The following is a 72,089-nucleotide window of genomic DNA, read 5'->3' as shown; positions in this document are numbered from 1 at the left end:
GGTCCATCTGACCACGTGGTCTGCAAAGCACGGTCAGGCCTGCCCGAAGACTAAGTCAGTCCCCACACACAGCATCTCTGCCTGCAGGCCCTTAAAACGCTGCTGTGCGTCAAATCCAGATTTTTTTCCCCAGGACTTTTGGCGTGTATCTCACTCATCCATGCAAAACTACAGGTGTTAGACCCTTGAAACATCTTTTCCATCACTTTTGTGGCCAGCATAAATGTTTGTAGTTTTCAAGGTTCGCCTGCCCATTGAAGTCTATTGCGGTTATCGTGAACCCGACCTTTTGCGAAAGTTCGCGTTCGAGGTTTGTGTACCTAAAATCAGAGGATCGAGCCATCTCTAATTAAGAAGCCTCCCCATGGCACTCCTGGATAATGTAGCATGAACTAATACCGCAGGGCAACCGCTTTGCTGTATTAGGTTTTAGACCCTGCACATTTTGGCATGCAAAAGCAAATGCATATTTGTATGAGCAATGTCTCATGATAAGCCAATTAGGCCAAATTTGCAAAGCCAGATTTGTCAGGTTTTAACTTGGTGTTTGATGCACACATAAGATTCTCTGCTGTAATGTTTTCACATCTTTCCCTTTTGGAGGCGGGTGGTGGATGGCTTGTTCTAGGTGGTGAGAGCCCTGGAGAGAGCTGTCTGCGCCTGTCCCCCATCCCCCCCCTGGAGTGTTTTCGTGAAAGCCAGCCCTGAGCTTCAAACTTGGGGTGGCCCATGCTTCACTCCTTTCTTATGTGTTGCTCCCAAGTCATGCTCATGTAGCAGAATGCAATGGACATAAAGGTTTCAAATTCTGGGAGGTGGGTGCGATAGGCTCTTCCTGGCACTGGCCATGCTTGAAGGGGTCGCCTGCACCTCCCAGCCTCCCCCTCCGAGGTGCCGCTGTGTAGTTTCCGAGCAGTGAAAGGCCTTGAAACCCGAGGCTCACCAGTTGCATGGGGGCATTGGGGAGCCTCCCTGTGGCGCTCCTGGATAGTGCTAATGTAGCATGAACTTATCCCCGCAGGGCAACAGCTTAGCGGTGTTAGTTTTAGACCCTGCATATTTTGGTATGCGAAAGCAAATGCATATTTGCATGAGCAATGTCTCGTGATTAGCCAATTAGGCCAAATTTGCAAAGCCAGATTTGTCAGGTTTTAACTTGGTGTTTGGTGCACACATAAAATTCTCTGCTGTAGTGAAATTGTTTAATGTTGTAATATCTCCCTTACAATGTGTACAACACTGCATGATATGTTGGCACTTTACAAATATAGTTTAATAATAATTATACATACAGCAGTGCTAAGATGGTATTATGTTAAACTATGCTTATGCAAGCCTAGTACATTAAAGGAAAACCCAGGTGAAGCAAGTAAATATATATTATTATTTAGTATTTATGTAGGGCCAACATCTTCCACAGCACTGTACAGAGTATATAGTCTACGTACTAACTGGGTCCTCTCCAGCAGACAAAAAGTAAACAGGTAAAATCAGACAGAACTGACAGGTTTTTGACTAGTTCGTCCCCTCATGGCGAATTATCAGGGATTTCTTTGTATTCAGAAGCATTTCCTGAACGGCTGTTTAACCACTTCGCCGCCTGGGTACACTATATCTACGCTCCTTTGAGCTTCAGTTCCCTGCCCGGAGCATAGATATATGCACCCCCCAACGCTGCCGACGCTGTCCGCGCTCCTTCTTGCACATGCGCGTGCTCCAGCACTCATGCACGCCGCTGGCTGCTCGCCCGGCGATCAATGAACGAGAAAAAACATTCTCGTTTGTTGATCTCTACCCCCCCAGCAATGATCAGCTGCTTCTATGAGAAGCAGTGCGATCATTGTGGAAAAAAAAAGTTTCCCAGCCTCCTTGAACTTCCTGCAAGTGTACTTCCTACGCTTGCAGGGCACATTCACAAAAATGTACTGTGGCCATCTTGTGGCCAAAAAGTAAAACTACACGCAAAAACATTTTTCCTATACAAATACATTATATTACAATATAAATTAACTCATTAACTGCCACACTTCCCAATTGTTACCAAATTTGTTTTTTTTTGTAATAAAAAAATAAATAAAAAAAATTACAATACAAATAAATAGTTACCTTCGGGACTAAAATCTTTAAATATTTTTATCAAGAGGGTATAACACTGATACTTTATAAATTATGGGCTGGTAATTAGGGATGGACGCAAAACTGAAAAATATGCACCTTCATTTGAAAATAAAATATTGGAGCCAAACATTGTGATAGGGACATAATTTAAATGGTGTAATAACCAGGACAAATGGACAAATAAGTTACATGGATTTTAATTACAGTAGCATGCATTATTTAAAAACTATAATGGCCGAAAACTGAAAAATAATGATTTTTTTTCCCAAATTTTTTTTATTTTCCCAGTAAAACACATTTAGAATAAAATAATTCTTGGCATAATGTCCCACCTAAAGAAAGCCTAATTGGTGGCAAAAAAGACAAGATATAGTTCATTTCATTGTGATAAGTAATGATAAAGTTATAGGCACATTAATGTAAGGAGAGCTGAAAGGAGAAAATTGCTCAGATGCTAAAGGGGTAAAACCCCTCAGTTGTAAAGCGGTTAAATGTCAATACTAATATACCAGCCAGGCTCCATACTTACTTGCACACTATTTTGGTAGTTATAGTTTGTAACAGCCATTCATTAAATGCTTTTGAAATCCTCAGAAAACCCTGAGAATCACCATGCTAGATTTTACCTGTTTACTTTTTTTTTTTTTGCTGGAGTAATAAAGGTGTCCTGAGTAGAGTAACACTTGACTTTCTACCTTAGACATTTCTCACATAGCAATGTCTCCTTTACATCATTCCCTCCCTTATACTATTGCAATCCATATTTTAATATAGCTTCCATCCTCACAACTGTAACATTTCAAAATAGCAGGGCAATATTTCTGGACACAAAGCAGCACTGTCCAATAACATGTGTCCTTATGGAAATAAAAATCACCATCTATCCTTCACTTGCTGCAGGTCATTGTTTTGTTTTAGTGAGTTAGTAAATTTATCCAACTATCTCACAAGCAACATTTCTTTTGCATTGACATGACTATTCTAAATTTTCCAGTGCTCCCGCCATCACATTGTATGCTTCACCTTTTTCTCCCTTTTACTTGTCTTTCTGAGATTTTTTTTTCGACCGGTGATTTATTTTTTTTGCACGGTGAGCAATCATTTACATGATTTTGCGTCCTTAAAGTGGACCCAAACCAAAAATATTTTGTTGCACCACTCTGACACATACAAAGATAAATAAACACTCCTTCAAGCCTATGATCATTTCAGTGCATGCTTTTCACCCTTCTCTTTTCATAACTAGGGTTATACTGGGGGCAGCCATTAGCAATTCCTCCATTGCCGGACACCTTCTACTCCACCAGTTTGCCGGATTTTGTCCCGGCAATTTGAAAGGAAGGGAGGGGTTCCTCCAATAAATGTAAAATATTTTATATTTGTCATCATGCAGCTGAAAAAAGGCTGCTATTTATTATTATACTTTAGAAAATAGATTTTATTTCCGAAATCTTGTATTTTTAATTCGGGTCCACTTATTGACTGATCAGAGCATTAACCACCCTGGCGTTCTATTAAGATCGCCAGGGCAGCTGCATGAGGGTTTTTTTTAAATAAAAAAAAAAATATTTCATGCAGCCAACTGAAAGTTGGCTGCATGAAAGCCCACTAGATGGCGCTCCGGAGGCGTTCTTCTGATCGCCTCCGGCGCCCGGAATAAACAAGGAAGGCCGCAATGAGCGGCCTTCCTTGTTTTGCTTAGATCGTCGCCATAGCGACGAGCGGAGTGACGTCATGGACGTCAGCCGACGTCCTGACGTCTGCCGCCTCCGATCCAGCCCTTAGCGCTGGCCGGAACTATTTGTTCCGGCTGCGCAGGGCTCAGGCGGCTGGGGGGACCCTCTTTCGCCGCTGCTCGCGGCGGATCGCCGCAGAGCGGCGGCGATCGGGCAGCACACGCGGCTGGCAAAGTGCCGGCTGCGTGTGCTGCTCTTTATTTCATGTAAATCGGCCCAGCAGGGCCTGAGCGGCACCCTCTGGCGGTAATGGACGAGCTGAGCTCGTCCATACCGCTAAGGTGGTTAAGATCCATGACAACTCCCACACAAAGTGCAATAATCATTTGAACTCTTGTCTGTGCCTATCGGGCTTGATTCACTAAATCGTAATAGCTAATATTACGGGCGCTAGCAATTTTGCGTTTTTGGGAGCATTTTCACGCACAATTGTACATTTTTGCACGCAGTTGCGAGCGCAAATTTGCGATTGCGTGCGCAAATTTGCAATTGCGAACAAAAACGCACACAACGTGAAATGGCGGGTGAAAATGCTAGCGCAGTCGTGATATGAATTATCACGGTTTAGTGAATCAAGCCCATCGTGTGCCGCCTTGTGATGTTGCATGTTCCTGTGGGTAGGTAGATGGATCGTGGAACACTCATTTGTTGGGTCACGTTGCTAAGGGTTCCCCAATCCATCTTCCAGTGAGTAGTAAGTTATGTTTGAACACTAGTTTTACAAAGTGTTCTTATCATCTGGAGTCTGTGGTATGTGATGTTTAAAAGACCACTATCACAAAAATCTTAAAATGTAAGATACATGTAAACAAATGCAAATATAAAGTATGTTTCCCCCAGAATAAAATGAGCTATACATTACTTTTCTCCTATGTTCCTGTCACTTACAGTATTTAGTAGAAATGACAAGTTTTAGGCTAGCCTATCTCCTCATGAGCGGTTCTCAGGATTTTCTTTATTTTCAAAAGCACTTAGTGAATGGCAGTTTCTATGTCCAAAAAAAAAGTGTCTAGCGAAAAGGTAGGCTGGCCAGCATCTTTGTATAAATACTTTTTAGACATTGTCTTTCTAAAGAAGAAAGGCCATGCTGAGAATCGCCTTGAGGATATGAGTCCAAAACCTGTCAGTTCTGTCTGATTTCTACTACTTTCTGTAAGTGACAGCAACATAGAAGAAAAGTAATTTATGGCTCATTTTACTCTGAGAGAAATGTGCTTCTTTTTTTATATATGTGTTTACATATATTTTAAATTTTACAAATTTTTTTCGATAGTGGTCCTATAAACAAACATGTGGTGTTATCTTTTTGTCATAAATTAGCTAGCATTAACTGTGTGACCCTCCTGATGTTGTTATTAATGCTGGATACACACGATGCGTTCCCGCACTCGATGCGCCACTCGATTCCCGTCGATTTGCGTCGACTCAATTATTTCCGACATGTCTGATTCACGTTTCGATGGATTGTTAGGTCGATTTGGCATACTTTACATGTGAATCGACCTAACATTCATCGAAATGCGCTCGGAAATGCTCGAAATGCGGATGGAAATCGAGTGGCGCATCGAGTGCGGGAACACCCCGTGTGCATCCAGCATTAGGCATCTAATGACATTATTTATGTTTGCAAAAGAATGTTTCTCTTTTGAATGTCTGTATATAAGCTGTGTGTTTCTACATCTTGTCAGTATATAGGAACAAAGTCTGAAGAAAGCTTATTAGCTGAAAGCTTACTTTTTTTTTACCACTAATTAAGCCAATAAATGGTATAATCCTCATTCCAAAGTCCTAAACAACAAATTCTAATCTGTTGTCATAGTTTTATAGAGACATAATATAAGCAATAATGTTATGTTATGACAGATAGAACTTATGGCTTGTCTAAGTCGTAAATCTGAGAGGGCACAAAATGTCTTCACATCTGAATGATATGATTTGTCTGCACATTTTCACCTGATATTTTCATGAATATCAGTTAGGTTCACAAAATGGCTTCTTTCATTATATGGTTGACTGATAGACTTTTACACTTTGAAAAACAGTGAAAAAGAAGTTCTTCTTGCAGCCAGGAAAATGTAATCAGATGTTACAGAAATGCATTAGTAGATATATGCAACTCTTTCTACTCTAGAGAGAAAGGTGACAGAGATTTATGGCTTGGGATGTGTAAAACATGGATTGAATGATAGAAGAAATTACGATCATCTTGTTAAACGCCTGAGGTGTGTGACTTAAAGGTGGCTACATGTTCGGGAGTGAAAAATGGACTTGGTATTTGTTGAGTGGCTTAAACGATAGCTGTACTTTCCAGAAAAAAATTAGAAAATAGTTATTGTTTTCTACGGCTGTCACTAAATGTAATATTCAGTTCAAGATAATACACAAAGTAACAGGGCAGACACATTAGAAGTATACAAACATTACAGCCATTATATCCCACAATTTCTTTTTTTTTTTTTTTTTTTTTTTTTTTTTTTAGAAAGCATAATGAGATTTAGGCATTTCCAACATAAAACTAAACTCTAGAAAATCTCAGTAATGGTATAAAAGCTATCTGTGTCCCCAACTGGGGGATTTCGTGACAACCACTTTTTAAAGACAGGACACTTTAATGAGAAGCTAAAGTCATTGTACAACTACTGTACATTGTCATAGTCTTACTGTTAGAATAGTGTGCCAACTTTTAGACAGGCTGTCTGGCATCTTTTTATAGGCTCTTATCAGAGATAGTTTAAAAAAATAATAATAAAGTAAACGTTGATAACTCCTATAAAGATATGGACTAATCTAAAACCTGTCGGTAAGAGGTTTAGGGTTGTCCAAAAATAATACTGTAATTGGTAACTATATAGGGAATTTGTTTATAATGCATTTTACTCTGGAACTAATGTACATCTTATATGTATGTATGTATGTATGTATGTATGTATGTATGTATGTACAGTATGTATACACATGATTTTTAAATCTCACAATTTTTTGCTAGAAAAGTCTTTTAAATCTTTTAAATGACAGGCTATGATGACAATAATGACACACATCACAGTAAGCTTAAAGATTAACTGTAGTGAGAGGGATAGGGAGGCTACCCTATTTATTTCCTTTTAAGCCATGCCAGTTACCTGGATATCCTGTGGATCCTCTGCCTGTAATATTTTTATCCGTAGACCATAAACAAGCATTATTGTCAGATTTGACAAGATTAGCTGCATGCTTGTTTCTGGTGTTATTCAGACACTACTGCATCCAAATAATGTTACCAGCAAGATAGCACATCCCATGCAAGCAAACAGGTACCAAAAATAATCTATGGACAAATGTAACAATGGAAATATACTGCATGAAGCATGCCAATTGTTTCAAGATATACACACTGTCCTGGGCCGGGGCTCCCATTGAGTTAAATGGGGCAATTGCTTCAGGGCTACCCAGCACTGACAATCCTCCTTCCCCCCGGTCTCCCCCCTGCTTCAAGCATGTCCTCCCCAGGGCCCCTGCAAAGTTTTGTCAGTAATTTCAACTCACCTGTCCCCGGCGTGTGGTTTGTGCTGGGCACACTCGGGCAGCCAGCGAAGATGGATGGATGAAGACAGGGAGCATGGATGGAACAGCACACTGGGACAGGTGAGTTGATATTATTGACAAAACATTGAAGTTGCCCCAAGGAGGACATACTTGAAGCAGGCTGAGAGCACCCCCCCCTACATTACATTTTTCCCTGGGGCCCCGGTGTGGCTTTAACTGGCCCTGATCATGTCACATGTATTTGAAGAATGCCTAGCATAATGGTTTGGTTTAATCTGTGCATTCCCCCACACAGTTGTTGGATCCCACTTATAGCCTAACAATTTTAAAGTTTAATCATGTCCCACTGTATGATTTTGTTCTGTTGTTTTCATTGTTTCTTTGTCTTGTTTTTTTATGTTTTTGTTTTTTTCCCTTCACAATAGTATGATAACAGCTTAATCCACTTCATAACACCTGGATGTCATTATCGTTCTTCAAGAACGTATGCACATCAAATCAAATCAAAGATAGCTTTTTTGGCATGACCAAGCTGCTTCAATACAGGCATTGCCAAAGTAGGGGGAATGGGGGACATGGGATGGGATGGGGTGGGGGTGCAGTGCATTAGCAGTTCATTGACATTTGGGGGGTGGGGAAGTTTACAGTTCATTTATGCTCCTCTCAGTCTGTGGCATGCTGTGACATAGTGTGCAACGATTGTCACTGTGGATTTCTCTTCTCCTGGTAGAATGCAGTGTTTTCTCTCATCCTCTAATGTGTGAAAGTCTGGAAATACTTCCATCAGTTTCTTAAAGAAGGTTTCCCTGGTAGCGGTATATTTGGGGCAGTGCAGCAGGAAGTGATTTTCGTCCTCAAGAGTCTTCTTCTCACAGTGTTGGCACAGTCTCTCCTCCCTGGGTTTGTATGTCTGTCTGTGTCTCCCAGACTCTATTTCGAACTTGTGAGCACTCAGTCTATAGATGCTCAGGGTTTTCCTCTCTTGAGGGTTTTGGAGCTTTTCCAGGTATTTTATATTCTCTCTGTAGAGACTGGTATATGGTTAGCTTATGTGACTGTTTTATTTCATTCCTCCATTTATCTACATAGTCCTCCACATCACCCTGCTATCTGGAACGTAGCATAGTAAGTAGTGCGTCTATTCCCAGCATGCCAAACTGTACATAGATGTGTCTGCTAACAGATAATTCTGCCAGCTGTTTGCTGTCATTTTGATGATTTCTGCCAGAAAGTCTGGATTGCTGTCAAAGGCCATGTCCTGTGTAAGCCTTCCTTCCTTCTCGCACCACTACACCTCTGAGAGAACCTTGTTACATTAATAGACAATAGCAGGGTCAAGCATAGTTTGAAATCAGCTGGCTTTATTAAAAAGACTGAGTACAAACAGCAGCAATTATTTTGTTGTTTATCAATAGTTAAGTTATGAAAATAATAGCATAAAGAACACTATGAAGCAATTTAAAAGCTTGTTAGTGAGACCAATAGGGAGAAAATAATTGTCAGTCTCAGGGAGTCTTGGAGACTGCTGGGCAGGAAGAATAAATAGATCATTTTACAGACTGCTCAAACAAATTTATGCTGTAACTGGAGAAGTTATCACAATATAATAAAATTGTAGTGTTTTCTTTTTTTTCTTTCTTTTGTTTGTTTATGCTGAAAGAGGATGTTGAATAAGAACAGAGAGTTTATTTAAGTTACACAAGTAAATATATATTTGGCCTCAATTCACTAAGCATAACTCCTGTCTTTAATAACGCTTCTGAGCTGTTTTACAGTTATCACCATGGTGATGTAATTGTGATAACTGTAAAACAGCTCAGAAGAGTTATTAACCACTTGCCGACCGCACACTCATACCGTGTGGCGGCAAAGTGGTAGCTGGAGGACCAGCGACGCACATCTGCGTCGCCAGGTGCCTCCCTAATTAATCAGGAAAGGCCGCTCGTGTGAGCGGCCGTTTCCTGTTAGATCACGGAGCGGGTCTCCGTGAATAGCCTGCGAGCCGCTGATCGTGGCTCGCAGACTAAATGTAAACGCAGGAGACATTTGTCTCCCTTGTTTACATTGAAAGGCGCTGCTGCTACAGCAGCGCCGTAAGGCAGATCCGCGATCCCCTGCTAATCAGCGGACGGGGATCGCCGCCATGTGAGAGGACAGCCTGTCACAGGCTGCACAGGACGGATAGCATCCTGTGCAGCCCCGATCACCAGGGGGGGGAGAGGGAGGAGAGGGAGGGGGGAATTTTGCTGCGGAGGGGGGCTTTGAGGTGCCCCCCCCCCCCCCCCCCCCCGCAACACCCAGGCAGGCAGGAGCGATCAGACTCCCCCGGCACATCATCCCCATAGGGGGGAAAAAGGGGGGGGGGTGATTGTAAACTCCAATTTATCAGTAAGGCGCAATTATTTTCAAGAGGAGGTTAGTGAACACAGAATATCACAGCCTCCAATGCAAAATGTAGAAATATATTATCTCTGGCAGACTAAATTACCTGCAGCCCAATGATGGCTTAACCTGCTCAGTAATCCGAAACGCAGCACAGTTCTAGAAGATATATGGGGACCACACTGACTCTACCATGTGACATCAGCGCTAAACCTGTTCAATGCAAAGCTAGCAATGTACAGTAGCTTGCATTATTGTCACATTGCACTTTATTTGTACAGTTTTTTTTTTTTGTTTTTTTTTACAGAACTTTAATTTTTATGGGACCTTTATCAGTTTGCAGCTTCTACCAAGTGTCCGCTCTGAAATAATTGCCTCAAGTCGCGTCATGGTAGATCCGGCAGTACATGCACTCCTCTCACACATTCATGGACCTCAGTGTTGTTGCAGCTGGGACTAAATAGTACCACAACTGTTCAATGTTTTGTTTCAATCAGGGATGGGATTTAATGAGATCGCCATGAAATATTTTTATCCTCCCCTTCCTCTTTCCAATGTCCAAATAGCAGCATGATAATATTGATATAGAAAAAAAAATCCCTATAATCAGCATTGCTATTCCTCACCTGGTGGGCTCTTCCTACTTCACCGTGTCCATATGGAGGCGACGTGCTGCATCTTTAGGTAAATCATCCATTCCCTGGCAGTGATTTTTTAGATGGAAGCTGAACCCAGATTACTAGACTTGCTAAGAGTGCAGGAAGGGCCTAGTTATCTGGACAATGACTAATAGAATATGATATTAGAAAAAAATATTATATTTATTGGGACCTTTTAATATCATGAGTGTTCTGATGCTCGAGTGAAGGTTTTTGAGGTTTTTTTTTTATTTATTTTTTATTTCACTCTACATAATTTACAATTTACAATGATAAGGCTTATGGATTGGCGTTCTACTATAAAGTGAACCCATCAAACTGAACATATCGAGCTCAATCCAATTAACTTTTTCTTCAAGTTTTCTCCTCTGTGATATTTTCCCACCTCATTAATAAACTTATTTTCAAGCCACCAGCAAGCAAGAAATAAACAAAAATAAACAAAAATAAGAATAATTTTGACAGTATTTTCTAACTTCCTTTTCAGCACTTTTTCAATTGCAAGGTGGTGAAAAGTTAATTTAACCACTTCAGCCCACAGTGTTGAAAATCGTATGCATCCGAGCGTTCACCACCCATTCATTCGCCAATAACTTTATCGCTACTTATCACAATTAATTGATCTATATCTTATATTATTTTTTTCTAAATCTATTTTAACAGGAAGATTAAGAAAGAAATGGAAAAAAATAATTATTTCTCAGATTTGGCCATTATAGTTTAAAATTGATACATGCTACCATAATTAAAACTCATGTATTTTATTTGCCCATTTGTCCCGGTTATTACACCGTTTAAATTATGTCCTTATCACAATTTGTAGCGCCGATATTTTATTTAGAAATAAAGGTGCATTTTTTCAATTTGCGTCCATCACTATTTACAAGTTTATAATTTAAAAAAATATGATAAGATACTCTCTTGACATGTATATTTAAAAAGTTCAGACCCTTAGGTAACTATTTATGTTGGTTTTTTTTTTGTATTTTTTTTTTTATTAAAAAATGTATTTGGGTAATTATTGGTGTGTGGGGGGGGGGGGGGGACAGATAATTTTAAATGTAAAATAATGTAAAGTCATGTACAAAATGTATGTGGGTGTAGTTTACTATTTGGCCACAAGATGGCCACAGTCAAAAAAGTCCTGGAGCGTTCGATCACGCTACCAGGAACTATAAGGAGGCTGTGAACCTTTTTTTTTGCAGAAATTCCACGCTCTCTAATTAGAGAGTGTTGTTTTTTCTGCAGGGAACTTATATAGGTGAATGGGAGGGGGGGGGAGGGGGGGCAACAGCAGGCAGTTTAAGTGGTTAAACAGAAGATGAAAGATTATCTACAAGGAGAAACATAGGACACAACCCAAATTAGATTGGGACCTTTATGACATACAAATTAGAGCAGGAATGTCGAACTCTGATCCTTGAGGGCTGAGGTCCTCACAAATTTTTGGCATAGCTCATATTAATTGATCGGTATAGATCAGAAAAGGTGTGGTTCACCAAGTAGAACACATTTATCCATTTGTCAGTCCATCCTAAACACTGGCTTGGATATGGCCCTCGAGGACTGGAGTTCATCACCTGTGAATTGGAGTTTAGCTTTAGTGAAAACTACATGGCAAAACTATCTGTAGCTGCATCAAAGTCAAAATGCAAATATTAACACCTGAGATTCTGAGCTTTTCTATTGGTCTGTGAAGCCAACAATCACACAAAGGCAAAAAGGAAAGCCTAGCAGTTGTTGCTTGGAAGTTGTTAAGGGGTGGAGCCAAGATCAAATTTAACAAAGATGCACTCATCTGCTTGCCTTTTACCATGCAGCTCTCACTTCTTTTTTTTTGTTTGTTTACTATCCCCTTACATTATTTTGCAGAGGTTTGTGACAGGTATTCTGTAATGTTCTTTTGATTAGAGTGTATTGTGTTATTGCAAAGTAATTTATTATCTATAGTGTACATAGTAAAAAAAAAACTGTTGCCAACAGCAAACTTGAAATTAGTTGCTTCCTCTGCATTACACTGAAACTTTTAGTGTTATTATGAAAATAAATTGAGGCTCATGGCTTCTATGTACTTAAGTTACTCTTAAAGTTAAAATTATTGTCAATTTGCAGGAGACTACTATTTTACATATTATATATTTATTTATTACATACGCTGGACATTAGTTAGGGTTACAGGCAATATTTAGGAGTGGCATACAGCAATTAGACAATATAATACATGCAAACCAGATCTACTATGGTATTATATGGTTGTAAGAGAGAATGTAAAGTGTGTTTACATGACATATATGTAAACGTGTCACTCTTTCCTTACAGTGAACAACATAATGCCAATATCAAAGCAAATAGATGGTTGACTACACATACTGAAATGCATGCTTTTAGAATTTAATCTTAAAGTGGATCCGAGATGAACTTTTACTCATTGCATAACTGTGTTCCTTTCTTATTGTTTATAGGGCATTCCTCAAGCCAAATCCTTTTTTTGTTTTTGTTTTAATACTCGACTTCCCTATAAACTAAATAAACCATGCCCACAGGTTTTCAGAGAGCCTTGGCAGTAGCAAGGGCTCATGGGAGCTCAGTCTGGGCAGGAGGAGGAGGAGGTGTTACTAGCCATTGATTTCAGAGGCAGAGGGGAGGAGGGAGGAGGCGGGATTAGGTTTTTTTCACAGGCTTAGTGATCAAGATACAGATAAGCCTGCCTCTGTGTAATGTTTACAAACAACATGGCTGCTGTCATTGTATCACAGGAAGAAATAATAATTTTCTATTAAAGCTGTTTGCAGCTATATTTGCTGTGTAAACTATCTAAACTTTAGATAAGATATATAGACAAGTTACTTGTTATAGTTAGTTTTTCATCTCGGATCCACTTTAAAAAGGTAAGCTTAGTGTGATGAATATGGAAAGCGCTTGAAGATTATTACCAGTGCTGGGCCGAAATTACGCATGAGCGTAATTACGCATCATAATTCAATGTAAATTTACGCGTAAGCGCTACGCGTAACTTACGGTCTTACCCGTAAATATTTACGCGTAAGGAGTTAAGTGGTATCGTAATTACACTGTCTACCGTAATTGCTAGGTATGCGTAATTTTACGAAGACTTACGTGTAATTTTACGCGTAATTACTAACGTAAAAACTCCCCTTTTCTAAGAGTAGCCAATCAGTCAACATCCTAAGCAACCAATAGTATCTTCTCCCACCCTTCAGTATATAAGCGTGCGGTTTGACGCATACGAATGATGTGTACGCAATAGCTGTCACATTGACGGCTATTGCGTACACATCGTCCGTATGCGTCAAAAAATACGCATTAATGGGTATCACGGCACTACGCGTAACATCGTAGTACAAGCGCCTACATTACGGTATCCTTACGCATAACTGCGTAAGTTAACGCGTAATTACAGTGATGAACCGTAGATAATTTCCTACGCCGTAACCGTAATTGCGTAATGCGTAATAGCGTAAAATTACGCGTAATGATCCGTAAGCGTCGATTTTTCCATTACGACCAGCACTGCTTATTACACCTCTAGAATGAGTTCAGAAATAAAGCCCATAATATATGTTTGAAGAACCATGCAAAATACATTTAAAAAACCTCTTTGCCCCCGAAAGCCTCATATGCTTGCAAAGCCCCTTGTTTTTAGAATACCTAAATCTTTCATTATACAATTGTTCATACCACTATTCCCATTTCAGAGTGTTTGACATCCATCAATGCAAGGTATGGGTTTGCATGACTTGTATTGGAATTTGGATTCAGGTTTAAGTTAAATATTGCCTAAGTAATTAAGGTATATTAATATAATAATAATAATTATTATAATAATAATATTGCCTAAGGAACATTGCCGTGGTTGAGGGTAGGAATACACTAGACAGAAACACTGGCATTGCATAAAACTCTAGCATTAACGCGTATAATGAAAGTCAATGGGTCGCATGAAAAAACACATTTGTTTGTATTCTGCAATGTAAGTTTTAGAAAATGCTGAAATTGCTGCATGTTTTTCCAAAATGTATCTAAAACGCATAGAATGTATGTCAATGGTGACGCAGAGATATAGCTTTTATTGGGTTTTTATGCATTTTTTTTTAATTATGCATTTCCGCTTCCTGTTGACTTCCTAGTGATAAGCCAGAGAGGAGTACATCTTATTTTGGCCCCGAGCAGTTCAGCGCAAGGAAAGCCTAATGATGGCTCTCCCTGATGCCATAAACTCCTTGGCGGTGTTAAATAGAGATGGCCCGAATGGTTCGACTGCAAACGTATTCACGTGAACTTTGGTGGTTCGCGTTCGTGAACAAACGCAAACTTTATGGCGGTTCAGCCTCCTATACTACATCATTAGGGTCAACTTTGACCCTGTACATCACAGTCAGCAGGCACATTGTAGCCAATCAGGCTACACTCCCCCCTGGAGGCCCTCCCCCCTTATAAAAGGCAGGCAGCGTCAGGCATTTTACTCACTCGTGTGCCTGCAGTAATTAGAGAAGGGAGAGCCACTGCAGACTCTCATAGGGAAAGCTTAGTTAGGCTCTTGTAGGCTTGTTAGCTTGCTCCTCGCTGATTCTTATTGCTAAAAAAGCACCCCTCAACAGCTCTTTTGAGAGCTAATCTTGTTCTTGTGATCTAATTTTTTTTTTTTGTGTGGCCCACTTGCATTATATACAGCCCTGTCAGTCATTCGCAGCTGGCCTTTGGCCCCTTGGTAGTAATTCCTACTGTGCCACTGCCAGGCCCAGCACATTCAGTGACTACCTGTGTATGTGACAGACAGCTGCACATTTGTAATCCCATCCCAATCACTGAACCTGTTCACTGTTCAGTGCACCTACCTACCTACCTACTTGAGTGGATGCATTGTTAATACCACCAGTCACTGTACCTGTTCTCGGTACGTGTGTGTGACAGGTGCACATTTGTAATACCCATCACTGCATATACCTACCTGTTGTTCAGTGCACCCACCTACATACGTGTGCGCGGACGCAGTGTGCTGTTTAATACCACCAGTCACTGTACCTGCACCTTCACAATCACAGCCACCCTCCACTCTCACTTTGAGCGGTTCCTGCTCCTCTGCCCACAGCAGCAGTCAGGTGTCCGTGAGGGAAATCCTTGAGAGGAAGAAGACAATTTCTGCCAGTCACCCCCTTGCCCGGCGTCTGACAGCTGGCTTGGTGGAACTGTTAGCTCGCCAGCTGTTACCATACCAGCTGGTGGACTCTGAGGCCTTCCGTAAATTTGTGGCCATTGGGACACTGCAGTGGAAGATGCCAGGCCACAATTATTTCTTTAAAAAGGCGATACCCAAATTGTACCGGGAAGTTAAGAGGCAAGTGGTGTCATATCTTTGCACACAGTGTTGGGTCAAGGGTCCATCTGACCAGTGACCACGGATGTCTGGTCTTTCAAGCATGGTCAGGGCAAGTACATTACTTAAAGTTAAACAGCCCATTGGGTCAATCTTATGACTGATAGTAAGCAGGGAGTACGTGGCTGTGCAGCGGACCAACTTGTGACACCTCCATGGCTTGCAGACAAGCCTGCTGCCACCTCCTCTCCTCCTACTCCTCCTGCTACATCCTCTTCGCTGTCATCCTCCTCCTCCTCCTAGTCCTTGGCTGAGTGGCAGTGCAACTCTACTGGTGCTGTGATCTCCTCTCCAGCTACACAGCCCCAGCTCCCCAGGGCCTATGCTGCATGCCAGGTACGATGGTGTCACGCCATCTTAGACATGTTTTGGCTCAAAGCGGAGAGTCACACTGGAGCGGCTCTCCTGGCTGCTCTTAACAAACAGGTGGATCAGTGGCTAACCTCGCACCAATTGGAGATTGGAAACGCTGTGTGTGACAATGGTAGCAATCTCATTTCCACTTTGAATTTGGGAAAGCTGACACATGTACCCTTCATGGCACATGTGCTGAATCTCATAATTCAGAGATTTGTGTCGAAGTACCCAGGCTTACAGGACATTCTGAAGCAGGCCAGGAAGTTGTGTGGGCATTTCAGGCGGTCTTACACTGCCATGGCACATTTTGCCGATATTCAGTGGAGAAACAACTTGCCGGTGAGACGCCTGATTGCACAGCCCGGCAATTATATGGGCTTGAAAACCGCCACGGCCTGCACTCTTGCCATGGTGTGCACCAGTCAAGCACGGTCGTCACTACACAAACAGCTGTTTGCGGTGCATTACACAGTGAGTTTGGTGCGTCAGTGTGAAGCAGTACTCTAACCACTTGAGGACAACAGTGGTAAACACCCCTAAAGACCAGGCACATTTTAGCTAAAATGGCCACTGCAGCTTTAAAGCACAGCTGCAGGGCCGTAAAACACAGTACACGAGTGATTCCCCCCCCCCCCCCCCCCCCACACAAACACCTTTTCCCCCCGCCAACAGAGAGCTCTGATCGCTCCCCAGTTGTTTATTTTTTTTAATAGATATTTATGTTCACATTTTATATTAAATAAAACCCTTTCCTCTTCCTCCCCCAGCCAGCCCTCCCTCCCCCCCCAAGCCAGCCTATCACAGTGATCAGCTGTGATAGGCTTCAGCCTATCACTGCTGTTCGCTCTCTTGTCCCCCAGGGGGCGGCTGTCCCCAGTGCAGCGCCACTGCTGATTGCAGCACTGCACGGTGTAAATAGACGGCGATCATGCTCGGAGACTGAAGAGGGGGTGGAGCTCCGCCCCCGAGCTATCTCATGCAAATTAGAACCCCAGGACTTGACGCCAGTTGGCGTTAGGCGGTCCTGGGGCTGCCGCCGCGTTCACGCCCATTGGTGTGATGTGGTCGTTAGGTAGTTAATTACGCTCCCTGATTGATGTATACACATGCAAGATGTTTTAAGGCACTTTAGGCCTCCAATTTAGCATGCAATGTGATTTCTGCCCTTAAAACGCTGCTTTGCGTCAAATCCAGATTTTTCCCTGGGACTTTTGGAGTCTATCCCACTCATCCATGCCCCTGTCCAGGTGTTAGACCCCTTGAAACATCTTTTCAATCACTTTTGTGCCCAGCATAAATGTTTCTAGTTTTCAAAGTTTGCATCCCCATTGAAGTCTATTGCGGTTCACAGAAGTTCGCGCGAACCAAACTGTTGTCACAACTCAGAGGGAGATGTAATTTTGGGTCTGGCAACAGCCGGAGCCCCAAACTACCATTACGCAGGGCAAGCAGCATAGCATTGGTGCTATGACGGTGCCCAGCTTCGACGCTCAGCGAAGAATGCCTGATGGATGTTTCATGCGGGTGCACACTTCTACGCAGGAAGCATATATAAACAGGAAACAAATCAATGTGCTAATATTTGCTGATACGTAGTGTATCTACTTCTACAAGCAATATCATTCCTTTATTAGGCCTGGAACCCACTTCAAGTCACAAATCGCTATTGCAATCGCTAGCGTTTTTAATTAGCATTTTGTAAGGGATTTCATGAGCATTTTTCGGCGATTTTAGTAGCGTTTTTTAAAAAGTGCAAGCTTTTTGCCAGCAATTGGGATAGCGATTTGCGATCAGTGATTTTAATTCTGATTGGTCCTTACAAATTATTATAATTTTTTTTTTACAGTTCAAAATCACACACAAATCGCTATGTGTAGCGAGTTATGAGCAATTTGCCAGCACTTATATACTTTATATTGAGGTGCAAACACTCCCAAAATGCTACCTGTCCTGCCATTGCGAATCACAATCGCTGCTGTGGAATTTGCTACATTAATTTACATTGGCAGAGTGTTTAGGAAAATCGCTAGCGATTTAAAGCGATCCTTAAACACTCAAAAAAGCGCTCTAGTGGGTTCCAGCCCTTGGATAAATTATCAATCACTTTGTGTTAGTGTCATCTGTGTTACAAATAAATAGGCTTTTATAGTCTACATAGTGGGGTTTTATTGGGACTGTATTTTTGCATTTATCATTCTTGCGCTCCATGGGTCATATGCAATTCTCTTTTTCACCTGAGTTTTCTCCTAGGAGATAATTTTTAATCTTTGATTTTAAATAACTTTCCAGTATTTTTCAACTAAAAAAACACCAAAAAGTTGGTGAAAAAGTACTATCAAAATTATTTTGAGCATTTTCTTGCCTTCTGGGGGCTTTAAGGGCATTTCATTGACAATTTTAAAAATATCACCTAGGAGAAAACGTGAAGGTGAAAAAGTGAATTGCATATGGGCCCATATCTCTTTTTACAGGTGAAACGCAAATAATTTGAATATCCTGCAACTTAAAAGGTAATACTAAAATATGAAATAGGAACCCTTTGCAGCTGTTTTGGATGAATTAGTGGATTAGAGTCTGAGACTTTGAGCCTAGAATATATTAGTTTCACCTTTTACGTTCAATTACTAAAAAAACGGTAAATGTATATATGCACAATATTCTATTTTTTTCCAGTTGAACCTACATATGTACCCACAGATCCCCAAAAATCCTGGCCTAGTGATAATTAATTGTAGGAGCCTGAAGTAAATGGAATGTAGAAGGTGTAATGGTTTACTTGTTTTAATATCTCTAGCCTAGTTATTGTACTTATCTTCTATTTCTATAAGTGAACTGCACTTACAGTGTAAGTATTGTCATGCAATTGACCTGTATCTTTACAAGAAAGAGAGAGAGAGAGAGAGAGAGAGAGAATAGTTTAATTCACATCACCTGTACAGGGCTGGTTCTAGCTCCAATGGGGCCCTGGGGCAAAAGTAACTTGGAGCAAGTCTTCTCCACTTTGCAAAGTCCCAGCGGGCCATATGCAATTCACTTTTTCACCTGGGTTTTCTCTAGGTGATATTTTCAAAGCTTGTCCTAAAATGACTTTCAAACTATCAGCAAGCAAACAAATACTCAAAATAATGTTGACAGTAGTTTTTCACCTACTTTTTGGTACTTTTCCCATTGTAAAATGCTAAAAAAGTTATTTTAAATTGAAGATGAAAATATAAAAGTCAGGTGAAAAAGTGAATTGCATATGGCCCTGTGTGTCCTTTCTGACTCCTCCAGTGGTGCAGTTATGAGAGGTGTCCCTAGAGGGCAGCAGATAGGAGATGCTAAACTGCATGAAGTGGAGAAGACTTGCTAAACTTCCAGGTGATACTGACAGGTGACTTGTACCTTCGCTTCCGTTGTGCACCTCTGCATATGGGTGGATGAAGAGCAATCAGGGAGTGCCAGTCTCCTTCCCTTACCTGCTGCTGCCGTTTCACCTGCACCAGCTGCACCACACATGCCACGGTTCCCAGCAGCCTGCCCGGACAAATCAAAATTTTAGTGGGGAGATGCAGGGGGCCCCTGTGAACTCTGGGGCCCTGGATGTAATTGTCCCCTCTTGTCTTAATTGTAGTGTTGGCCCTGCATCTAAAGAATCACTGAGATCTACCTGCCCAGGTTTGGTGTCAGTATTTTCTAATGTCTGTCTGCCATATACCTTTGCTTTTGTGCTCGAGTGCAACATAAGTTGTTCTCTCCATCTCAGTTGTAATTGTATGTAGACACATTTTCTGCAGCTGTAATTGGAAAGTATTATATATGTTAAAATAATGATAATGACAGCTAGGCAACTGGTACTTGTAAAATGGAATTGCAGTGACAACTTTCATATTCCTCTTTGGTTTCCTTGGAATTATACAAGCATATCTCTATTACTGGATCAATGTATCAACTTCCTACACCTAGCAATTATAGCTTGTGGATGCTCTTCAAAATGAGGAAAGCATCAAAGCCTTTTTTACATGCAAATATTGAATTTGCTGTAACTACTTCCAGTGGTAAAGATATTCCACTTCTTAATTACTCTTTCTGTAAAGAATGTATTCGCACGTGTTAATTAGTTTGCCTCTAACTCATCTCTTTTCCAAGTGAAATAATCTTGGTTATTCTAACATTTTCCAGGTTACTTATGCCTTCCATCCAATTTAGTTACCTCTTTTTTTGCCTGTTTTAAAACTTAAACACCCTCCCGGTAATGTGGTATTGATTATAATGGGTAATTTGCTTTTGTGTATTGCTGCATATTTTTTTTCAATATGATTCTGATTATACTTATGATTTTGTTCATATTTTTTGTTCATACTTCATGTGGTGAAATATTGGTAATATTTACTGATCTGTTTTATGAGGTTAACCTCAGGTATGGATCCAGAGGCTTCCCTCTCTTTAGGTAAGTATTTTCTTTTGGACATTTATTACATCATGGGCTTGATTCACTAACCGGAACTAAGCCGGTTAGTGTGCCTTATCACTTAGTGGGCACAAACTACAGCGCTAACCTTATCTGAGGTTAGTGTGCCTTATCTGAGGTTAGTGTTCCTTATCTGAGTTAGCGTGCCTTATCTGAGGTTAGTGTGCCTTATCTGAACTTAGTGCCCCTTAACCTCCCTGGCGGTTTATTTATTTTGCCAGGGAGGCTGCAATGTGGTTTTTTTTAAATTAAAAAAAAAATATTTCATGCAGCCAACTGAAAGTTGGCTGCATGAAAGCCCACTAGAGGGCGCTCCGGAAGCGTACTTTCGATCGCCTCCGGCAATCGAAAGTAACAAGATAGGCCGCAATGAGCGGCCTATCTTGTTTCGCTTTCCTCGTCGCCATGGCGACGAGCGGAGTGACGTCATGGACGTCAGTCGACGTCCTGACGTCAGAGCCGCCCGATCCAGCCCCTAGCGCCGGCCGGAACTGTTTGTTCCGGCTGCGCTGGGCTCGGGCGGCTGGGGGGACCCTCTTTCGCCGCTGCACGCGGCGGATCGCCGCGGAGCGGCGGCGATCGGGCAGCACACGCGGCTGGCAAAGTGCCGGCTGCGTGTGCTGCTTTTTTCAGAATGGAAATCGGCCCAGCAGGGCCTGAGCGGCGACCTCCGGCGGCATACCCCGAGCTCAGCTCGGGATTACCGCCAAGGAGGTTAAGTAGCTTTGTGCACACTTAAAGATGCACAAAGCTACATCGCCCACTGCACCGCGCACAGCATAATGCGCGGATCTTTGCACGCGGTGCAACGATAACATCGCACCCGCTATACTGTACATGATATGCGTTATCGTCGCATCCTATGTGACTTTATAGTGGCATCATATACAGTATAGCGGGTGCAACGTTATCGTCGCACTGCGCACAAAGATCGGCGCACTACGATGTGTGAGATGTAGCTTTGTGCATCTTTTAGTGTGCACAAAGCTACTTAAGGGGCACAAAGCTACTTAAGGGGCACTAAGTTCAGATAAGGCACACTAACCTCAGATAAGGCACACTAACCTCAGATAAGGCACACTAACCTCAGATAAGGCACACTAACCGGCTTAGCGCTGGTTAGTGAATCAAGGCCCTTGAGTACTCTTCAAGGACCTTGTGCCTTTCTAGGCATGGGCAAATTTTAGGTAGTCCACTTCAAGAATCTTCTGCCTCTGCCCTGCTTAACTACTTCATCCTTCAGTGTATTTTTACCTTATGCATCCAAGCGATTTTTACATTTCAGCAGTGCTGCTCATCCAGATTCCGGATATCCGGGTAACCCGGATATCCGACCTTTTTTCAGCTATCTGATTCGGATTCAGATTCCGGCAATGTGGATATCCGCGGATATCGGCGGATATCTGCAGAAATCCAACTATTGAGATACTGTTACTAAGTAGATGACGTCCAGGATGTCATTGAGCCAATCAGAGGGCTCCCAGCAGAAGCCCTAGCAACCAATCACAGAGCGGAACCCTGGCCAGCCCCACCTGACCTCATTGAGCCAATCAGAGGGTTCCCAGCCTAAGCCCTGGCACCCAATCAAAGAATGGAACCCTGGCCTGCCCCACCTGACCTCATTGAGCCAATCAGAGGGCTCCCAGCCTAAGCCCTGGCACCCAATCACAGAAAGGAACCCTGGCTAGGCCCCCATGTATAATAAGGATGGTTGCCATGATGAGAAATATTGTCCTTGCTTGTGAATGCTAGACTAGCAAGTGCTGTACACAGTGATAAACCTAAAGCTGTTCAGTGATCAACCCCTTCACTATTACTACACTATTTTTATATTGTTAATTAGCTTGATTTCATTGTGTGACAGTCAGAGTGTGTGCTGCAGGGCTGCTGCAGCTGCTATGTGTATGTGTGTGTGCTGTGCACAGGCCAGGCCAGCTGCTGCCTGCTGGCCAGCTGTTAGCCTTAGCTAGCTACAGTATAGGTTAGGTTAGGGATTAGGGGATAGGATTACTGTGTTATTGTGTAGTTAGTGTGAGAGATCGCGGAAAAGCCGCCGCATGTACTGGCAGTAAGGCGGCTGTTTCCGCGTCCAACGCGGCAGTTTGCATGCAGCAGCGTGCGTCTGGTGTGGCTGGGTCTGTTAGTTCACACAGATGGATGGAGAGCTACGCGCGCGCGCCAGAAGTCAGGTCCTATATACTAGCAGCAGAGGTATCAGCTGATCCGGATGATCAGCTGATTCCTGCTGGACTCCTGATTGGCTGAGTGGCTTGGGCAGGGCGGCAGAGTCCAGCAACTATATGTACAGCTTGCTTGTCAGTTGCTGGTTGTCTGCCATTGCGAACACTTACATGGAAGCATTCAGACCATAGTCAGATCCTACAGTGTGTTTGAACCAGGAGGACCTGGGAATTCACACTGAGCCAGATTACTTGTATTATCTTTGTGTTATACTCCAGACTAGTTCCAGGGTGCTGAGACCACGGACCTCGCACCCAAGACTAGGGAACTGTGTTATCATTTGTGTTAAACTCCAGACTAGTTCCAGGGTGCTGAGACCACAGACCTCACACCCAAGACTAGGGAACTGTGTTATCATTTGTGTTATACTGCAGACTAGTTCCAGGGTGCTGAGACCACGGACCTCGCACCCAAGACTAGGGAACTGTATTATCATTTGTGTTATATTCCAGACTAGTTCCAGGGTGCTGAGACCACGGACCTCACACCCAAGACTAGGGAACTGTATTATCATTTGTGTTATTCTCCAGACCTGCTGGTGACGCCCATCTTCCAGGGGTTACTTGTCACCGGGTCTTCTTGCTATTCAGCCTGGGACTCCGCCCTCTTGGATGTCTCAGGCTGCTGCAAGATCTCTGCACTTCCAAAGGGAGGTACTTCTCATACTGCCAAGGACCACCTGCTCCTCGGGTGGTCCTCACTCAAAGTTATTCTGTTGCACCAAACACTCACACTATATAGGTGTCCAGAGGTTAGCAATATATCTGTATTATCGGTGATTCTGCAGATCATCAATAATCAGGTATATATCTGCATTCTTGGTGATACTGCAGATCACCAATAATCAGATTCTCTCTGCGTGCTGACACCAATCATTACAGTTAGTACTGTAGTACTGCAGTCAGTGCTAGTAGTTGTTAGAGTAGTAGTACTACTGTGTTAGCTTACTATAGAACTGCTGTGCTAGTGATCAGTGCCAGTGTGAAAGTTAGTGTCTTCTCCTCTGCTGTCTGACTGTCACACGGCACATGGCCCTTGACACTTGTCACTCTGCACGTGGCCCTTGGCACTTGGCACATGGCCCTTTGCACATGGCACTTTGCACGTGGCACTTGGCACTTTGCATGTGGCACTTGGAACTTTGCACGTGGCACTTGGCATTTGGCACATGGCCCTTGGCACTTGGCATGTGGCACTTGGCACCTTGGTCCTGATGTTACCTGACAGCCATTTTTTTTTGGGGGGGGGGGGGGATTTTGAGTCCCCATATCATCAATTAGTGTTTCACTTTAGAAGATAATGATGCTCCATGCCTCATTTACCCTAAAAAACATTTTTAAAGCAATTTAAAGGCCACTGCCGTGTTTTCTATCCAGATATCCGAATTTGCCCGGATACCCCGGATACTGAGGTCGGATATCCGATTCGGATTGGAAAATTTTAAACTCGGATATCCGACCCAGATCGGATATCTGGGTATCCGGATCCGGATCCAATCCAGATTTTGAAAAGGGGTATCCGAGCAGCACTGCATTTCAGTGCTCCTCCCATTCACTCGCCAATAACTTTATCACTACTCACTAACTATACTATACTATGATAAACTATAAATATCTTGTTGTTTTTTTCGCCACCAATTAGGCTTTTTGGGGGTGGTATTTGTTTTCAGTAATTACTTTATTTTTTATGCATTTTAACTTCTTGAGGACCGCATAACGCCATATAGTGGTGGAAGAGCGGCTCTGTTGTTCCTTCGTGCCATCATATGGCATCATCTCGCAAAAAGGTGCTTGCACTCACACTAATGTGAGCTCCCGTCAGTAAACACTGTGGCGCACATTGATCAGCCTGCCAGCGGCTGATCAGTGCTGTTTTCTTTCATAATTAAATTTTAAATGTAAATATAGTGCTGACATCTTACACAGCGCTGCACAGAGGATTGTCTTGTCACTTAACTGTCCCTCTGATGGGCTCACAATCTAATCACTACCATAGGCTGATGTCTATGCATTTATAGTGTCATGTATGTATCATATTGTAGGGCTTATTTAGGGGAGGAGGATAAAAATGCTAAAACGTTTTTGTAATGATCTGCAGGTGATTTCCAGCCAACGCTCACCACGTGTGTTGAAGCAGGGGGAAATCGCCACAGTCACAGAAGCAAAGTACCCAGTATTAATTTGTAGAGAAGAATTCCAACCAGCAGATGGAGCTGTGGAGTGCAGAGGAATAAACCCTCTGCACAGCCACAGATGCCACATTGAAATTGCACGACTGAGCAACAAAACAATAACTCAGAAGAAAGCAAAGACAGAGATAGACAACATAAATGTCCGCCAATCTAGTCGCCACCCCGCGATGGTAGACATATCACGTCAAAGCAGACCAGAGTGAGAAAGCTAATCGCAAGAGAATCGATAGCTATCAGCAACACAAGACTGAGTAAAGACAGAGCGTGACTAAGTAAGGAAGACACAGCAAAGAACCACAATCTGAACGTCAAAGAAAATAACAAACGAACTAGCTAAACGCAGTCGCCGCACGATATGCGCAACAGAGATAAGCGTGTTAACTGTACGGCCACCGCACGATAAGCGTAACAGTGACAAAACGTACCAACCCTAAATAACACATGAACACAAACAATGCCGACAGACAAATCCGTGCTGGACTAAACAGACTAAAGGAGCAACCAATAGCAACCACAGCTAAGGATATACTCCAGGAGACAAACAAGGGAGATCCACCGCCTCTACCGCTAGGGCGAATGCGATCTAGGAGCGAAACCAAACGATTCACTGTCAGCCACTGCAGGTGCCAGTACAATCGCAAGGACAAAACAAGACAGCACAGGAATACACAGTACAAATAACACAGAACCTGACTGCGCTATAGGAAATGCAAAATGCACTCCCCAATAATAACTACACTAGAATATTCGCAACAAGATACAAAAGAGGCTGAGGCTCCAAGGTAAGTTTCCCTAATCAGAAAACTATGTCGAGCAAGGAATTCTGGGAGGAAATGACATTTATACTAGAAACCTACAAAGGAAGCAGATAAGCAATCTGCATGACAAGTGGATGTAAATCAGTCAGCCTTTCAAACTGACAGAAAGGTCTCTGTCCCTCTGTCCCTAGACTGCACTATACAAGCTGCATAGGAAACAACACAGTCCAGGGAATCAAGACCAGCAGAGCGGATTCTGACAATTTTAACCAATAAAAAAACTAAACTAAAAATAACAGCAGCAATCAGATACCATCAAAAGAAAGCTCTATTTTTGAGAAGAAAAGGAGGTGAAATTCATTTGATTGCTAAATTGTATGGCCGAGCAATAAACTGTTAAAGCTGTTCAGTGCTGAATTGTAAAAAATGGCCTGGTCACTAGGGGGTATAAACCTCTGGTCCTCGAGTGGTTAAAAGATAAAATGAGGGAGGGAAAAAATGCACTTTTTCTCCAATTCAATCCCCTATAGTTTTAAAATAAAGAATGTTATTCTAGATAAAACACACACATTTCATTTGCCCATTTGTTATGGTAATCCCAACATTTAAATTATGTCCCTAGTGCAATGTATGGGGATAATACAGTGGGATGCAAAAGTTTGGGCAACCTTATTAATCGTCATGATTTTCCTGTATAATTCGTTGGTTGTTACGATAAAACATGTCGGTTAAATATATCATATAGGAGACACACACAGTGATATTTGAGAAGTGAAATTAAGTTTATTGGATTTACAAAAAGTGTGCAATAATTGTTTAAACAAAATTAGGCAGGTGTAAATATTTGGGCGCCACAAAAAAGAAATGAAAACAATATTTAGTAGATCTTTCTTTTGCAGAAATTACAGCCTCTAAATGAAGAGGATGTTGCTTCTGTTTATCCAAGATTTTTCTTGGTTTGCCACTTTGAGCCTTAACTTGAACTGTGTCTGTGGTCTTCCATTTCCTCAACATGTTCCTAACTGTGGAAATAGACAGCTGAAATCTCTGAGACAGCTTTCTGTCTACTTCCCCTAAACCATGATGGTGAACAATCTTTGTCTTCACGTCATTTGAGAGTTGCTTTGAGACCCCCATGTTGCTACACATAGAAAATTAAAAGAGTAAGGAAACTCACAAGTGACCTCCTTAAATACTTTTTCTCATAATTGGATTCACTTGTGTATGTAGGTCAGGAGTCACTGAGCTTACCAAGCCAATTTGAGTTCCAATAATTAGTTCTAAAGGTTTTGGAATAAATAAAATAACAACAGTGCCCAAATTTATTCACCTGCCTATTTTTTTTAAACAATTATTGCACACTTTCTATAAATCTAATAAACTTAATTTCACTTCTCAAATATCATTGTGTGTGTCTCCTATATGGTATATTTAACTGACATTTTTTATCGTAACAACCAACAATATATACAGGAAAATCATGACGATTAACAAAGTTGCCCAAACCTTTGCATCCCACTGTATATCATTTGGAAGTAAAGGTGTAATTTTTCTGTGTTGTGTTGTTTGTTTTAACATTGTACCATAGTAATAATTACAAGCCCTCATAAAAAAAAAAAAAATAATAAGATAACGATTTATGTATTCTGTTTTAAATTCTGTCACTTTGTTTTATTTTTATAAGCTTTTCATTTGGTACTGAATATATGAAAAAAAATGATTTGGTTCAGATTGACACCAAAAGTAATTCATAAGACATAGATCTCAATCCCCCCAAAAACCTAAAATGTATTCTACAACTTGCCACAGTTAAAAGGATACCCCATATATGTCATCTGATAACTATCTGGGCATCTAGCATGCCATTAACAACGAAGTGTCCATGTGGCTTTGGACAGGCCAATTTTTTCCACAAAGTATTTAAGCACCATACTTTGTTTGCATAGCCCCAGAAGAGTCTGGACAGCAGAAAAAGCCATAAATGTCACCCTTGTGGAACGCTAACAACCAGGGCTATTCAAAAGTGGGTATTTTGTAACCTGTCAACTTATGTAGTTTTGCTAAAACTTTCCCAAGTTTGATCATAATTTTGAAAATTATTTTTTTTTCATGATGGATTAAGTTTGTCCCTATCTTTTTTTTTCACGTCACAATTCTACCATAGCTGATAATTGAACATCGGTAACATTACCAATATTCTACTACCATTATTTCATGCCCTTTATCATCATTTTTGCGCCAATTTTTCTTATGGTGTAATTATAGATATGTCCTGTTTATGCTTAACCTCTTGAGGACCACAGTCTTAAACCCCCCTAAAAACCAGGCCATTTTTCACTAAATAGGCCACTGCAGCTTTAAGTCCTTGCTGCAGGGCCGTCCAACTCAGCATACAAGTGACCCCTCCCTTTTCTCCCCACCAACAGAGCTTTCTGTTGGTGGGATCTGATCTCTCCCCAGATGTGTTTTTTTATATAAATATTTGTTTTATTATTTTGTAAATAAATATACGTATATTTTTTGTAGTGCCCCTTCCCTCCCCCCACCAGCCAATCAGCGTGAATCGCTGTCATAGACTTCAGCCTATGACAGCCGATCACTTCCTTGCTTCTGGAGGGGACAGCCGTATCACACGGCTGTCCCCAGTACAGCGCTGCCTTAAATCGCAGCACTTTACAGCAATAAAGGATGGTGGTTTCTCTGTCTAACAGTCTTATCAAACACTAATAGGTGCTGCCATAGGCACCCATGTAAAATACCGCTAATAGCAGCTATAACAGTAAATTTGGGTGCCAAAGTCACCCCAATACAATAACAGGCACCTAGACTGCCCACTACAGAAACAGCAGCTATTTTTATATTTATAGCAGCTATATTTATAGCCGCAGTTTGTGTTGTGATTTTGTGTGTTATTTGTTACATAATCAGATATTATTGTACGATGCAAGTCCAAAGGTAATTACCCTGAAACTTTTAAGTTTAAGTTGTATAAGAAAAAATGTTATTGGCTTTGTGTCTGGACTGACCCTTGACTGAAAAGAACATTTGAGTATAATGCTCTAGTAGCTATGGATTCAGCAAAGGTTATGTACTTTCCCTGGCTCTCTATCTATTTGATTCAGGTCCAAAGAAATTCTTACAGAAAGGAAATTAATAGGCTCTGCTTTTGCCTCACACAGAAGGTTTATGTGCTAGGTCATTCTGTACTTAGAGGATGTTTCCATACTTCCGTACAGGGTTAAGGTCAGAGATTGTATTCAATTGATGATTTATCCATTTTGGACTTCATACTTTTCTACCTTGGGCTTCAGTACTGAAAATGGATTTTTCTTGAGCTTAGTGTAGCAAAATGTAGCCAGTCAAAGAAAGGATTATATTCCAGACCAAAGAAAAAAATGAAAGTCAGTGGGACCCTGAAGCACAATATAAACCTGGGCTGTTCCATATCAAAACAAAAATGTTATTATCCTGAAGTACAGCTAAAGCTACGTTTTTAATAAGTTTTATAGTCTTTCATCTGTATTAGCACACTAGTTTCAAACAGCAGTACCGACCGAGAGTCTGCAGACAGTGCAGGACTCAGGCAGGCAACTTATCTCAATCAAATGATCACAACAGAAATCATATGAGCACAGAAATTCAGCCCAGCTACTGCCCAAACCTTCCACTATCAAAGTTAACTACTGTATAGTAAGTACATAGGAACTTATGTTAACTTTGTGTACATTGAAGTATGTGGTAGCCTGCAGGCTACAGTTTGTATTGTCTAAGACAGATATATGTATACATACAGTATATATATTTATTTAACAAAGTTAAATGAAGAAATTAAGTATGTTTAACATTTTTTTTGCTAAATAAAAACGTAAAATGCTTGCCCCACCTAAAGATGTCGTAAACTCAGAATTTTGGTTTGAGGAGCGCGACCGCGAACTTGCGAAAAAGTTTGCGAACCAGCAAACATCGCGAACTGCAATAGACTTCAATGGGTAGGCGAACTTTGAAAACTACAAACACTAATTCTGGTCAGAAAAGTGATGGAAAAGATGTTTCAAGGGGTCTAACACCTGGAGGGGGGTATGGCGGAGTGGGATACACGCCAAAAGTCCCGGGGAAAATTACGGATTTAATGCACAGCAGGGTTTTAAAGGCAGAAATCACATTGCATTGCTAAATTGGAGGCATAAAGTGCTTTAAAACATCTTGCATGTGTATACATCAATCAGGTAGTGTAATTAGTGTACTGCTTCACACTGACAGACCAAACTCACTGTGTAACACACCGCAAACAGCTGATTGTGTAGTGATGGCTATGCTGGACTGGTGCGCACCATGGCGAGAGTACAGGCAATGGTAGTTTTCAAGCCTATATGCAGGGATGGTCGTAGTCAGCCAACTTCGCTACGCTGGAAATACGCGTAGTTTTACGCAATTACGCTTCACCAAACTACGGCTTCGAAAACAAATATTCGCTTCGTATACATTTCGTAGAATACGCGTTAAATTACGTGGAGTGCGAAGCGTAGTGTATGCGGATACTTATGCCCGTATGCAGAAAATTGTACGCATTAATTTCTCTATAAATGCATATACCGGGAACCCTTCTATGCGTACATTCCCCTTTCCAATGCGTAAATTTGTATGCATACAATCGCATGCGGAAAATTAGACGCGAGTAACGCATTCGTAGTTCACTACGCAATACACATGTTAAGTACGCAAAGTGGGCGTAAGCTACGCATAGCGGTACTTCGCTATGCGTAAATTCGTAAGCGTAGTTTCGAAACTTCGCCTATGAACTACGATGCGTAGATGCGAACTACAATGCGTAAATTCGCACTGACGTAGTTTATGCTCATCCCTGCCCATATGGTCAGGCTGAGGTAGCTCAATGACAGAACAACAGTGACTGAGTGTCCAGCTGATCGAATTTGGTCTGTCCACAATGAAGCAATTAACTTATTATCTTGGGTGTGCCACCCAACACACTCATATAGGTCATTACTTCATTGTGATACACACGCCCCTTTACCACGGCAAGGTAACGATCACGAAGGGAAATTGACACATGTATATGCCTTTTGTTTTGTTGTTGCAGCCGTAGTGCAGCCAGAAAAATTAGGCAGGCATTTACACGCACAAGAAAAATTATTATAGCGGCCGCTGCTAGCAGCGGCCATAAAATTTCAGGAATCCACCTGGAGTCCTGGACCCTGTTGGTGGTGGCTGAGAAGGCAGTCAAGCGGCCTGCAGGCAGAGATGCTGTGTGGGGGGACTGACTTAGTCTTGGGGCAGGCAGGCAGCAGCGGCCGGCAGGCAGGCAGAGATGCTGTGTGGGGACTGACTTAGTCTTTGGGCAGGCAGTAGCCCTCCGGGATCCATGCCTCATTCATTTTGATAAAGGTGAGGTACTGAATACTTTTTTGACCAACATCTCTTCTCCCTGACAATGCCTCCAGCTGTGCTGAGGGTCCTTTCTGACAGGACGCTTGAGGTAGGGCAAGCCAGAAGTTGGATGGCAAATTGTGACAGCTCTGGCCACAGGTCAAGCCTGCGCACCCAGTAGTCCAGGGGTTCATCGCTGCTCAGAGTGTCTATATCTGCATTTAAGGCCAGGTATCGGCTACCTGCCGGTCAAGGAGTTGGTGGAGGGTGGTTCCAGAAGGGCTAAGGCTAAGGAATGTCTGCATGTCTGACAACACCATGAGATCGCTAGAGCGTCCTGTGCTTGCCTGCATGGACATGGGAGGAGGAGGAAGATTACTGGCAGTGGCACCTTTATTTTGTTGTGCTGTGACATCACTCTTAAACGCACTGTAAAGTATACTTCCCAAATTGTGTTGCAAGCGCTGCATCCTATCTGCCTTGTGGTTATTTGGTAACATCTCTGCCACTTTGTGCTTATACAGAGGGTCTAGTAGCATTGCCACCCAGTACAGCTCATTCCCCTTGAGTTTTTTTATACGGGGGTGCCTCAACAGGCTGGACAGCATGAAAGATGACATCTGCACAAAGTTGGATGCTGACATACTAACCATCTCGTCTTGCTCTTCCTCAGTGATGTCAGGTAAGTTCTCCTCCTTCCCCCAACCCCGAACAATACCACGGGAAAGGTGAGCAGCACAAGCCCCCTGCAACGCCTGCTGTGGTTTTTCTTCCGCCTCCTCCTCAAAAAAAAATCACCTTCCTCATCTGACTCCTCTTCCCCAGATCACTCCTCCTCCTCCCCCCTCTCTGTGATGCCACAGGTGTTGATGATGCCGCAAGTGATGTTTCCCACAACTCTTCCTCCTCCTCCTGTTCACGCTCCTCTACAGTTTGATCCACCACTCTACGCATGGCACGCTCCAGGAAGAAAGCATATGGGATCAAATCGCTGATGGCGCCTTCACTGCGACTCACCAGGTTTGTCACCTCCTCAAACGGACACATGAGCCTGCAGGCATTATGCATGAGTGTCCAATACTTCGGACAGAAAATGCCCAGCTCCCCAGAGCATGACATTTCACTGTAGTTGTAAAGATACTCGTTGACAGCTTTCTCCTGTTGTAGCAGGCGGTAAAACATGAGGAGCATTGAATTCCAGCAAGTCGGGCTATCGCAAATCAAGCGCCTCACCGGCAAGTTGTTTCTCTGCTGAATATCGGCCAAGTGTGCCATGGCAATGTAGGAATGCCTGAAATGCCCACACACCTTCCTGGACTGCTTCAGGACCTCCTGTAAGCATGGGTACTTAGAAACAAATCTTTGGATTATAAGATTGAGCTCATGTGCCATGCAGGGTACATGTGTCTACAAAATCATAATCTATGAAGTTAGCCGCAGAACCAGAGTCTATAAAGGCTTCTGTGGGAACAGTCTGACTTTCCCACGTGATAGAGCAGGGAAGGAGCAGACAATTATCGTTTAGAGGTAAAGACTGCTCGCCTAGGGTATTACCTCTGACTACATTTAGGCGGCAGTGTTTCCCGACTTTTTAGGACAATTCTGAACCATGTGACCCTCCTCCGCACAGTATAAACAGAGTCTTTCTGATTTCCTGCGATTCTTTTCCACCTGCGTCAATCTCGAGTGTCCGATTTGCATCGGCTCAGACGGAGGTAACGAGGTTGTAGAGGAGGCGTAGGAGACAAATCTTACAGCGTTTCTACCCCGGGTCTGTTTTTGATAGCGTAAACGGCGATCTACCCGTACTGCCAAAGAGATTGCCTCGTCAATGAACTTGGGCTCAGGATGTCCTAACATTAAATCAGACTGTTTTTTGTCAGGTTTATCTGATGCAGTTTCCAACAGTGCATAAGTTCCCCATCTAGCTGATACAGCCCACTTCCTGAATTCTGCTGCGTAAACCTCTACCGGATCTCGACCCTGGCGCAGGGTCTTAAGCTTCTTTTCAGCGGTGGAAGCAATTTCCGGATCATCATATATAATGGCCATGGCCTTAAAAAAATTCCTGAACTGATGATAAAGCCTCATGCTCTGCATGAAGGCTATATGCCCATGTTTGTGAGTCCCCTGATAAAAGGGTCTTTATAAATGTAACTCTCTGAGTTTCAGTTCCTGACAGGGTAGGCCTCAACTCAAAATATGATAGCACTCGATTTCTAAAATACTGAAAGTCAGATCTATGTCTAGAAAACTTTTCAGGTACAGGCATGCGAAGGTCTGTAACTGGAGGGGATCGCACTGCATTCACAGCCGTTTGGAGGACCTGTACTGACCCAGACAAAGCGGTGATCTGAGTCTGTTGGCCATCAAGCACCCTGATGAGATTATCCACCGAAGTGGCTAATCCGTCAATTCGGCTGTGGAGTGCATCCGTATTGTTTTGGTCTGCTGTTCTGTAACGATTGGTGTCAGCAACACAGAGTTGTTTCTGATTATTGGTGATCTGCAGTATCACCAATAATACAGATGCTATACCTGATTATATGGTGATCTGCAGAATCACCAATAATACTAGTATAGCTAGACACAGGACACCCAATGTGATAAAGTGTTTGGTGCAACAGTAATCAGAGAGGTTATCTCCTGGGGAGCGGGAGATACAGACACTACTGCAGCCAAGGTTTCCCCGAAGAGCACGGAATCAGACTGCACTGCAGCCAGTGGACCCCTGAGAAGCAGGTTGCCACTGACTGTGCTGAAGATGATCTCCCTATGTGGAGGAAATACAGACTGTACTGCAGCCGAGAATTCCCTGAGGAGCAGGGAACCTTGGATAGTACTGCAGCCAGTGGACACCTGAGGAGCAGGGACCACTGGCTGGGCTGCAGGAGAGAGAACTGAGTGAAAGAGAGGTATAATAGAACTGCAGCCGAGGATTCCCTGATGAGCAGGGAATCAGATGGTACTGCAGCCAGTGGACACCTGAGGGGCAGGGACTACTGACTGGGCTGCAAGAGTGGTAAGTGGTGAAGTGAGAGATGTGATTGCGCTACAGCCAAGGATTCCCTGAGGGGCAGGGAATAAGACTGTGCTGTAGCCAAGGATTCCCTGATGGACTGGGAATCAGACTGTACTGCAGCCAGTGGACTCCTGAGGGGTAGAGACCACTGACTGAACTGCAAGATGGTCTTTCTGAGGAGCAGGTGACCCTTGTAGCTAATGAACACCTGGAGAGCAAGTGTCACGGATAGTACAGTAAGGCTGATCACCCAAGGAATGAGTGACAGCCAGAAAGGTCAGACAAGCCAGGTCGGCAACACACGGACAGATAAAGTACAGAGACAGAAGACTGATTCGGTATCTGGGTACAGGCAAGGTTGGCAACAGGTTATCAGATAGGCAAAGGTACTGAATCAGTAAGCAGGAGAGTGGTCAAGAAAGCCAGAGATCATAACAGGTAACAGTATATATCTCAATCCTAGTCTTAGGTGTGAGGTCCTTGGTCTCAACACCTGGGAACTAGTCTAACAGATAAACAGTAGCAATGTAGCAATCTCCTAGTCTTAGGTGTGAGGTCCTTGGTCTCAACACCTGGGAACTAGTCTAATAGATAAACAGTAGCAACGTAGCAATCTCCTAGTCTTAGGTGTGAGGTCATTGTTCTCAACACCTGGGAACTAGTCTAATACATACACAATACAATAATACTTTTGAGGCTATCAACGGAATCTGACTAAGTGTGAATTCCCAGCTCTGGCTGGTTCTAACACACTGTAAGATCTGACTGGGGTCTGAGCGCTCACACGTAAGCATTCACAACAGCAGACAACTTGCAACTGACAGGCAAGTCCTATATATACCCAGAGCGCTCCATAGCGCCGCCCCAGTCACTCAGCCAATCCGGAGCATAGCTGGGATCAGCTGATCGGCATGATCAGCTGACTCCCCTTCTGCTAGCATAAAGGTCCTGTCGCCTGACGCGTGCGCGCGTAGCTCTCAATCTGTGTGCACTAGAAGGACCAGGCGAACCAGCAGCATGTTGCTGCATGGCAGAAGCCACCGGCTGGAATGTGGAGATAGCCGCCCTGCCGCTTGCCCACGTGGCGGCATCTCCGCTATTCATTACAGTTGTCTTGGCAAACTTCTATTAGTCTCTGTCCTGCTTTATTATGTTTTCCAAGACCAAACTTGCTATTTTTTCACTGCCAACTTTAACATTCCGTCAACTATGATAAATGTAATTTTTTTTTTAAATGTTGAGTTCAGCAGCTGTTGCAAATCATCGTATATGGTAACTGTTCCACTTCCTTTTTACCAGCTTCATTTGTGGGAGCATAAACTTACATTGTTGTAATGGTGAATGGCTTGCATTGAAATCTAAATGAGATTCTTCTGTCATTTTTTGGATTGCAACCAAGAACCAATGTTGACACCATTTTATTGGTGGTGACGGCTACTCCATATCTTCTGTGAGTACCCTGTCCACAATAGAAAACCTGATTTCCACTCCTCACATCACTTGCTCGCTAGGCTGGGCCCTCATCTCCATGTGATCTTTTCCACCATCATATGGACTCAGTGATTCATAAGATAAAACAGATAGCTGAGATGGTTGAATTGGAAACCCTACTCATGACTGGAAAAGGCTGAAATGAAAAATGAAATGGAGGTACTGATTATAGCAGCAAAATAACTGACCTTAAGCACTAGATAAATAGAAGCAAGGACCTATCACAGTACACAGGACCCAAGATAAAGATAGTCCTGACAGGCCTCAGAAACCATCCAGCACATAGTGGTAAGCTCTGAGATAAAAGAGGAAAAACATACACTGAATTTTAGGCAAAGTTTTAGAGCATAAAAAAATGAATAACAGGGTTTTAAAAAAAACTAGATGCCATTAAATAAATTATATGCATTTTTACTATGCCTGAACCATATATTATTTACTTTGCCTGTTCATATATTTTAAATAGGGATGGTCAAAAAGTTCCGGCAAAGCTCCGATTGCAAAATTGGCTGTTCCGCAGCAGTTATTGGAAATCAGCACTCAGAAATCCGTTGGAATGCCACATTACTGAATCTAACAACTTTTAGGCCAATGACAGAAGCACTGGACCAATTAGGGAATGCAGATGTTTTCCATTAAAATCAGATTGCTGTGGTAATATTAGATACATCACAAGTCTTGGATACTACAGAGTATTTCTGAGTGTTGTGATTGGTTTAATATTACTTTTGTATCAGTCATCTTTTTTTTTTTTTTTTTTTTATTGAAACAAAAGAAAGCATACATAATAAAGCATAATATAAAACATAAGCCCCATTGGAATAGCAAACAGGATGAATATCGAGTTGTACAATAACATGTGTCCTAATTAGAACACATTAGTAGCAGTAGTAAAGAGACATATAAATTACATAGTCTTTCCTGTAGAGCTAATTGGTTTGCTAAACAAAACAATACATAACTGACCAAGGAGTTCGACTATCAAGAAGAACCTGCAGATTCATATTTCTGTCATTTTTCCAAGTTCTGTGGTAATGTTGCATTCTCCGATTGGTCCAATACTACTGAGCATTTTTAATCAGACTATGTTACGGTTTCCAAAAAAACAAAACAACATTTTTTTTAAAATTACCTAACTTTGTTAACAAAAAATGGCAAAAACCCTAAAACTCGAAATTGGAAATCTATCGGAATGATGCAGTATTGGTAATCTGCATTTGTGAAAATGAGAATTTTGTCAGGATTGGAAATCAGCATATCTGACTACCCCTAATTACAAATAAAACTCAATTTTCTTTTAAAGAGAGAGGGCTGAATTCAACCTGCTGTTGGACTGCCTCATTGGCATGTATAACACTATTTTTTTAACAACTGCAGTGCAAAAAATAGAAAGGGACCTCACCTCAGATATGTTATTAGTCATTATAATAACATATCAGTAACATATAATAACAGTAGTACATGAACCAATGTTATTCTTGTCACTGTATCACATGATAATTCAGGTACGCTTAAATATGCTTGCACTGATAATGCACTGTAAAATAAGTTCACAGCCTTGGAACCATTAAGGGACTTGTGGATGAGATAATAACAGCCTACAATTTAATTAAATACCCCCTAAAGCTATACATACATTATTATTACTTTGTACACAAGCATATACACAAAAGATTAGATGTTACATCCATTAAAAATGTATACCAGTCTTTGTCTCTAAGTTCAGCAGCTAAGTTCAGCAGCTATATGATTTTCTTCTTATATGTGTTTCAAGCAGTAAGTGACAAGACAAATAACATTTATATTGCGCTCTTCTCCTTGCAAACTTGAAGCCCTTGAGCTGCTTTTGTGCACAAGTATATAATAACCATTTACAAAATGCAAGTTCCCAAAGTACAGTGTATCTGTTCTGAAAGCTGTCATTGCGTTTTATTGCATAGCTGCTATATTTATATATTATAATGTATGTAGTGAGATTTCTCTCTTGTTTTTTACCTTCTGCTAACTATGCAAGCTGAAACACTGCCAGGAATGTTTACTAATTGTGGCTGATAAGGAAACAATTGTTTAGAGCGAAGAAGCAATCCTGAGTTTCAAACTACTTTAAAAAGGAACTTTAACCCAAGATTAAACTTCACCCCAATCAGTAGCTGATAACCACTTTCCCACTGGAAATCTTTACCTTTTCTCAAATAGATCATCATGGGGAATTGTGTGGCTGATCTGGGGGTAAAACCCCTCCCACAGTGTAATGTCATGACCATGGTCTGGATAGCTTGCTGTCTGTGAACCTCATTGCATTATAGGAAATAACAGCTTTTTCCAACTGCTAAGCAAGCAGTATCTCCCTCTGCATAAAACTCTCAGTAAATAAACAAGTACAGATCACTTGGCAAAACAAAATATGTTGCCACCTGTGTTAAATTTCAGAATGTAAATCAGTGATAGGAAAGATTTTACAATGGGCAAACAATGACTAGATAATCTATAAATATATAAATATTGTCAAAAATACATAATTTTATTGATTATGTTATTTTCACTACAGGTCCTATTTAACTCTTTAACCACCCCATATTTTTGCACGTTTTAGCAGACGTCTGTTGAAGAGTGGTATTCAGGCAGAGCATGCATTCATATCTATAACTGGATGCTTTTTTCCCTTGCGGTAAAAAAAAAAATTAAGTTAATGATCTGACATATAACAGGCTGAAAGTAAGTAACAAAAACAGTCAATGAATAAATGCATAAAACTCTGCAGTTAAGACAAAAAAGTATTTTATTATACTTCAGTCTTGACCTCCTCCCTTGTCTCCAAGGTAACTTCTGTGTTTTTATTTTTTGTTGCAAGTTTGTTTTGTTTAGCTCTTTTGACAGGTTAGTTTTATTTTCCCCTTCAATTTCAAAATAATAAGCCTTTTCCACAATGTCTTGGTACTGGAATGAACTGCCATTTGTTGAGTGCATGACAATAAAAACGCTTGTTTTCTTTTTTTAAATGCTATACTTTGTTATATAATTGTAATAAAGAACATACTAAAATGCGATCAGGGCAGCTCTTAAGGCAGAACAAAACACATTGTGGTTGGAGAACCAATAACCTTTTTCACTTGTCACAGTCACAATTGACAAGGTAGCATTCTAATAATAACTGAAGCTGTTAAGTGGTAGGCTGGGCTAACTGACCTCGGAGGAACAGTTTGTATGCAGAAGGAGCAAACTGGCTGCCGTGTACGCATACAGTTATTTGAATAATGTTAGATTTTACCACAGTAGGATGCTTACAAGCTACTTTCCAAACATAATCATTTTTCTTTAATTAATTCAATATTTGCCATTTTCTTAGAGAAAAATAACATTTATTTTTCTTTTCAACTTCAACTTTTTTTTATTGTACACTTGCACAAAAAAATTACATAAAATAAGATTTGTTTTGTCAATGACTACTAGAAATGCAGAAACAAATGATTGCCTAATGAGTTTAAAATCTACCAAGGTGACTGTACTTAAGGAAAGCATAAAACTCTATTATGCTACAAAAGGTGTTTAGTTATCAAAACACTTTGTAATTCAATATAAAAAATGAACTATTTCAATTTACAGCCATTTGGATTTTCTAATAGTCTCAAAATATTACTTTTTTTGCAACCATGGCAACAGTACTCTATCTGTAGTACAGGTTGTGCTCTTTGATGCACAGAGCATCGAAAAACATGCATCTCGTTCCATCACAAGGTTTACTGAGATCATTTTTGAAAGCCCGCTTGTTTAATTGGAAAAAAAAGAGATGCACCCCTCCCCCGCCTCTTTTCACAAATACTGGATGGGGAAGTGATACCCACAAATATAATTAACTGTAGAGAAAGAGAGAGGACAAGGTAAGAACCTGGAATAAAATCAGATAAAATATTTGTATTGTACAGAGTTGGCAGCTTTCCATATGATTGCAGATATGTGCAACTAATATCTTTGTTTTGAATTACACAAATAGCCGACAGTACTCACAGTGGTGCAGGCCAACTTCTTAGGCTGTTTGTGGGCTCTGCTGTACTTAAAGACTGGGTTTCACAGCTCCTCTAAGGTTAATATACTTTCAATTACTGTATTTTAAAATTTAATACAGAGTTCATGGTATGTATTTAGAGTGGGGTATAGTTTTGTATTAGCTATGTCTATCTTTAACATTGAGTCTCAAGTTACCAGAAAGAACACTTATCCGGCATCATCTGATCCCAGACAGTGCTGGATAACCAAGACTATACTGCTCCTCCATCATTGTCTGGTACTCAGGTGCTAGCGAAAGGGACAGGCACAAACTCCAGAGAGTAATCAATGTCGATGAGAAGATCATCAGGTCACCTCTGCCCCGCCCCCTCCCCTGGACTTTCTCTGTACATCTAGAATGAGGTCCACGGCCAACATGATCACAAATGACCACTCAAACCCTGGAAATCACTTCTTTAACCTCCTCCGCTTAGGCCGTTGCTATAGGTCCATCCCCAAGAAAAAAGCACCAGGCACAGAAACACATTCTTTCCCCAAGCGGTCGCCCTTCTCAATTCAGACCATCTCCCCAATGTCACCTCCTAGTCTCCTCCTAGCCCCTTGGTGCCCCAGCATATGAACACACGCCCACAGACTGAGTCTCATGTTCATTTTTGCACAATACGGCTGCCATCCACACTGTGTGTTGCACTTGCAACTAGTCTGTTATAATGTTGCTATTGTTGTGATGAATTTATAATTTGCACTATGCTGTTGTGTTGTGTATTTGAAATATCTGCACCATGAAATTGACAATAGCCATATTCCCACAAATAATTCCGGGTGTGGCGAGTAAAGTTGGCAAGAAAAGTATTCTAATTCTGACAAATTGAACTTTTAATGTAATTGTGGTTTTACACTCCAGTACTGCAGTGCTGGGCCGAAATTACGCATTAGCGTAATTACGTATCGTAATTCACTACAAATGCACCGTAAGCATTACGTGTAAGGTTACGGTATTACACGTAATTAATTACGCGTAGACCGTAGGTTACGTTATTACGCGTAACAAATTACGCGTAAGACAGTAAACTCCAATTGAAATTACACAGTCTGCCGTAATCGCGTAATATTACGCTCCCGTATAATATAAAAAAGCCGCCGACTTTAAGGGTTAATAGCAAAGCCCCCTTAAGTGCTAAGAGCTTTAAATTTGGAGAATATATTAAGGAGATCAGAAGGAATAAGAGGAAACATTTTTTTTTCAAAAAGACCTTATAGTTTTTGAGAAAATCGATGTTAAAGTTTCAAAGGAAAAATATATACATTTAAAAACCCGCCGACTTTAACGGTTAATAGCAAAGCCTGCTTAAAATTTAGGAACACCAAATTCCCAGGGTATATTAAGGGGATCAGTGGGAATAAGAGGAAAATTTTTTTTTTCAAAAAGACCTTATAGTTTTTGAGAAAATTGATTTTTAAGTTTCAAGGGCAAAAATGTCTTTTAAATGTGGAAAATGTCAGTTTTTTTTGCACAGGTAACAATAGTGTTTTATTTTCATAGATTCCCCCAAGTGGGAAGAGTTTTACTTACTTTGTTCTGAGTGTGGGAAATATAAAAAAAAACGACGTGGGGTCCCCCCTCCCAGACCTCTTTAACCCCTTGTCCCCCATGCAGGCTGGGATAGCCAGAATGCGGAGCACCGGCCGCGTGGGGCTCCGCACCCTGACTATACCAGCCCGCATGGTCCATGGATTGGGGGGTCTCGGAAGAAGAGGGGCAGCCAAGCTTTCCCACCCCCCTCCAAGCCCTTGTCCAATCCAAGGACAAGGGGCTCTTCTCCACTTCGGATGGGCGGTGGAGGTGGAGGCCGCGATTTCCTGGGGGGGGGGGTTCATGGTGGCATCTGGGAGTCCCCTTTAAAAAGGGGTCCCCCAGATGCCCACCCACCCCCTCCCAGGAGAAATGAGTATAGGGGTACTTGTACCCCTTACCCATTTCCTTTAAGAGTTAAAAGTAAATAAACACACAAACACTTAGAAAAATTATTTTAATTGAACAAAAAACATAACCACGAAAAAAGTCCTTTAATATTCTTAATTAACCATTAATACTTACCTGTCCCTTTAAAAGCCAGTTCCCACGCAATATCCTCGGAAATTGGCTAATCAGTTACAATGTAACAAAGTTATTACAATGTAACAACTTTGTTACTTTGTAACTCCGCCGCACCCGACGTCACTCGCCGCTCACCCGCCGGCCGCCGCATACACTACGCTAAGTCCCCGCCGGCTCCCGCCGTCCACTCCGCCCACACCTGTCACCCATATACATGCTGGCACCCATGGGTGCCAGCATGTATATAGGTAACATGTGGGAGAGGCGGGGAGGGCAGCGAGAGCCGGTGGGACTTAGCGTCCTGCACACCCGACAGAGCTCTGAGCTATATAGCTCAGAGCTCTCTAAAGCATCTTTGTATTTGGGCTCCAAGGAGCCCCATTGGTCCTTAGCAGACCAATGGGGTTCCTTCAAATCAGAAGGAACCCCATTGGTCTGCTAAGGACCAATGGGGCTCCTTGGAGCCCAAATACAAAGATGCTTAGAAGAGCTCTGAGCTATATAGCTCAGAGCTCTGTGGTCCGTGCAGGACGCTTAGTCCCGCCGGCTCTCGCTGCCCTCCCCGCCTCTCCCACATGTCACCTATATACATGCTGGCACCCATGGGTGCCAGCATGTATATGGGTGACAGGTGTGGGCGGAGTGGAAGGCGGGAGCCGGCGGGGACTTAGCGTTAGTGTATGCGGCGGCCGGCGGGTGAGCGGCGAGAGACATCGGGTGCGGCGGAGTTACAAAGTAACAAAGTTGTTACATTGTAACAACTTTGTTACATTGTAACTGATTAGCCAATTTCCGAGGATATTGCGTGGGAACTGGCTTTTAAAGGGACAGGTAAGTATTAATGGTTAATTAAGAATATTAAAGGACTTTTTTCGTGGTTATGTTTTTTTGTTCAAGTAAAATACTTTTTCTAAGTGTTTGTGTGTTTATTTACTTTTAACTCTTAAAGGAAATGGGTAAGGGGTACAAGTACCCCTATACTCATTTCTCCTGGGAGGGGGGGGTGGGCATCTGGGGGACCCCTTTTTAAAGGGGACTCCCAGATGCCACCATGAACACCCCCCCCAGGAAATCGCGGCCTCCACCTCCACCGCCCATCGGAGGTGGAGAAGAGCCCCTTGTCCGTGGATTGGACAAGGGCTCGGAGGGGGAGGGGAAAGCTTGGCTGCCCCTCCCCTTCTGAGACCCCCCAATCCATGGACCATGTGGGCTGGTATAGTCAGGGTGCGGAGCCCCACGCGGCCGGTGCTCTGCATTCTGGCTATCCCAGCCTGCATGGGGGACAAGGGGTTAAAGAGGTCTGGGAGGGGGGACCCCACGTCGTTTTTTTTAATATTTTCCACACTCAGAACGAAGTAAGTAAAACTCTTCCCACTTGGGGGAATCTATGAAAATAAAACACTATTGTTACCTGTGCAAAAAAACCTGACATTTTCCGCATTTAAAAGACATTTTTGCCCTTGAAACTTAAAAATCGATTTTCTCAAAAACTATAAGGTCTTTTTGAAAAAATAATTTTCCTCTTATTCCCACTGATCCCCTTAATATACCCTGGGCATTTGGTGTTCCTAAATTTTAAGCAGGCTTTGCTATTAACCGTTAAAGTCGGCGGGTTTTTAAATATATATATTTTTCCTTTGAAACTTTAACATCAATTTTCTCAAAAACTATAAGGTCTTTTTGAAAAAAAAATTTTCTTCTTATTCCTTCTGATCTCCTTAATATATTCTCCAAATTTGAGGCTCTAAGCAATTAAGGGGGCTTTGCTATTAACCCTTAAAGTCGGCGGCTACCTAACATTGATCCATGCGTCAACTTTTCCGCTTGGGAGCATGGCCTTACGCATTAATTCCTAGTAGGAAATTACGCGTAAGGCAATAACGTAACAACCTGCATTACGGTATTCTTACGCGTAATTGCGTAAGGGCTATGCGTAATTACAGACATGAGCCATAAATAAATGTCTACGCCGTAAGCGTAATTCCGTAATGCGTAATAGCGTAAAATTACGCGTAATGATCCGTAAGCGTAGTTTTTTCCATTACGCCCAGCACTGCAGTACTGTAACAATAGTAAAATCATTTTTTCTTCTGTAACTCACTGGATTAGGGAATGAGAAATACACTGCTGTCAATCTCACACTAACAAACAACCACAAAAAGACTCTTTAATGAATACCGTAGCTCCCACCCCTTTTTTATTGCAGTTCCTTTTACTGAACCAAACACTTCTGCCTCTCTTTCTTGTTTGTTTGGTCCTGGTGTTAGGTCTGATGTGCTGATAAATATAAGTAAATACATTTCCTTTTGTAAAAAGAAATGAGGCTAGGTTTGCAGTAGGACTTTGCATTGTCAAGCAACATTACAATGCAATGCCACAAAAAGTGGTAAAGTGGATTAACACTGCATTGCCATCACATAAAGTAGGTACAATAAAGCACAAGTAAATGAAAAGTATGTTCCCTTTCCTTGATTACGTGTGCATTTAGAGGTAGTGTACTGCAGTAGTGCATAACCATAACGTTACATGTTACAATGCAATGCTAACGCTGCACTGTGAATGTCGCATACACTTTTTATTGAATTGCAGTAAGCTGCATTATAAGACATTGTAAAGCAACTCCGTAACATCCCACTGTGAACCTAGCCTCAACCAAACTTTGTATTAATCCTACATTTCAGCAGTTCTGGATGTGTGTTTTGGCTTTCAGGGAAAACCAAGAGACGATTTCCATATTCCAAGTGATGCGTTGTGGTAGACCCCATATGCTCATTCCAACCTGAATAATCGCAAATACCTTCTGTTTTAGGAAGGCAAATTTCTGTCTTATCTAACACCTTCGTAAGGAGGCTTTTTTTGGGGGGGTTCTTTTTAGCTGCCTACACACTCCTGAAAGTTCTAGTTCACCATGAGCTTGTTTGGCAATCTGTATCGCTTTGTTAATACATAATTTGTTTTGTTATTTAATAGAAAAAAAATAAGCCAGGAAAATATTTGATCATCAAAGTTTTTTTTATAAATGTCACTGACTGTTCTTTACCTTTTATTTTTCTCTTAAAGTCGGTTGGAACTGAAAATACAAAAATATTATACCTATTGCTAAGTACAAGAGTACCTAGGGTAAGATAGTTGTGCCAAATAATTTACTTTTTCAATAGATCAATTCATACTTTGTGTCTCCCTGCTGTGCTGTATTATGGATGCAAACTCAGGAGATGTGATGCACCAATCAAATCAATACAACATGGCTTATCATCAGCACTGCCTGTTGTATAACTGTATAACAATATATATTAGGACAACAAATCAAACATATAAAATCACTTAAAATAATGATAAACCATATCCTCTCCGATATATAATTTGTATAACTTAAAGGACCACTATTGCAAAAATCATAAAATGTAAAATGCAATTAAACACATTTAAATAAGAAGTACATTTCTTCTAGAGTAAAATGAGCTATACATTACTTTTCTCCTAAGTGACAGCAACATAGGAGAAAAGTAATTTATACCTCTTTTTACTCACTGCATCTGTGTGAGTGCACATTGTGTTATACCACCAGTCACTGCATAGCTTTCACTGGATCTGTGTGACTGCACACTGTTTTATATTCCAGTTAGTGCATACCTTTTCACTACATCTGTATGACTGCACATTGTATTATACCACCAGTCAATGCATACTGTGACTGCACACTGTTTTAAATACCAGTCAGTGCATACCTTTTCACTGCATCTGTGTGACTGCATATTGTATTATACCACCAGTGACTGCATTCCTTTTCACTGCATCTGTGTGACTGAACACTGTATTATACCTCCAGTCAGTGCATACCTTTTCACTGCATCTGTGTGACTGCACATTGTATTATACCAGCAGTCAGTGCATACCTTTCACTGCATCTGTGTGACTGCACATTGTATTATACCAGTCAGTGCATACCTTTCACTTGAATGGATGGCAGACTTGCCCTCCATAACATATTCTTGTTATAGGATTTCAAGTGTATTTGTCTCATCATTATACAGCAGTCAGTGCATAATTTTCACTGCATCTGTATGACTGCACATTGTATTATACCACCAGTCAGTACATACCTTTTCACTGCATCTATGTTACTGCACATTGTATTATACCAGCAGTCAGAACCTTTCACTGCATCTGTGTGACTGCACATTGTATTACACCAGCAGTCAGTGTATACCTTTCACTGCATCTGTGTGATTGCACATTGTATTATTTCACAAGCAAAAGAAAAAAGTAGTCCCCTTAATATCTATCAATAACGGTACTCAAACCACAGTAATTCTCAATAATCAATTCATATTTATTGCTAAATTCAAACAACATGATATTTAAAAACAATTAAAAACAACATAGAGGATCCCCTGGCCTCTTACCATCAAAATTCTCTTGTAGTGTAGTACAATAGATACACAGATCTGCTCAGTATAGGTGGGGACCCGGGGTCATTTGGTGCGCCGATCCAATGTGCATGTTTAAATAAACAGCCATTTATATATATATTGAATAAACAGACTTAATAGCTGTATCGGCGTAGCCAATGATCCAGGGAACCCAATGGATTCAAACACAGTGTAACAATTGCTGCTGGTTAAGGAGATGTGCAAAAATGCAAATATAAGTTGATGTAAGGTCATGAGTTAGACATAAATAGTGAACCACAATGTGCAAACAGTATTAAATATAAAATACAAAGTCCAAAGGGGACTATGATGAGTGGTGTTCTCATAGAGAAAAGTGCAGGAAGGAATCCAGTGAAAAAGTAAAGTATGAGAAACAGGAAACAGTCCCAAACAACCCAGAAGCAGATAACCACGTGTGATAGGCCAAAACCCGCAGTATATAAAGATCAGACAAGGATATGACCATGTAAGGAAGGCAATACTTCCGACATCTGAGCAGAGCTTACCCTCGTAGAGAGAAGAAGATGGGGCCGTGGGGTTCCAGATCCTACCGGTTGCGCCAGAAGCTACCTCAGGGATAACGCTGTCTATCAGCTAGTTGCTTAAATACTATATTTCCGTAATAGACGCGGCCGCGTCATTGGCGTGATCAGGCGCGCCGTCGCCATAGCAACGGCGCTGCCGTATCCGCCCCTAAAACTACGGTGGCTCTTAAAATTCAAGATTCACTGGAAGGAGCTGGGACCTAAATACAGACTCCGCAGAGACATCTAGTGGTGAGCATAGATAATACAAAGGTAATAAGATATAAGGGTGAGGACGAGATAGAGAAAGAGACACTGCCAAGGACATCTAGTGGTGGAAAAATAGACAGCATGTTACTTCACAGTAAGCCGATATCTATATACTTGTACTATTAGTAACAAGCCCACATAAAGTCAGATATAGATTACAAACTCAAGAGACTAGAAACATCCAATGGTTATACTCCATAAGTACAAATCACAGACATATGTACAAGACAATATATTTGGCTTTAGCTATGTTTATCACAGCAAGGTGTATTAACGTAAACGTCCAAATTAAGTATATAGGACATATCCAGAGTCACATTCCTCCTGAATATTCAATCACAGCATCTTCTCAAGATCCATGTGTCCATGTATAAACTCTTCATTGCTTGATATATAAGGCATTCAGCATGGAATAAGGAGCCCTTTGGATACAATAGGGGAAATACAAAAAATACACAAGCATTAATATCCATCCCCTGGAAAATCCTATATACATAAATATACCCCTACTTCTCCTAAATGTGAAGAGAGTCAGACCATCTTACCTCACGGTCTTAGAACCAATATCAGGGAAGTGACACAGATACAGACATGGAGGAATGGAGTTCAAATGATGTAAAAAGTCAGACCCTCCTACCTTAGGGTCTTGGAAAATATTGGGAAGAATATCCCAAGAGACAAAAGTCAGATCTCCTCACCTTGAGATCCTAGAATGAGAGGCAGCATACGTGGGTCTAAAGATCCCTAAATTTCTAAACCACCCTGCACACCCACAGAGGTGCTACAGGCCAGAAATATATGGTGCTCACATCAGACAAGAGGTGACCCCATTCTCATATAGTTTAGACACAGCCCTCATTAAGATGGTAGATAGCACCCAAACCCAAATTCTTCATTAAGGCCCATAGGGCATCTTGTACCTAGTCTATGTATCCACTGTAACTCCAACTGTAGCAGTTTGATTGTATGGTTGCCACCTCTATTATTGAGATATAGTTTTTTAATTCCATAGACCCTCCATCCATCCATATTTCCAGGTGTGCATAATAAGGAATGTGCTGCCACTGTAGTGAGTATCTTACCCTCCAGATTATCTCTGGGGGCCAGTTTGATTGTGGATCGGTGTTTCTGTATCCTGATTTTCAAAGGCTTTTGGGTTTGCCCTACATATCTCTTTCCACATGTGCATTCAAGCATGTAAATAACCCAGGAAGTTTGGCAGTTTATGAAATCCTGTAAATAAATCCTTCTATCATCTCTATGATTGATTATAAATTTGGTTGGGGGCATTAGGTTGCAGATCGAACAATGTCCACAAGGGTGACTCCCCTTCGTACTTAGATTCCTTACGGGTAACGTATAATGGCTGTGGCATAGCTGGTCACGTAGGGTAGGTGCCCTCTTGGCTGTAATTGAGGCCTTTTTAGCTAAATGTTGTTTCAGTATAGGATCACTTTGTAAAATACCCCAATGGGTCTGTACAATCTTGTATATTTCATTCCATTTGTCATTGTATCTTGTTGTTAATCTGATTACTTGGTCCCCCCTTATTTTCCCTCTTTTGGTGGTGGAGGGTTGCAGTAAAGTTTCCCTGTTCGTAAATCTGGCTCTTCTCCAAGCTTTTCTCACATATTTGTTAGGATAACCTCTTTCACGGAATCTGCATGCCAGTTTCCCCGCTTCTTCCTCAAATGCTTGCGGCGTTGAGCAGTTCCGCCTCAGCCTCAAAAACTGTCCCACTGGTACATTTCTCCTTGTTGTGGGAGTATGATAAGAAGAGAAGTGTAGCAAGCTATTGACAGCGGTTTTCTTCCGGTAGAGTGTTGTATTCAGATGTCCCTCCTCATCCTTCGTAATGTGCAAGTCCAAAAAATTAACTGTTGTGGAGGAGATATCAGACGTTAGAAATATATTCACATCGTTGGTATTCAACAAATTCAAAAATTGTTTGAGGTCCTCTTGGGGGCCCTGCCATAGGATGAGGATGTCGTCTATGAAACGATGCCACCCCGCAATGGCGGGGTGGAACCGTTCCAGAGACGACACCCACACACACTCTCTCTCCCACCACCCCAAAAACAGATTTGCCACAGACGGGGCGCATTTTGCCCCCATAGCTACGCCCCTTATCTGCAAATAAAAGGTGTTATTGAATAGGAAGAAATTATGTTTCAAAATAAATTCAAGTAGTTGAAGTAACCAAGAGTTTCTCCTTTTGTTCTCAATTGTCTCCATATCGAGAAAATATTTCACAGCCCGAATGCCATGATCATGTGATATGTTCGAATAGAGACTCTCCACATCACATGTGGCTAAAATATCATCTGGACCCATCTGTACATCCCGTATTTTTGTCAGAATGTCCATCGAATCACGGACATATGAGTCAAGGGAGACAACGTGGGGCTGGAGAAAGAAGTCTACAAAAGAGCAACACTTCTCACTCAGGCCTCCGATTCCTGACACTATTGGTCGTCCTGGGGGGTTTAGTTTGTCCTTGTGTACTTTGGGGAGGATATAAAAAGTGGGGGTTACAGGTGTTTCTACCCAAAGATATTTAAATTCCTTATTAGTGATAAACTGTTCAGTCAGGCCTTCCTCCAGAAGGAGCTTCAGCTCCCTCTGAAAGTACTCCGTGGGATTCCCCGAAAGCTTCTTATAGAAGTTTGTGTTGTTTAATTGTCTATATACCTCCCTCTCATATTGCTCCCTTGGCCAGATCACCACGTTGCCTCCCTTATCTGCCTCCCTAATGATAATGTCAGTTCTCCTGGAAAGATCTCCCAAAGCTTTCCGTTCCTGGTGTGTCAGATTATCAAACTTTCTCTCCTTCGTGTCCGGGATCTGCTGAATTTCCGAAGATACCACATCAAAAAACACCTGGACTTGTGGACAAGTATTAAAGGAGGGTAGAAATTTCGATGCAGGTCTGAAAGGGGACTGGCTTACCCCAACTTGTGTGCTTTGTTCTTCCAAAAGTGAAATCAGATCAGAAAATATATTTTTATCTTGCTCGTCCAATCCTAGTTCATCTAGAGGGGGGACCAAATCCTCTGAAGTGTGATATATTTTCTTAAGCATCAGCCTCCTGCAAAAGAAATAGAGATCTTTAATGATCTCAAATGTATCAAACCTATTAGTGGGTGAAAAGGTTAAGCCTCTTCTCAATATACTTTCCTCTGTCTCAGTGAGTGGTGTATCGGATAAATTAATAATTGATAATACCTGGTCATTCTGCTGTCCAGAGTTGCTGCTGTTGCCTTTATGCTTCTTCCCTATTTGTCTCAATTCTTCTAATCTTCCCAAGTGATTCAATGCACTACTTTCAAAATCCGATTCTCCAAAGTCGCTAGAGTCAGAGATATAGTCCCTGGGTAGTCTCCCTGCTCCACCCTGTCCAGATGGTTCTTGTGGATTTGGGACAGGCTTTTTTGGTTTTCTTTTTGGCTTGTAAGGAGGTTTAGGGAAATTTTGACCTCTTCTGTTGTTTTTATGTCTCCAAACATAGGCCTTGGACTCAGCATAATCCCGTCTGTCCCTTAAGAGTTTCTTCTTCTTAATCTCAACCACGTCTGTTTCTATGTGTTTAATATCGTTCTTTAGACGTTCAAAGAATGGTTCTACCAAGGATTTCTGGTCATATTTAGACATTTGTTGTAATAAGTCCAAACTCTTCAGTTTTAATTTTGTTAAAAGTTCTCTATCTAGGCTAATTAGCATCTGTACTATAATCCTTGCACACCTGTTGAGACCACTTTCCCAAATCTTTTTATGTCTATCTTCCAGTTGCCAAGAGGGGAAGATTTGTACTCTGATACCTCTTGGATAAATCCCTTCCTTATCATAGCGCTCTAAGCTATTAATGTTCCACCACACTTTAACATAGTATTATACCAGCAGTTAGTACCTTTCACTGCATCTGTGTGACTGCACGTTGTATTATACCAGCAATCAGTGTATACCTTTCACTGCATCTGTGTGACTGCACATTGTATTTTAATACCAGTAACAGTCTAGGAGGGAAGAAGCAGGTTGGCACTACTGCAGGAGCGGGTGTCTTGCGGTGGTGTAACGGTATTCCCACTATCAGCCTAGCGTGCTCAGGTTATAAGGTTAAGCACCCAGCACCCACCGCACCACTACAGGTATTCCACTAGCTACTCGAACTTTGCTTTTTTTTGTACCACAGCGCTAACAGCCTGTTTTATTGCATACGCATGTACCACTTATTTATCGGATAATAAATACAGCTTCCAGCAGTGCCGGTTTCCTCCACTTCCTGCCTCCTCTGCCAGTATTTTAATACCAGTCAGTGTATGCCTTGCACTGCATCTGTGTGACTGTGTGACTGCACATTGTATTATACCAACAATCAGTGTATACCTTTCACTGCATCTGTGTGACTGCACATTGTATTATACCAGCAGTCAGTACCTTTCTCTGCATCTGTGTGATTGCACATTGTATTATACAAAAGTAAAGGAAAGTCCGCAACAATATTTCTCCTTAATGCTCAATGTTTATTTAGGATATATTATACCAGCACTCACTGCATACCTTTCACTGCATCTGTGACTGCACATTATATTAGTCAAGTCAGTGTGTAACAAACGTTAGAGAGGCAGCTGCGGTGAATAGCGCTACCACCGCAGCTGCCTCCAGCTCCCTGCCTAGCAATCTATCCAGGCCTCAGGCGTCTAGCACGCCGAGGACGGGTCTGTCAGCAGCACATAGGGTTGCATTGTCGCGTGCGCGCGTGCACAGACAGGACCTTTATGCGGGGAGGAAATGTATCAAGGGATTTTCTTCCATCACCTCTCACTAACCTCACCAAAAAAGGAGCTGACACTTATAATTGGTCACCTGAAGCACATTCTGCCTTTTCATTACAGAAGAACCTGTTTTGCTCCCCCCCTTTTTTGCGGCATGTTAATGTTACTTGTTCCTTTATAGTTGAGGTGGATGCATCAGAGATTGGGGTTGGGGCTGTGCTGTCTCAACACTCGGGTTTCCAGGGCAGATTGCACCAATGTGCCTTCTTCTCACATAAATTCTCTCCCGCAGAGAGAAATTACGATATCGGTAACCGAGAGCTGTTGGCCATTAAACTCGCGTTTGAGGAATGGCGTCATTGGCTCGAGGGGGCTGAACATATGATTACAGTCTATACTGACCACAAAAATTTGGAATACATTGAAGGGGCCAAGAGGCTTAGTCCTCGACAAGCCCGCTGGTCATTATTCTTTTCAAGATTCAGATTTGTCATTACGTATAAGCCAGGGAGTAAAAATGTCAAGACAGATGCCCTGTCTAGATGTTTTGAACCCAAGACAGTACAGCCACCAACTCCTGAGAACATACTGCCCGAAAAAGTTGTCATGGCAGCCACCGAGACCTGGGAGGATTGGTCGCTTACTATGGGGCCCTATCAACAGTAGGTTCCCGAGGGGAAACCTGACAGAGTTCTATTTGTGCCACTTCAATTTCATTTGCAAATTTTACAATTGTTTCATGCACATAAAAATGCAGGGCATCCTGGGGTGGCCAGAACGCAGGATCTACTGTCTAGGTGTGTGGTGGCCATCACTGGTCCTAGATTGTAGGGAGTTTGTCAGAAACTGTGCAGTTTGTGCCAGGAATAAGCCATCCAGACAGGCTCCTGTGGGCACCCTTCAGTCATTGTCACTACCTGAGGAACCATGGACCCATTTATCCATGGACTTTGGGGGCGAACTCCCTAGGTTTGAGGGGAAAACAGTTATATGGGTGGTAGTCGACAGGTTCAGCAAAATGGCTCACTTTATTCCACTGGACGGACTTCCCTCTGCCCAGGAACTGGTGGATCTCTTCATTCAACACATTTTCCGCTTACATGGCATACCAGAAAATGTGGTGTCAGATAGGGGAGTCCAGTTTGTGTCCAAATTCTGGAGAGCCATTTGTCATCATCTTGGAATGAACCTGTCCTTTTCCTCCGGCTACCACCCACAAACCAATGGGCAAACTGAGAGGGTTAATAAGTCTTTAGAGCAGTTCCTTAGATGCTATGTGGCTGACGCGCAGTTAGAATGGGCAAAGTTCTTGCCATTCGCAGAATTTGCGCATAACAACCTGAAAAGTTCCTCTTCAGGCTTTTCGCCCTTTCAGGTGGTGACGGGGAGATCTCCCAAATTCTCTCCATTACCAGTGGTATCTTCTCCTTTCCCTGCTTTGGAGGAGTGGCAGAGATCTTTTAAGGAGATTTGGGTCATGGTTAAAATGAACCTGGAAAAGGCCTTTCAGACCCAGAAGAAGCAGGCTGATAGAAAGCGATCAGTAGAGTGGGACTCTGTACCCGGAGAGATGGTGTGGGTTTCTACCCGACATCTGGCGCTGAAACAGCCATCAGCAAAATTGGGCCCCAGATTTATAGGCCCATACCATGTTTCCAAAAAGATGAATAATGTCACTTACGTCATTTCACTACCACCCAGTATGAGAGGTGTTAAATCATTCCATGTGTCTCTGTTGAAGCCGGCTGTGCATGTGGATTCCCCCCCCCCCCCCCCCCCCCGAGATGATTGATGGGAAACCTGAGTATGAGATTGAGCGGATTTTGGATTCCCGGCGGGTGCGTAACTCGGTGCAGTACCTTGTTCATTGGAAGGGGTATGGGCCTGAGGAAATATCTTCGGTGCTGGGTCATCGCATGCATGCTGAGGAACTTAGAAAAAAGTTTCAGGAGTTGCATACTGAGAAGCCATGCAGGACGTGTCCGGAGTCCATGCCTCAAGGGGGGGGGGGGGTACTGTAACAAACATTGGAGAGGCAGCTGCAGTGAACAGCGCTACCACCGCAACTGCCCCCAGCTCCCTGCCTAGCAATCTATCTGGGCCTCAGGCGTCTAGCACGCCGAGGACGGGTCTTTCAGCAGCACATAGGGTTGCATTGTCACGTGCGCGCGCGCACAGACAGGACCTTTATGCAGGGAGGAGGCGCATCAGCTGACCGGCCGGTCGGCTGACGTCAGAGGAGACGCTCGCCGCTCCTCATTGGCTGATAAGAGGGGGCGTGCCGGAGGGGTCTGCTCTGCTTCATAAGCCTAGCTGAATCACTTGCAACTTGTCTGCTGTTGCGAATACTTTGTGTTAGTGCTCAGACCTTAGATAGATCAGGTGTGCGTTGATCCGGGAGGAAACTGGGGATTTTACACAAGATAGGATTTGTTTGATAGCCTTAAAGTTAATTCATTACTGTGTTATTATCTGTGCATGACTCTGGCTCATATTGACTACTCTTCTGCTCAGTGATTCTCTACCTCTGCCCATCTGATCTTGCTGCCGACTCTGCCTGTTATACCTTTCTGTCTCTGCCTTCCGATTTTGTACTGCATCTGTCTGTCTGTTGCCAACCCGATCAGTCTGACCACTCTACTCTCACCAGAGGGCCCTTGACTCTGGTGAGGGGCGCTGTACTGTTAGTACCCACCAGCTCCTCTGGTGAGGTATAGCTAAACCTATCAGTACTACTGTTGCACCAATCACATATTGCTATTTGTTGTCACATCAGCTTCTGATATACCGGTATTATAGGTGATTCTGCAGATCACCATATAATCAGGCATATATCTGCATTATAGGTGATACTGCAGATCACCTAATAATCAGAATTCTGTTCCTTGCTGACACAAATCGTTACACAGTGCATATCTTTCATCCCCTAATATGGACAAAACAATAGGCAGAGCCAGAGGCAGGCCACCCGGCAGATCTGTTTGAGGTTGTGCTGACGTGATTTCGTGTGGCCCTCGACCAAAGTACAGTGTTCAGAAGGCACGTGACACCAACTCCCAAGATCGTCAGGACGTAGTTGACTATTTAAGACAGAATACCTCATCTTCCTTAGCTTCTGCACGGAACCGTGGCATATCTTCCTCCTCCTGCTCTTATTCTGGCACCCCACTTAACACTCAGCCGGCAGCCACCACTGCTACTACTAGCACCCCATTTGTTCCATTTGACAGTTTGCAGGAGTTATTCGGAGGGGATTTAACTGATTCACAGCCATTTTTGTTACAAAATGAAGGCACTAAGCATGTTACACCACCACCTCATGTGTCTGAGTTAGGCGTCAGCATGGACGTATGGTGTGAGGATGATGAAGTACCTGTTGTTGATGCAGTTTTGGAGGTGTCTGATACAAGCGAGCTGTGGAGGATGATTATGATGATACTGCCATGGATGTCACGTGGGTTCCCAATAGACAAGAAGAACAGTTGGACAGTTCAGAGGAGGAGTCAGAGAGGAGTAGGAGGAGATGAGTTTCTGATAGAAGCAGGGGGAGCTCGTCATCAGAAATAGCTTGTGGCAGTGTCCGGTGGCATGTATAACCACCTATGGACAGCCAGCCAACATGCCCTTCAAGGTCAACTGCTGCCGTCACCACCAAACTGCATTCATCCCAGGGCTCAGTGGTGTGGATTTTTTTTTTGTGTGTCTGCCTCAGATGACAGTGATGCCATCTGTACTCTCTGCCACCAAAAAATGTAGTCGTGGAAAGAACAAGACCAGTGTAGGGACAACTGCCTTACGAAGGCACATGATGAAAAAGCATAAACAGCAATGGGATGACCACCTGAGGAAAAGCAGCACACAAATGCAAAGCCACCCTCCGCCTCCTCTTCCTCCTTCAGGTGCAGCATCTTCAGCCAATTTATCCCTTGCACCTTCACAGTCACTCCGCCTCTCACCTTTAGCGCTTCCTGCTCCTCTGCCCACAGCAGCCAGGTGTCCATTAAGGAAAGCGGAAGAAGCCACTGTCTGCCAGTCACCCCCTTGCCCGGCGTCTGACAGCTGGCTTGATGGAACTGTGTTTGTTTAATAATGTCCTATAGACCTTGGTAATTGGTCAGTGCATGCCAGAGCAAGGCGTCGATGTACTGGGCTCGATGTTAAAAGGAAGAGGAAGTTCCACCGCGATCTCTAACCACAGCATTTCTGTACTGAGGAAGTCCATGTCACATGGATGCAAAGCGTATACAGGCGTGGAGTGATGCACTGAAAGGAGGGAGTCCTTGTGGACATGCCGATGTGGGCGATGCAAGCCTGAAAGGCGGTCAGTGAGAGAAGCGCAACTACAATTACCTGTATCACTGCAGGACACCGCAGTGCATAAGCTGTATCCAGTGTGAAGATCTTCAGGAGGAGGTAATAACGAACACTGTGCGGAGAGCCAGCGGTAGCACACATGACAGCTGTAGCAGTTAAACAGTAAGCCGATATTACCAGGAGTAAGATGCTGTATCAGGAAGCTTACCTGCAGTTAGTGTGAAATGCGCATATAATTGGACTCTGCCAAGAGGAGTAAGTTGGAGTCGGTGAGCACATGGAATTGCATCTGAGTGAGAGTACTCTGTCATACAGGACTTAAGGTGCTCTTATAAGAAGGCCCAATTGATACTGTATGCCCGGCGGACTTGTATGGCCCAGCTTGGTTTACACAAAACTTTAAAAAGGACTGGATGTCCAGGATTATATATGTGGTGTGGAAGTGAGTGTGCATGTTCATAGGAGCACTCCTTATGTGAACCAGTGTGTCTGGGGGATTTTAATGGATTTGGGAGAGGTGTGGGTAACCAGTTTATATCCACTGTAAGTTTGAAGTAATAAAGTTTTGTACATTTATAGTAGATGAGTCGCGGGTTTTTATTTGTGTCCTAGCTCACCAGTTTGTATTCAAAGGCACTTCTATAGACCTGAGGAAGCGGCTGTAGCCGAGAAACGTGTTGTCATTTGTGCCCCAATAAAAGTTAAGAAGTATTATTACTACCTTGCATGTGATTTCACTACTATAAGGTAGGAACAAGGGAACCCCCTTTTTTATTTTATTTTATTCATTTTATTTCATATAGTCTTATTCCTATCATAACACCTATTATTGATACAAGTCTACGGGGGTGCCTCCTACTCTTCTTGAATCTCCGTCACCCCAGTTTAGGGGAATGCACACTTGGAATTCATTCCAAGAGGCCAACTTTTTACCAGGAGCTGCGACCTATACTATCCTCAGAAGCAAGGCCGAGTGAGGACGGTACTTCCTCACATGCGAGAAAGGTGGTTGCTTTCTATAGCAACCCAATTTTGTGAGTATATCACTGTTCTACGCACTTATCCTGGTGTCTCATTGATAATACACCAGATCGGGCTCCCGGTCTCTGTGTTTTCTTTTGCTTTTTTCACAAGAATCAGTTAGCTCACCAGCTGTTACCATACAGCGGGTGGACTCTGAGGCCTTCTGAAAATTTGTGGCGATTGGGACACCGCAGTGGAAGATACCAGGCCACAATTATTTTTCTAAAAAGGTGATACCCAAACTGTACTGTGATGTTAATAGGCAAGTGGTGTCATCTCTGGCACACAGTGTTGGGTCAAGGGCCCATCTGACCATGGATGCGTTGTCTGCAAAGCACAGTCAGGGCAGGTACATTACTTATACAGCACATTGGGTCAACCTGGTGACCTCTGGTAAGCAGGGAGTACGTGGCTGTGCAGTGGACCTAGTTGGGACACCTCCACGGCTTGCAGGCAGGCCTGCTGCCACCTCCTCTCCTTCTCCTCCTCCTCCTCCTCCTCCTCCTCCTCCTGCTACATCCTCTTCGCTGTCATCGTCCTCCTCCTCAGCTGAGTGGCAGTTCCACTCTACTGGTGCTGTGATCTCCTCTCCAACTACACACCCCTATCTCCCCAGGGCCTATGCTGCATGCCAGGTAAGACCATGTCACACCATCTTGGACATGTCTTGCCTCAAAGCCAAGAGTCACACTGGAGCAGCTCTCCTGGCTGCTCTGAACAAACAGGTGGATCAGTGGCTGACCCCGCACCAACTGGAGATCAGCAATGTGGTTTGTGACAACGGTAGCAATCTCTTGTCGGCTTTGAGTTTGGCAAAGTTGACACATGTACCCTGTATGGCACATGTGCTGAATCTAATAATCCAAAGATTTGTGTGTAAGTACCCAGGCTTACACGAGGTCCTGAAGCAGTCCAGGAAGGTGTGTGGGCATTTCAGGCAGTCTTACATGGCCATGCCGTGCTTGGATTATATTCAGCAGAGAAACAACTTGCAGGTGAGGCGCTTGACTTACGATAGCTGGAGTTCAACGCTCCTCATGTTTGACCGCCTGCTACAACAGGAGAAAGCCATCAACAACTATCTGTACAGCTACCCTCAAAGGTCATGCTCTGGGGAGCTGGGCATTTTCTGGCCGAAGTACTGGACACTCATGCATAATGCCTGCAGGCTGATGTGTCCGTTTGAGGAGGTGACAAACCTGGTGAGTCACAGTGAAGGTGCCATCAGCGACTTGATCCCAGATGGGCAGCACGGTGGCGTAGTGGTTAGCTCTCTCGCCTTGCAGCGCTGGGTCCCTGGTTCGAATCCCAGCCAGGGCACTATCTGCAAAGAGTTTGTATGTTCTCTCCGTGTCTGTGTGGGTTTCCTCCGGGCACTCCGGTTTCCTCCCACATTCCAAAAACATACGGATAAGTTAATTGGCTCCCCCTAAATTGGCCCTAGACTACAGTACTTACTCTACATAATATAGACATATGGCAATGGTAGGGATTAGATTGTGAGCTCCTTTGAGGGACAGTTAGTGCCATGATATATATATATATATATATATATATATATATATATATATATATATATATATATATATATATATATACATATATATACACTGTACAGCGCTGCGTAATATGTCGGCGCTATATAAATACTAAATAATAATAATATTTTCCTGGAGCGTGCCGTGCATAGAGTGGTGGATCAAGCTGTAGAGGAGCGTGAACAGGAAGAGGAGGAAGAGCTGTTGGAAACATCATGACCAGAGCCATCATCAACACCTGTGGCAGCATAGAGGAGGGGTGGAGGAGGAGGAGGAGAAGTCATCTGGGGAAGAGAAGTCAGATGAGGAAGGTGGTTTTTGAGGAGGATGCGGAAGAACAACTGCAGCAGGCGTCGCAGGGGCTTGTACTGCTCACCTTTCCTGTGGTATTGTTCGTGGCTGGGGGGAGAACTTACCTGACATCACTGAGGAAGAGCAAGAGGAGATGGCTAGTAAGTTGGCATCCGACTTTATGTAGATGGGGTCTTTCATGCAGTCCAGCCTGTTGAGGGACCCCCGTATAAAAAAACTCAAGGGGAATAACCTGTACTTGGTGGCCACGCTACTAGACCCTCGGTATAAGCACAAAGTGGTGGAGATGTTATTAAATTACCAGAAGACAGAAAGGATGCAGCACTTGCACAACAAGCTGGCAAATATGCTTTACAGTGCATTTAAGGGTGATGTCACAGCACAACGGAATAAAGGTGCCACTGCCAGTAATCTTCCTCCTCCTCCCATGTCCATGCAGGCAAGGACAGGATGCTCTAGGGATCTTATGGTGATGTTGGACATGCGGACATTCTTTAGTCCAATGCCTCACCTTAGCCCTTCTGGATCCACCCTCCACCAACGCCTCGGCCGACAGGTAGCCGACTACCTGGCCTTAAGTGTGGATGTAGACTCTGTGAGCAGCGATGAACCCTTGGACTACTGGGTGCGCAGGCTTAACCTGTGGCCAGAGCTGTCACAATATGCGATCCAACTTCTGTCTTGCCCTGCCTCAAGTGTCCTGTCAGAAAAGACCTTCAGCAGAGCTGGAGGCATTGTCAGTTGTTAGAATTTAAGTATTATATGCTTAAATGTGTTGGCCTCAGTTACTTTAACTGAGTTTAGTTAAAAGACTTAATTTGCAGAGTCTTCCTTTAAGGAGGATTTCTAGAATCACTGCAGAACAGTGTGTTCATGCTTATACAAGGCCAGAGGGTTTATCTGTCCACTGATGTGCAGACAGAGAGGCAGTCTTTTCTGTAAACATTCAGTGTTTTAAACAAATGTTCTTCTCAAATTAAGGGACAGGTCACTGGAACATGGAATTTTCCAGGGCATGCGCAGTAAGGACTGTGCTTGTCATGATATCACGGGTTTTTATTAGCCAATAGCAGACGATGAGTAATTGATCTGTCCCTGCTCAGATGATGTCACATTTAACTCTTTAGAAGTCAGTATAAGAGCCAACGTGGCCTCCCGAGGCTACTTCTGAGTCTGACTAAGGACTTTATTCACTCCTTTTCCTACTTTCATTCTACATGATCTGTATGCTGTATATATGCCTAGCATAGATGTAACTAAGAGAGGCCTGATCTATCTATTAGGGATAGATTAAGTGAAACAAGGAACGCATAAGATTCTACAGAAGGTTTGCTTTGCCAAGGTTAGATATTGCTACTAAACATATCTGTATATTTGTTTTACAAACAAACTCTTGAACTTTGACGACATCTATGAAGTCCTATCTCCTATGCTGTATGCTAGAAAAAAAAACACATATATCCAGGCACATCGCCTCTAGTTAGGACATTAAATAAGTTATCAAGGAAAGGGTTTTTAACTTAGCTGTAGGGATAACAGTGGTGCCTGGATGAGTGAATTTGTGAATGCATTTGTTTGAACATTCGCATGCGAGTGTGCGAAGGGTTACTGATTTTTGCTATGCTGTATGCTGTGATGAGAGTCAAGTTATCACACTTCCTGTGATATGGTGCCGAAAGAAGGTGTAGTGTAGTTGCCAATAGCAACCAACGTATAGGTTCTTACATCAGTGAGAAGAGAAGTCGTCTAGGTCAAAAAAGTGTTCAGTACCTCACCTTTATCAAAATGAATGAGGCATGGATCCCAGAGGGCTACTGCCCACCCAAAGACTAAGTTAGTCCCCGCACACAGCATCTCTGCCCGCAAGCCATGTGACTGCCTGCCCCTAGACTAAATCAGTCCCCAAACAGCATCTCTGCCTGCTGAGGCCGCTTGACTGCCTTTTCCACCACCACCAACAGGGTTTAGGATGCCAGGTGGATTCCTGATTTTTTAAGGCTGCTGCTAGCAGCGGCTGCTAACAAAAATAATAATTTTTCTGGTGCGTGTACATGCCTTATTTTTCTGGCTGCACTGCGGCTGCAACAACAAAACAAAAGGCATGTACATGTGTCATTTCCCCTTCGTGATCGTTACCTTGCCGCGGTGAAGGGTCTTGCGTATCACAATGAAGCAATAACCTATATGAGTGTGTTGGAGGGGCACACCCAAGATAATAAGGTTGTTGCTTCACAGACCAAATTCGATCAGCTGGACACTCAGTCACTGTGGTTCTGCCACTGTGAGCTACCTCAGCACGACTATATGGGCTTGGAAACTGCCATCGCCTGCACTCTCGCCATCGTGCGCACCAGTCCAGCATGGCCCCATCACTACACAAACAGCTGTTTGTGGTGCGTTACACAGTGAGTTTGGTCTGTCAGTGTGAAACAGTACACTACTTACACTACCTGCTGATCCATGTCTACACACGCAAGATGTTTTCAAGCACTTTATGCCTTCAATTTAGGAATGCAATGTGATTTCTGCCCTTAAAACCCTGCTCTGCGTGAAATCCGTAATTTTCCCCGGGACTTTTCGCGTGTATCCAACTCTGCCATGCCCCCCTCCAGGTGTTAACCCCTTGAAACATCTTTTCCATCAATTTTGTAACCAGAAACAGTGTTTTTAGTTTTCAAGTTCGCCTGCCCATTGAAGTCTATTGCGGTTCACCCGGCTTGCGCAAACTTTAAACTTTTGCGGAAGTTCACGTTTGAGGTTCACAAACCTAAAATCGGAGGTTTAAGCCATCTCTAACGGCAAACTGGTGCATAAGGTACAAACTAAGGTGCAAGGAGATACTACACTGGGCACAGGATACTGAGTTCTGAGGACCGCAGAGTAGGGAAGGAACAGGAGGTTAAGAAACCACTATGACAGGGACGGCTGGCAGAGGGCGCTGCACAGGAAGTCGCATCACCCCCAAATTCAGGAAGTGCCTGGTATGCGTTCCATACACAGTAGTTCACAGCCAGTGAAGAGTGCTGGAGCTCCCTGTGTTGTGGATAAGAGTGATCTGCATTATATTATAATGCAGCAGACTGATGTAGTAACTTAATTAATCAGGAGAGAGATGGAACAAGGAGCAACCAAATAGACTATACAAGGATTAGGAAGATTCATACATTCAATATCATGCATGTAAACAGTAATGCACTTAATGCCATTCCAACAGCTCTCCATTAATATGCATCTTTGTCCTTCTATACATAAAGCGGATCCGAGATGAACAACTAACTATAACAAGTAACTTGTCTATATATGTTACCTAAAGTTTAGATAGTTTACACAGCAACTCTAGCTGCAAACAGCTTTAACAGAATATGATTTATTATTCCTGTGATACAATGACAGCAGCCATGCTGTTTGTAAACATCACACAGAGGCAGGCTTATCTGCATCTTAACCTCCCTGGCGGTCTATTAAAAACCGCCAGGGGGCAGCGCTGCCGTTTTTTTGATTTTTGTTTTAAATCATGTAGCGAGCCTAGGGCTTGCTACATGATAGCCGCTGCTCAGCGGCATCCCCCCAGCCCTTCCGATCGCAAAGTGCTAGCTGGGTTCAGCAAAAAAAAAATGACACACATCGGCCCAGCAGGGCCTGAGAAAACCTCCTATGTTCGGGGTTACCGCCAGGAAGGTTAAGCAAAAAAAACGAATCCCCCCTCCTTCTCCCTCCTCCCCTCTGCCTCTGAAATCTCTGGCTAGTAATACCTCCCCCTCCTCCTGCCCAAACTGAGCTCCCATGAGCCCTTGCTACTGTCTGAAAGTGCCTTGGCTCTCGGAAAACCTGTGGGCGTGGCTTGTGTAGTTTATAGGGAATTGGAGTATTAAAACAAAAACAAAAAAGTATTTGGCTTGAGGAATGCCCTATAAACAATAGGAAAGGAACACAATTAAGCAATGAGTAAAAGTTCATCTCGGATCCACTTTAAAGGACAACTATAAAAGTTAGCTAAAATTCTAAATGCACATATATTTCTAGTAATTATTAGCAAATAGCAATACAAGGGCTTTTTATCATATTTTAATTTGTGTAAAGAAAAATGACAGAGAAGAGCCACTGAGGGCATTAATTTGGAGGACTGTGCCCAGCACATCCAGTATACAGAAACAGTCCTCACTAGCAGTAAAACTGTGCGTACAATGAGTTCAGAATGATAGAAAGGAGAAATATAGCTTCAACTGTGTGTAAATAATCATTACCTACAGATCTGTATGTGTGCCTGTCTGTGTGTGTCTTTCTCTGCCAAGCAGTCTAAAGTAAACAGTGTACAGCCAGGGAGACGTGTAGAAGTGTAACCTAGCTACATACACTATTACAGATCTACCTCCTCTCCCCCCCCCCCCAATGCCCACACAATTGTTACATTCAGCTGAGTAAACAAAACATTTTTTTTTTACTCAGGCTGTGCTGAGAGACCTCTGAAAAACATTTTAATGTAGCTGGGTAAAAGCTCTGTAGGAATCTGGGTTTTAAAGACAAACTGTTTCTTTGATAGTTGTTCTTTAAATACACTAAAACTATAAAACATATATACACATGTTATATTCCTCCTCCCAGGTGTTTAAACATTAAGCATTAATGTTGATAGTTAACTACTTTAAGACCGCTCCACGCCCACGGGCGTGGCCGCGGCGGCAGCCCCAGGACCGCCTAACGCCAATTGCGTCAAGTCCTGGGGCTGCACTTTGCAGGAGATCGCACGCAGGATGTGCGCGCATCTCCTGCTTGAGGGGCGGAGCTCCGCCCCCTCTTCAGCCTCCGAGCGGCGTTCAGAAGACTGTTAGACGGCGTAATCGCCGTCTATTTACATGTACAGCGCTGCGATCGGCAGCAGCGCTGTACTGGGGACAGCCGGGTGATACGGCGGTCCCCTCCATAGGCTGGACAGTGATCGGCTGTCATAGGCTGAAGCCTATGACAGCTGATCACCCTGATTGGCTGGCGGTGGGAGGGAGGGAGCAGGGGAGAAAATATAAAAAAAAGTGCAATTTTTATATTAAAAAAAAAAGGAAATAAATATTTATATAAAAAAATAAACAAATGTGGAGCGATCAGACCCCACCAACAGAGAGTTCTGTTGGTGGGGGGAAAAGAGGGGGGGAATCACTCGTGTGCTGTGTTGTGTGGTCCTGCAGCTTGGCCTTAAATCTGCCGTGGCCAATTAAGGAAAAAACAGGCTGGTCTTTAGGGGGGTTTAACACTGCAGTCCTCAAGTGGTTAAAGGGTCCATGCTCTCAAAGTCCAACATTATTCAATTTTAAAGTTCAACATCACGCAAAAGTTCTCTTTCGGAAGAAAAATGGCAGGTACAGTTCCTCTCACTTGTCTGCCCCTTGTCTGTCCTCTTTCCTATAGATGACAAAACTGCACCTTGAAATGATCCAGTCAGGTTCCAAAACTGTAAAAAGTTGCCCATTAACAATCCATTTTTTTTCCAAAAAAATCAATCTTCTGAACTGATTTCACTGGGTATCCTGAATAGTTTACTACATTCAACTATTTCTCACTGGAGCTCCTCTTTAAAGCAACCACCACTGTGTTCTAATATGCCACAGTTGTGGGCAGACATTTTTCACCAACTAACGGCAAAGAAAATTGAACAAATCAAGGCCATGTGTGCCAAATCACTTATAAAGGGTTCACCATTTCTCATGCTTATTTAAACTTTGCCTTTTTTTTACTTCTAACTCTCATTAATTTTATTTTTATGCAACTAGCTAGTTTTCTATCAACTATTTCATTACAACCAATTACAGTCCAGCTTTACTGCTGATGGTAATGAAAGAGTCAAAAGCGGCACAGAGAAGTGTTGGTAGAGAAAGATACCTTCAGGCTTCTAATCTTTAGGAAACAGATGCAGTTATCATGCTACCGCTGGGTTCAGAAGCATTAAATCAAACATACCTTCTGTTATTCTGCAGGTGTGCAGAGGATTTCATATGATGCAATATGCAGCATTTTTACCATTCTTGTCTATCTCTTTTTCCAGAGTGACAAGAGATGTTCTATTTAAACCTCAGCAGTGTGTGTGTGTGTGTGTGTGTGAGAGAGAGACATAAAGAGAGAGAGAAGAAATGAACACATAATAAAAAGTAGATATTGCAGTCACTAGTCAGCAGAGACCTTATTAATAGTAAATACTAGGGGACTTTATAGCCAATCCTGCAGCTTCAAGTAAATAAAAACAATACTATTGTTGGATGTCTGTAAAAAAATCTGAAGGGGGGCGTGGCTTGACGCTGAGAGAAGATGGCTGCCTAAGACGAGAGCACCTGACACACGCCCGCTAGAAGCACAAAAAATCAGCATCTACACATCTCCCAGATGGCTGCAAGAGCTACCAGAAGCACCAGAAGCTCTTCTGCCGACCCCAAACCTACCCAGACAAAAAGTGGAGCAACAGTCCCGGAGATATTTAAGCCGAAAAAAGGAACCACGCAGGCCAACAAGATGGCGCCCGCAGGGGATTCGGCCAACGCGCAATCCTCTCATGCAACAACTAGCAAGGTGGGTGAGACAACCGATAGACCCTCAACTCTGGCAGACATTAGGGCTATGGCCGAGGAAATTAAGTTATCACTGCAATCCGCGATAGTGGAAATCCGTGGCGATGTCGCTGCGATCGGCACCCGGCTGCAAACACTCGAGACAGCGGGACATAAGAGAGACAAACAGATAACTATACTGCAGAAAACGGCCGTTGCCCACACTGACCTGCTGTCTGAACATACGCGCCACCTGGAAGATCTGGACAATCGCGGGCGCCGCTGCAATATTAGAGTGAGAGGGGTCCCGGAGACAGTTTCCGTAGAGCAAATCCCCAAGGCCTTAACAGCCATCTTTAATGATCTGCTAGACAGACCCAGCGAGACGACAATAGAATTTGTCAGAGCACACAGAGCACTAAAACCACGCTCAGCAGACCCTGCTCTCTAAAGAGATATAATATGTTGCCTCGCGTCATTCCATCTAAAAGAAAGCATTATGCAGGCAGCAAGAGGACAAGATGAAATTCTCTTTAATGACTCTCGTATCCATCTTTATCAAGATCTATCCAACATCACACTGGCCAAACGAAGAGCTCTTAAGCCTCTTCTACAACTGCTAAAGGGGAAAAACATGTCCTATAGATGGAGGTTTCCTTTTGCACTATCAGTTCTAAGTGGAGGGAAGCTTTTCTTACTACGTGACAATGCGGGCTTACGTGACTTCTGTACGGACCTAGGCATCCCTATCCCAAAGATACAGAACTGGGACACTTACCCGACACCCATAGCTACGCTTAAAGACACCTCCACACAGGCTTCCTCGCGCAACGAACCTTCGCATGCTGAACCAGAAACGGATCATACAACTGATGAGGGGGCTGCTCAAGTGCAAAGTCAGGCTTCAGGGGACTCTGAGGAGGACGGAGGCCTATGAATAGGTTGTGTAGTACAAGTCTCACTATAACTATCCAGCTTCTAATGATGTGCCGATAGATCTGTTATTATCATACCTCATATGTAGTAGTGAGGAATGGGACCGTCTTTTGGGCTAAGGGATGAGGATTTATATCGGCCCTCTCCCTCACCCTCGTTTCTAAGTTTACCATACTTACTAATCATCTCTCCTTACAGGTCTGCTGAACATATTTGTGATTACCCCCTTTTTAATATATATCAGGTTTGTTTGGTTGTTATAATGCTAACTTAATACTTGTAGTGAGTTACTCACAAAGTCACATGGTTCTGGCGCTTCCACAATAGTGAACGAATGCACTAAGAACTACTCCTTGTTCATGTAGCCCTCTCTGGGTGGGGTGGGGGTACGGGGGGGGGGGGGGACGGGGGGGGAAATGGCTAAGGAAATTCATAGTTTATAGTTAGCAACTGAAGTTATAGTTGCTCTACAATGTTAATTCTATGCGGTTCATCTGGGAGACGTGGAACTCCACGTTATCACATAGCGGGCGTGTAGGACTCCCTGTTGATTGGTAATCAAACTTTCTTAATTGTTAAAGGTTATTACCTCCCCACACTGTGTGATATTGGTCGCACTCACTCAAAAACTCACAAAAGTGACAGGCACGGCCATCCAAGTCGTGCCTGCGTGAGTTTTATTGTTCTCTAGACAATCCTATATTGCTATATACTATCTCCATGTACCAATCTCTGTGCTTATCTCTTTTTCTTTTTCATACCTGTTCTGTGCTTTTTTGCTCTCTCCCCCTTGGGGAGGATAGACCCATTGTTCTGGCCCTGAGCACTAAAGGGAGTTCTAGACAGACCATGACTCCTGTGTCTAATGTTGGATGCACCACATCCTCGGGACCACTCACCCTCAAACTCACATCGGTTAACGTAAATGGCCTAAACACCCCTGAGAAGAGGCACATGGTTTTTGACTCGCTTAAAAGAGAAAGAGTCCAGATAGCTTTCATACAGGAAACACACCTACGGTCCACCCATATGCCTAAACGATTTTCATTACACTTCCCAATGTCATTCCATGCTACATCACCAACATCTAAAACAAAAGGGGTGTCGATTTTTCTCCACAAAAATGTGCCATTTGTGGAGGAGGAAGTGGAAAAAGACCCAGAGGGACGTTACATCTTTGTGAGGGGTAAATTAGGTGAAAGACAGATTACTATGGCCTCAGTGTACTCCCCCAACAAGCAACAACCCACTTTTACAAAGCATGTTATCAGCAAACTAACAGCTTTCTATAATGGAATTCTGATCCTGGGAGGGGACTTTAATGTCCCTCTTAACCCCCTGTTAGATTGTTCTAATGGCTTCTCGTCTCTCTCCTATAAAGCATTGCGCAACATTAAACTGAGCCTTCAAAACCTTTCATGCATTGATGCCTGGAGAGTGTGTCATCCACGGGACAGAGACTATACTTTCTTCTCCCCTATTCATAACAAACACAGCAGAATTGACTACTTTTTTGTGACATAGAGAGATCTCTGTCTCGTGGCGGACTCCTCTATTGGCATAAAGACCATTTCTTACCATGCTCCAATTTACATGACACTGAAATTTCCTGAAAAGCATGACAAAACTTGGTGCTGGAGATTAAATCCGGGGTTACTAGCTGAAAAAATTAGAACCGAAAAAACGAAGCGGGAATTAGAAAATTACTTCAGAACCAATCAAAGTGACGAAGTCTCTAGCCTGACTATCTGGGAGGCTCATAAGCCCGTGATAAGAGGCTTTCTTATTCGGATGGGCTCCAAGCTCAAGAGGGAGAGAGACGAGGGAATCATAAATCTCTCAGCAAAAATCTCAGAACTAGAAGCCCTCCATAAACAATCCTTAGCTTGTCAAACTCTAGAGGAATTAACGACAGCTAGACTTAATCTTAATGCCCTGTTTACATCAGAAGCCAGGAGAAAGGTTATGGCGGGGAAGCGGATCTTTTACGAAGCAGGAAACAAAAGTGGGAAATATTTGGCTAGAGCCCTTAAAAAACAAATGTTACAATCTCACATTCCCTCCTTGATAGACAAAAAACAAAACAGACTCCACAAATCTGAAAAGATTGTTCGGGAATTCAGATCATACTATGAGTCCCTGTACAACCTCCATCCCGATCCACAAAATCCAAATGAAATTGCAAAGAGACTAGCAAAAATCTCAGTCTTCCTCGAACAACACTCCACTTCCTTCAATCTGTCTCAGACAGACATGGAAGATCTGGAAGCCCCTATCACAGAGGATGAATTTCGAATAGCAGTAAAATCTCTTAAGCCAGGTAAAGCACCAGGCCCAGATGGGCTTACAGCCCAATATTACAAAGCATTGAACACAATCCTAGCCCCGGCATTTGTTTCTGCCTTCAATAATATCACCAATTCCTCTGTTCCCTCACCCCAATTTCTTGAGGCCCACATCACTGTCATCCCGAAACCCGAAAAAGACAAACAATATTGCACCAACTACAGGCCAATCTCCCTCCTGAATCTAGACGCTAAATTATTGGCTAAGATACTCGCCAACAGATTGCTCCCCTTTATCCCAGATCACATCTGCCCGGATCAGGCTGGTTTTATCCCGGGCAGAGAAGCTAAAGACAATGTCATGCGCACAATCAATCTTATGGCACATGGTAAAAAAAATGACATCAAAGCTTGCATTCTTTCTACAGACGCTGAAAAGGCCTTTGACAGGGTGGCATGGGACTATATCCATGCCACCCTGGTCAAACTTGGTCTAGGTGCCAGCATAAGACGTTGGATTGCTTTATTATACAGCAACCCCTCAGCTCGAGTTAAGGCGAATGGCCTGCTTTCTGAACCCTTTAAAATTTCAAATGGAACCAGGCAGGGGTGCCCCCTCTCGCCTCTAATTTACATTCTTACCCTGGAGCCATTTCTAAATGCAATCCGGGCAGATGGCTCTATTAAAGGGATATTGGTGAGCAACTCAAAGCATGTGGTCTCAGCTTTTGCCAACGACCTCCTATTCTACCTGCAAGACCCATTAACTTCCTTCCCACGTTTAATCCAGCATTTTAAAAACTTTGGCCTTATTTCCAACCTTAAAATTAACTTCAGTAAATCAATTGCCTTAAACTTATCACTTCCGGAAAAAACGGTCTCAAGCGCTAAATCGTTATTTGAGTTCTCCTGGTCAACATCATCTCTCCGCTATTTGGGAATTAAAATTACTAGCAACTTATCTCAACTTTTCGAAGCTAATTATACACCTATGGGGGAGACACTGAAGGCAGACCTTGTGAGATGGGGACAGCAGAAGAACCTTTCTTGGTTCGGGAGGATGGCGTCAATAAAAATGAACCTACTGCCACGTATCCTCTATATAAGTCAATGTATACCAATCATTTTACCTACCTCCTTCCTTAAAAACCTCCAAATACATATTAACAAATTCATCTGGGGTCAAAAACCGCCTCGTATCAAAAGATCTATCCTATCTGCCCCTAAGGAGATGGGAGGCACTGGGCTACCTGACCTTTTGCGCTATCACATGGCATCACAACTTTGTAGGATGGTAGAATGGTCACAAACAGCTTCTCCCAAAAACTGGGTCCAGGTGGAACAGGCAACCACTGCAAGTGCACCATACACGCTTGGTTGGTCTGAGAGACCGGCTAAAACCCTCACATCTTGGCACAACCCCCTAACCCAAGCTACAATTAAAACCATGAGGAAACATTTACTAGGAATGAACCTAATCACAATACCAGGCAAACTCATGCCTCTCTGTGACGAAGTCAACTTTCCTGCAGCAATGGATATACCCTTCCTGCAGGATTGGCAGACTGGCTCAGGCCCTAGAGTGAGAGATTTTTTGACTTCTGAAGGGATTATGTCGTTCTCAGAAATGTCTGCCATAAGGAATGATAGGCCACTACGTCTATGGCAGTACTTCCAGATAAGACACTTCATAAACTCCCTGAAACCTAAGACCTTCCTTACAAAAAAACTTTCCCCACTTGAAAATTTGCTACTGAGCGAGGGCCCTCATAGACATCTTGTATCCCAGTTATACCAACTTCTACTTGCATATCCCATCGATAACAAATTTCGCTTCCAGCAGGAATGGGAGAGAGAACTAGGACTCACTCTAGATGACGAACAATGGGGAAAAATATTTACCTTAAACCACAAAGGATCTCTTAATGCAACAACTCAGGAACTGGGATACAAGATTCTATCTAGGTGGTATAGAACACCTTTGTCACTCCAGAAAATGTTTCACCACCTGACCAACAACTGTTGGCGATTTAACTCGGGGGTGGGAGATATGTTGCACATTTTTTAGAATTGTCCTAAGTTAACCCATTTTTGGCAAGAGGTACATTCAATTGTTGAAGAGATCACATGCTCTAAGCTACCTTTCTCCCCTTCTCTTTTTCTTTTTCACGACACCTATGAGTACATGCGGGCGTACAAAAAATCCCTGACATTACACCTTATCAATGCGGCTAGATCCCTAATTCCTTTAAACTGGAAGTCCGCTAATCCACCAACAATCAAGGCTTGGCTCAAAAGAGTTGAGACCATTTCACAAATGGAGGAACTGATTCTTCGCTCCAAAGACTGTTCAGAGCAATTCACCCTAACCTGGGCCATTTGGGTGGACTTCCAATATTCAGATAGATACAAAGCCATCATGGACTCGGGTGTTGTATAACAATCCCCATGACTGCAAATGTTCTTTCTCTCTTGTTGTCCTGGACGTTGGGTCTTTGTCCTTCCCCTGCGGTGTAGAAAACTATTCCCTCTATATATATATTTGGTAGATGGTATAATACTACAGTTTTTCCAAGGCACCTTAACAGCATATACCTGCTTTTGGATTAAGTCTAGAGTAAACCTATTGCTACCTTGATACCTGTTTAGCTCATAGCCTCATAATATGTGCTTCTCAACAGTTAGAAATACTTTAGTGTACAATGAGCCTTAAACTTGAAACAAAAACTTGTTCTGTAATTTTCACTGAAACTACGTATGCAAGATGTTTTATGTATAATATCAACCTGTATTCTATGTTTCTTTTAATAAACTTGAATTGTGAAAAAAAAAAAATCGGAAGGCATTCTGTGAAAGATTTACACTGAATGGTTGAAATGCATTCAAACTCATTTTAATGAAAATGTTTAAGTAACTCTAGCTGTTTTTTTTTCTCCTAATATAGATATTGGCAGAAAAGTCTAACAGACATAAAAACAATCTATAAAATAGATTTTATGAACCAAGAATCTTCACAGAAAATGCAGTGAAAGAGAAAACAGACCCATGATTAGTGTTGCCATCCTTTAAAGCGGAATGAAACCCAGCAATTCTTCTTTGCTCTAAAACATTATTTACAGCATATTATATATAGAGAAGGCCCGAACCTTCGATTTTCGGTTCACGAACCGGGTTTGTGAACTTCCGCAAAAGTTCGGTTCCCGCGGTTTTCGCGAACTGCAATAGACTTCAATGGGGAGGCAAACGTTGAAAACTAGAAACACTTATGCTGGCCACAAAAGTGATGGAAAAAAATGTTTTAAGGGGTCTAACACCTGGAGGGGGGCATGGCGGAGTGGG

The sequence above is a fragment of the Hyperolius riggenbachi genome, chromosome 6 (genome assembly GCF_040937935.1).
Source record: "Hyperolius riggenbachi isolate aHypRig1 chromosome 6, aHypRig1.pri, whole genome shotgun sequence".
NCBI classification, from domain to species: Eukaryota; Metazoa; Chordata; class Amphibia; order Anura; family Hyperoliidae; genus Hyperolius; species Hyperolius riggenbachi.
Note: the sequence above shows the minus strand (reverse complement) of the source record.